We start from the raw sequence: 70,505 nt of genomic DNA on the forward strand, positions 1-70,505 counted from the left end.
ACATTAGCCATGACTGCCTATACATGTGTACTCTGGTATTTGGAGGTATTTAAGCAAAATCACTCTGAACTCTGTTTAGGTTTTTTTTTTTCAAGTATATTTCATGCATAAAAATCCTATTTAAAGTAACTTTTCATATGGGAAATCTTCTCAGATGACAAGTAAATGGCATGTCTAGGATCGAGTATATAACTCAGTACTAGAGTGTTGCCTAGCAAATGTGAGGGTCTGGTTCCATTTCTACCAATACCAAAAAAACCATTCATGTCCATTCTAACAACCCATTTAGGGGATCTACTTTTGATAATTTATATCTAGTACATCCTACACCTAAAGCAGGTCTTGTCACTTGTACATGTCTCCATTATAAACTTATTAAGCCTAAATGGAACAAAACCACAATAGGCAAAGAAACATATTATTGTAGTAAACCAGAGTTTGGAGTAGTGATGGGAGGTTATGGTGCTTACCACAAACAGCCCTGTTTATGATCGTAGAGGAAAACCATACAGGTGTTTACTTAGGTCCAAAAAGTGTTCACTTATGTTGAGTTTTAAACCATCATGACAGTATATTTTTCGAGAATATTTCTTGTAACCCTATAAATTCTTTTTTTCCTTTTCATTTATCTTATTTCTTCTTCCTTTCCTCCTTCTCCTCCTTCTTTTCCTTTTTCTTGAGACAGTGTCTCACTATGTAGCCCAAAATGGCTTTGAATTCCTGATCCTCCTGCCTCCACCTTCTGAGTGCTGGGATTTCAGATGTGCATGAGACTTCCTACAAATATATTTGAGTACCTCAGCTACATTGGACATTGTGTTAGATGCTATCAAATATAATAGATGAATAAGAACAAAGTCCTTTTCTTAGTATCTGGTAGTGTTTCTCTTTATTGCAATCAAAGTCATTTCATAACATTCAAACAGAGAGACATGTGTCACACACAACTTGCTAGAACTTATTTAACTAAGTATTGCTAGAATATATAGTTCTAGTTCAATCAATTTAACAACATTTAACTTATTTAATTTGGGCATTTCTAATATTAGAAAAATGTATTTCTTATCATCATGTATTAAACCATTAATATTTTAAAATATATGTTCCCATCTCTTTTCATGATGAGATGTTACACATTTAAATTTTAAAAAGAAAGCAAGTAAGACTTTGTAGCTTAGGGTTTTGAATAGCAAATGCATCACAGATAATTTAGATAATTTACATATTTTCTTCTGGTTAACATTATACATTTAAAAAAGTGATGGTCTTTTAGGCATTTTTTAAAATTAAAAATATGTTAAGGTCAGAAGACTACCAGTTGACAAGTTAGAAATGCTATAGTATTATGATATAGTTGTTAACAGCCCAATCCGCAAACTAAAATTTGACTGGGCTCAAATCCCAGCTTATCCACTCACCAATGTGTGACTTAGGTTAAGTTATATAACTCTTTGTACCTCAGTTCCTTTGTCTGCAAAATGGAGATTAAAAAAAATAATAATTCTACTTCATAAGATTGTTGTAAAGATTAAATCAGCAAATATATATGAAGAGTTTTGAAGAGCATATAGAAAAGATGAATATGTTACCGATTCCATTTTTCACTTGAATGTTGGGACTTGTAATCCAATTTTACCAGTTGTCTTATATCACCACATGATATTGCATACAAAGATATGTTCAACAAATAATTCTTTTCGTGTGGTGCCAAGGACTGAACTAAGCATCTTGAGCATTCTAGGAAAGCTGTGCCCTCAGCCCTCAACAGTATTTTTTAGTGCTTTTCTGTCAAGTATTATCTAGATCCTGGGGACAGAGCCATGAAAGATAAGATACAATTTTTATTTTGAAGTGATTTTAATTTAAATTAAGTGAAGTGACAATAAAAAATTATATACATCCAATCCAATACATATAGGCTTGTATATCTATATATCTATATGTACACCTATATATACATATAGGTGTGTATATATATATTTATATATCTATAAATGTTTTTTGGTTACCCTGGAGTTAAACTCAGAGCCTCACACTTGCTAGGTAGGCACTCTTACCACTTAAGCCACCCCAGCCCTATATATAATTTTAAGTATTAATAAATACCTTGAAGATAAAGGAAAGCAGGCCAAACAGATGGAGAGTAATTGGAGATACAGATGCTCCTCTACTTAGAATGTGGTTACATCCCTACAAACCCACTGTATTTTGAAATATCATGAGTTGAAAATCATCTAATATAACTAACCTACCAAACATCACAGCTTAGTAATGCAACATAGGACATAGTGTCGAGTATCTGTGGTTCATCCTTGTGATTTCGTGGCAGACTGGGAGCTTGTGAGTCAATGTCATTGCCCAGGAGGCCAAGAAAGTATCATACTACATATCATTATCTTAGGAAAAAATAGAAATTTATAATTCAAAGTGCAGTTTCTGTTTAGTGTATATTGTTTTTATACTAGCATAAAGTAGAAAAATTGTTAAATCAAACCACAGTAAATATTGAGACAGGCTGTTTTTAATGGAGCCCTCAGGGCTCTCTTAGTAGGTGATGTTTGAGCACAGACATGAATGACCTGAGAGAATGAAAATCAGAAGGAGAAGCACTCTAGGAGGTGGAAACAACAGAATAGAGGCCATGAGACTGAACTAAACAAAGGAATTTTAACTGCAAAGAGAAGAGCCACATTGTGGAGTAAGTGAGATTTACTATTTGAAGATGAGATAAGAGTAGTCAAATGATTTGGATTAATAATAGATATATTCATTGACTCAACAGAAATGATGGTACAAAATTGGGGGATGTATCCAGACATAAACAAGATAAACTTTTTTTGATTGCTCCCAGTTGAAAAGAAGAGCTAACTACCCACTTTCTATGACATATTGGGACCAGACATTTCCCCCAGGCATCAAGGATAAGTACATTGTGAAGTGAGATAATTTGCTGTCATGATAGCACCCAGCACACTGCTCCTAAGATGCATTATGAGACAACTAGGGAGAGGAGAGTTCAAGTCAGCAAGTTCCAGTAAAAAACAGTGTTCATAGGTCGTTTACTCTTTTTCCCAAAAGGAAAAGAGAATTTCTTTTTTCCTTCTAAATATAAAAGATGGGAATCCATTAGGACAATTATGTAGAAAGATTGTATGTGTATGTGTCTGCAAGAAGAGAGATTGGCAACTCATTCCTCATTGGCTTGTTGGTAATCTACAGGGCACACAAATCCATCTGGAGCTGCTCTAGCACAGTATTGCGGTGAACGGATTTTTAGGGAAGTTGGGCATTTGCTGCTTGTAGTTTGAGATCCACTTGTGAATCAAAGACAGCTGCTGACTTCTAGTCTTAAGATTTCTGAAGGAGAAGAGCTTGCAGGATTAGTTCCCACCATCAGAACAGAAAGAGACTGTAGTCTAGAGTTTCCTCCTGAGAGGCAACAAAATTTCCCTTTCATTGCATCTTGGTATTTTGTGGCTCTTGGAGGACTCCGATGATCTCAGAGGTCACCAGGCTGCATGTATATAAAACATCATAGAGGTAAGGAAAGGGAAAGGAAGTTAGGGATACATACCCAAAATGGATATAGTAGTTTTGTTTTTTACCCCAGTGAGTAAGGTGCCTAGGGTAAAGATGAACACCATTTATAGAAAACCCCTTACATGACCAGAAAGAGTTCTAAATACCAGTAGTGGACAGAAATGCATTGAAAAAGAGAAAGATCTAGGCCATGCACCCATACTGACACATAGCTGATTATATAAGATCTCTATCACCCTTCTTTTTGTTCTCTGAGCCCCTAAACTAGAAGACTTAAATAGGGAGAGAGAAGCGATGTCTCAGAGGCAGAACTCATTCTAACTTCTCTATGCAAGCAGTCATCATCACAGTTTATATTAAGAAAAAAGAAAGTGATCAGTTTTTCAATTGAAGTAATTGAAGTAAAAGTAATGGAAAATTATAGCTTGTACCAAGGTTAATTAAGGAACACAAGAATGAGATTTGAAAGGAATAAAGCATAAAAACTATTTTCTGTTTATGCTCTAGTTGAGATATTATCTACAAATTACCAAATAATAAAACAAACAACATCAAATCTACTAAGAAGTAAAAGGTCACAAATCTAAAAATCATAATTTCATACTGTTTTACTTAATTTGAGTGTAAAATTTCACTCAAATTAAGTAATAAATTAATCAAGTATAGATTCTTTTGTTTCTTTGGTTTAATAAAGTAAATTGATCTCTTAATTAGCAACATGTAAAACAAACTCTCCAGGCTCTTGCCAGGCGTATGAACTCTGGTTATCTCTGTTCTGGTCTTGGAAAACTCTTCTGAGAGAAGTGAAATTTTAAAAAGTTTACTGAAGGGACATAGTACCATTATCCTAGGTTCTTTGAATTCTACCTTTGGATCAAACTAGACTAGTGGAACTATACATACATAACTATATATACATAGCTCTGTTTCAAATCTGTCACAGACTTCAACTTCAGTTATCTTTTCAAATATCTTTGAATGTAATTATAAGAAATAATTATAGTTAATTTTCTTCTGTTTTTGGCAGAAATATTGCTGATAGTATTCAGCACTGCTCAGTGAAATACTCATATGAGAAATTTCTTCATCAACTTAGTGGCAGGAAAAATTTTCTCTTGCCACATTATTTTTTTTCTTTTCAATAATGAGAATTTATATCTTCCATTATTCTTGCTGCTAAGAAGTTCAAACTAAATTTGCAGCTCCATCAAAGCAAGTGTCTTAAACAGCAGCCAGAGCGTATTTGCTTCCCTCTTTTTTCTTGAATTTAATTATTACTTCATCAATTCATCATATACTTTGAAGGAGGGTCCATCTGTAAAGAGATAAAGTATAGATAAAAAAATTTATATCATGTCCCAAGAAGAGTGTTTAGAAGACTGAAGTTGAACCTTCAACATGAAATTGATAACTCTTAGAAGTGTTTTTCAAAGGCTAATTGAAAAACTGAGAATTAAGATGGGTCCAAAAGTGCTGTCTTCATTCATTCACTGATTTAGCAGCACGAACTGGTCTAGTTATCCCAATAAAGTGAAGAACAAAAAGATTTCATTAGCATTATTATTGTCAGTTAATTCTAATACTTGTATTTCTGGTTTTCACTCTATCATGTACTACAAAGCTTAGCAGATCCTCACATCAACACTCAGAAATATTATCCTCAGCATCATAAAGATAGTTGCAGAGCATATTATAGAGGAACAGAGAAAACAAGTCATCTTTTAGCTAACAATACAACAAGAAAAGGGTAGAGACAGCTCATTCTCCAGCAGCAGTTTTGCATGATCTGCTGAGATAGACAAAGGTTAATTAATTATCTTGATGCTCTTTGTTTTTGAAGGAAAAACATATGAAGATATGTGAGTAGCTTCAAAACTATATGTTGTAATAGAAGAGGATGGATCCACAAGATCCAACAACAGCTGTGTTTACCCAGACTAGTCATTCACTAGTTTAACAATATTGGCCAATCCATAATGTACATCCCAATAAACTGACTAATAAAAGTAATGCTTTGGTATTAGAGAGATATAACCTAGGTATAATTTGAAGGGATTCCATAAATTAATCATATTATTACAGGTATCCATGTATTATCAAGCATAAAAGAACTTGGTACAAGCTGGGAGGTGTTTAAACAATGATAAAAATCATCCCTGACTAGCCACACTGGCACTATACTTCTGTAGCTTAAGGCCATCAGATGCTCATTGTTATAAAATTGCTAAGTGTAGGAAGATTTACTTAATAATTTGTTGGCTGATAAAAATACCTGTGGTCAAGCTGCTATTTTTCTTGTTATGCAATATAATACATCTACTATGGATTTCCAAGAGACTCAAGCCCATAAGTACATTCTTGACTGCTTTTGCTATTGCACAGAATGGCACAGTCACAACTGATTCAGGCCCAGAAAGAAGGATAATTCTTTAAAAACACTTTCTTCACACACCATGGTTTAGGACAAAAGAATGGCAAAAAGATTTTTAAAAAATAGCAAAGAAAAAGTAAACATTTGAATGAAAACAAACTTTTGCTCTAAGATTCTTTGTTTTCTCTTAGAAGTCAATTAATTTTGAAATGCTTTATTTTGCTTTTGTATTCTACAACTCTAAGAAAAACTATATAAGAAATACCTAAATATATAAAGTACTCCATACAGTGGGTAACTTATGGGCTAATGTTTCATTTGGCCTTCTTTTCCTGTCATTTTTCAATTTTCTCCTAAAATGCAGACTATATCTGAAATTTGCTGTCATATACTGTTGTATCTTGAAATGGCCTGAATGAAGGCCATTAATATATGAAAGACAGATAGGATTATCTTTGGATATCTTTTCCTGGGTAAGGGGATGCTAGGGATTGAAGTCAGGGCCTCTGGCATGCTTGGCAGGCATTCTACCACTGAGTGACATCCCCATTTCCATCTTTCAATATCTTTAAACTTTACCCACATATCTTCTATATATACCTTATCTCTGGTTTTCTTATCCTCATAGTGTTAAAAAAGGCAAGAAAGTTCTCTCATTTTCTGCATCTATATTATTAGGTATACATACACCTATGTATACAAAATCTTAGGCGCATACGAAGACTATATTTGAATTCAGAATCTGAATTTTGTGGAAGAAAAAAGTTCATGAGGCTTTGTTAAAATGAGTCTGGCAAGTCTTGGGCCAACGTTACATTGAAGAGGAATCTGTTTTCCTCTGAAAGTAAGAAGATAATCAACATTTTCATAGAATGTAAGCATAAAATAAAATACAGTATTAATGTCATATTGATATTTCATTGGCAGAAATTTTATTTTTAAAGACTACATACAAACAGCTCAATCTCTAGATGCAGAAGTTTTTATTATAACTTTTTTTGGGCAGTAATGGATATTGAACTCAGGGCCTTCAGGTGCTCTACTATTTTATCTACACCCCCAGCTCCTTTTGCTTTGGTTTGCTTTTAGACAAGTTCTCAAGCTTTTGCTCAGATCATTATCCTCTTAGCTTTGCCTCCCGACTGGCTGGCATTACAGGTGTGGCCTCCACAGCTCACCACTGAGTAACTTCAAGTTAGTAAATATGTAAGCGTTCATCAGTGTTTATTGATCTACTAACCTGAATAAAAAGAGTACATCTCTCTATCACCAAGTACAGTGTTCCCAATCACTGCTAAAGTGATCACAATTCTTGGCAGCCTAATGCCACACCTCATGAATCTTAACTTCTGAATCTGTTCAGGTTATCCAATAATTAAGTGGAATGAGACAGAATTTATTGGTTTCTTTAGGTGATTTTTAGGACTGATCACCCACACACCCTTTCCTTGTTTGTTTTCACACATATTTTTCAGAGCCCATATATGCCAGTGACAGAGTTTCTGTCTATTAAGAATTCATAGCCTATAGTAGAGTGAGAGTCAATCAAACAAAAAATTTTGTATAGTGGGTAAGTGTTATCACACCATGAGAGGACACAGGAAAAACACCTAATCTGATTTATAGGACTAGAGAACATAATTTCAAGATTATATTTTACATAAGCTCATAGATATTTGTATACAATGGGCAAACACACATGAATAAGACAGTGTGAGATAGCTGATATGCCTATCTCCAATATAATGAAAGAAACAGATTGTTTTAATTGGGGTATAACATTTGTAAATAACTTTTCTAGAAGTTTAATGCCACCTAATTTTAAGATGCTAATTCTTTTCTAACATCAAATGTATTTTCAACAGCTGACTTAGTACCAAAGGAAAACTCATTATATGCCTGAAAGAGTTGGAAATGTGTGAAAATATTGCTATTAGTCCTAATTTAGAAGTTCATTAAGTATGCAGGCTTTGACCAAGTCATTTAACTTAATTAAACCTCAGTTTACTGGAAACACAAGGAAGCTGAGCCAGATGACTTTGAAATTTCTTTCTAGATTGAAACAGCTGATTTTTCCAAAAGTTCTAGCTTATGTTAATATTTTTTAATTATCTTAAGACAGTAACTTTTAAGTTCCCACTCCTAGAAATTGCTTATAAATTATTTTTGTTCTTGCTCCCCATAAAATTTGTCTTTGTTCTACTAGTCACAGGAACTGTCTCTACCACACTTGCCAAGACTTGTCAGACTGGTTCTATGGGATCATCAGTGACTTCTTTCTTCACCTCAATGTAGCCTACAAAGTCACACTGATAGAGCTGGCTGCACACACCTGATTGCAGACTTCAGTCTCCACGGGACTAGTCCTTGCTGATCAGCAATGTATCGGTGAGTTCCCTTTGTCTTTCTATCTTAGTTTGCACCAAAGAATGTGTATTATTTTTAATATGGAAAAATATTTTTGGGATTTTTATATGACATTATGTCAAGAAGTCAATTTTAATTCTTTCTATATTAGTTGCTTCATGTCCTCTTGTGTCCCATCACACAGGGTTTTCTGTTTGTTCTCAGAAAAGCTCAACAAAATGTGAAGGTACATGGTGTTAAAGAGCTATCTTTTTGTCTTTTTCTAGAATAGTTTAATGTATTTTTAACTCAGGCTTTATTTATCTTTTTGAGAAAATACTCTTATTTCAGAAGGTATGCATGAAAAAAATGTAAATCTGAAATAATGTAAATCAAAATTATGTTTAATTCTCTAAGTAAATGTTTTAAAATAAAAAATTATAGATTTTTGAAAGAATAAGAGACAATGTAAGATGATTGACTGTACAACTAAATTATTGTAGTTGGACTAAAAAATCCACTGATGTGCCCTGACCACAATTTCTCTATTGTTTTCTTTCACTGTTTGGAACTAAGTGTAACAAAATGTTTGTGTACTAACTTGGAGTCGAAATAATTTTATTTTAAGATTAAAATTAATTTTCTCTGAAATATTGGCATATCATTTGATTGATGTGCACTTTGGGAAGAAAGTATAATTAATTTACATGTTGAGAAGAAAAATGTAAACTGTCTAATGGGATCGGTGATCTTCATTAATAGAGGAAAACAGTCAGGTTCTATCATTAGAGAAGTTCTACACACAGATTATGAGAAATTGAATGTTCTTTATACCTGTTACTAAACACTTAGAGCTACAGATATTGCAAATTCAGTTAGATTTCCAAAGTCTCCCTGCTTTTGCAAGCATTTCTTTGCAATCCACAGTGGTTTTCTTCTTTCCCTCATTTTCTTTAGGAACATTACTGTAGAAAAGACTTCTTCAAGAAAGCTTCAACCAAGCTCAGCATACTAAAGAGATTCTAGCCTCATGTATGTTAGGTCTGAGCAAATCTGGATTTGATTCTAAATATGTGGAGAAGCTATAATGAAAGGAGTATTGGAGTGAATTTTTTGAAGAGTAGTCTCTAGTTTGAAGCAAAAGATGTGCCTATTTTTAAAGTCCTGCTCCAAAGCAGTTGCAATTTACTTCTCAAAAACCAAACCAAAACAAAACAAAGACTAATTCACAAACAAAAACATCTTTTTGATCCAAAGATTATATGAAAGATGAAGATGTTTGAGTGGGCCTACATGAAATGAAATATTAAGGGATTGGGCTAGGGTACAAGGGAATCAGGTTTATTACATACATTTACCAGAGGAATTATATCAACAGGAATAGTCTGAAGGAAGATGTATAATTGAAATACACGTACATCATTTCTGTTTAAGGCTTTGGTGCATAACTATGAAGCACATAATAAATAGATGGGGATTATACTGAGTACTATGCTCCTTCTTCTTCAGACAAATTTCTGATAGCCTCCTCCCCCATTGCCCTTAAATGAGACTTGCTTTTTTATGAATTTAAGGGCACAAAAAATTTGGAGCAGGTAAACATTACTCTTCATTTGCTGCCATTTTCTCAAACACTTATTTTGTACTATTCTCTGACCATAAAGAGATGAATATATGAATCTTATAAATTCATATGTAGCAGAAAGTTCAAGAAAATTTTACAAAAAATAAATTGATAGGGAAAAGGGTTGGGAGAAGAATATATTTGTTAAATATATTTATTAAATTGGTGATGGGGGTGCATATCATGTTCACCAGTAACCAATGATGACAAGAATTAAAGATAAGCAGATCAAATTTATAGGGATTGACAGTCATGCAAATTTAGATAGATGAAGATGAAATGAGTAATTTTTTAATGAAATAAAATATGCAACTTTAATTTTTAGTTAATTAATAACTATTGCTCAAAGTGTGGCTCAGTTCCCCTCTCCATTCAGGTCTATGAGTATTTATAGGAAATAGAGATGTCCAGCTCCCATACCAGAAATTCTAATAAATCTGGTTCTGGCATATGAACCATAGTTTAAAATTTTACACAAGATAATTCATGTTTGCTTTAAGGCTTGAGAAGAACTTACATGGTATAGACATAAAAAGAAAGGAACTTGTAAGGCTGAAATAAATTAAAGAATAAATGAAATAGCTCAGTTTAAAAAGAAGTTGCCCTTTGTTTTATTTAAATTGGCATAGTTATATCTTAATGGATGGTGTTCTTTCCTAGTAACCTTTCCCTCCAAGAGAGAGGAGTACTCATTTATGCAACCTGGCATTGTTAAGGAAGTGAGGGTAACTTCAGACAGTATGGAAAATGACATTATTTGGGTAGTCACGAAGGGAGGATGATCTTATTTGTATGTTATACAAATCTGTTTTCTTTCAAGAAAAACCTCAAAATAAAACTAATAAAACAATACCTGAAGTTAGTCAACAGTGACATTAAAAGGAAGCTCCATTGGGGGAAAGGCTTAGTTAGCATTGCTCCATGATTGTGCTAAAAGTATTTAATGTGCACTCATTTCTTGCTCAACTAAGATCCACGTAACAACTGTTAGTGAATTGTTCTTTTACTTAGTCTTGTGTGACTTTATATTGTACATTTTGTAAAATGCTATTTCAGTGGATTTTGGTAATGCTTTCAGAAGTGTCTATTATTATTACTCCTTTTAAAAGACAAAGTGACTGTGGCTTGGCTTGTCCAGGCTTAGTAAATGTTAGATCTAGAATCTGACCCTGGTCTTTGTGGTTTTAGTCCAGGGTCTTTTCCCTATAACATATTGTCTAACTAAGTGTGGGGACTTAAAAGTAGGGTTTCTGAAAAGTTTAACAAAGAAATGGAAAATATACACAGACATGCATGGAAAAAATACAATTTATGGGCAAAGAAACAGATAATATGATGCCTAATATGAAATCGTGTACATGTATGCTGAGGGGAAAGACTGGGAGTTCTAATTCCTTTCTTTCTTTTTTTTTTTTTGGTGGTACTGAGGTTTGAACTCAGGGCCTTGAGCTTGCTAGGCAGATGCTCTAACACGTAAGCCATGTTCCCAGTCCTTTATTACTTTAGTTATTTTTTAGGTAGGTCTCTGCATTTTTTCCCAGGCTGGCCTCAGGTTGTGATCCTATTACCTAAGGCCTCCTGTGTAGCTGGGACTACAGGTGTGTACCACTACTCCCACCTTTTTTTTGTTGAAGTGAGGTATCACTAATTTTTTGCCTAGGCTGACTTTGAACTGTGATCCTTCCAATCTCTGCCTTCCAAAGAGCTGGGTTTACAGATGTATGCCACCACACCTGGCTTAATTTCATCTTCATTTATGGGTTTTAAAACATTGTAAAGAATGTGCTGACAACAAATGTTGATGAGAATGTGGGGAAAATGGAACCCTCATACACTGTTGGTGGGAATGTAAGCTACTACAACCATTATGGAAAATAATATGGAGGCTTCTTTAAAAAATTAAACATAAATCTGCCATATGATCCAGTGATACCATTCCTAGGGATATGCCCAAAGGAATGTGAGTCAGTTTACTAGAAAGGCACCTGCACACCCATATTTATTGCAGCACTATTCACAATAGCCAAGTTATGGAAACAGCCAAGATGGCCCCCTACCAACAAACAGATTAAGAAAATGTGGTATTTATATACAATGGAATTTTTTCAGCCACAAAGAAGAATGAGATTTTGTCATTCATAGGTAATAGATGGAACTGCAGAATATCATCTTAAGCAAAATTAGTCAGGCTCAGAAGCCAAAAATTGCATGTTCTCCCTCATATGCGGATTATAGGCCTAATTACAGACCTATTTGAGGCCCAGATAATGTATACAAATGTAAAAATGATAAAAAAGAATGTACTGAATGCTTTACTTAATTTTCTTGAAACTGCCTTTGTATTTAAATTAGATAATTGTGTGACCTGACTCTTGTGTACTGTCTCAAAGGTGATCAGAGGTTGACAGTGCAGCTCCTTGATTATAATATCACTATCTTATGAAAAATGATTACAACATTTGCTATAAAAATTGAGTTCTTTAAGTGAGGCATTTCTTAAAACTAATTCTTTGATTAAGAGTAACTGAAACAATCTAATTGTCCTTTTGTTATTCTGTTACTGTAAATGTCATTGCATTAATATAAAGATGGAGAAAATGAAACATTCAAGAAAAATAGTACATCATATGCCTTAAAATTAGCACTGTTTTCTATAAGCATGCACAATTGCTTTACATGCTTGAGAATTGGGTGTGTTGAGCCATGGATAGCAAGTCCTCTGAAATGGTACGTGGAAAAATGGGTTCCCCAACATGTTCTGCAGCACTCTCAGATGTAGGGCTTAGAGGACCACATTGAGAACTTATCAAGTTGGCATGGCAGTATGCTCTTATAGTGCCAGCACTTAAGAGTCTGAGGCTATAGGACTGCTTGACTCAACAAGTTGCACACCAACCTGGGCAACATAGTGAGAACCCCATTTCAAAAATGAAAACAAAAACCAAAACTAAACTAAAACGAAGCTATTCAAGGATACTCTCTGGGCTAGCTTCTACTGAAGATAATGGATGAAAACCATAAAGAAGACACTAACAGATTCAAGCATAATTTCAGAGATTTGTGTTCAATTGATTAGAGAGTGGGAAGGATCTAAGTGGCAGAGGAGGAAAAGCAGGCTGCAGAGACACCAAGTATGTCATGCCAGAACCTGCAATCCCAACCTTCTTCCAAGTACGTGCATGGTTTGTGTGAGTGGGTGATTTCTCAGATTGCTTAGAATAGTAATTCTAAGATGATAGAACTTGTCTTACAGAAATCCACAATATCACAGAGGCATCACTGAATTCTATCTTTCAATCATTCACCTGAAGATATCAGATGATATCTCTTTTCTGAAGCTGCAAAAGCAAGTACAGAAAGATTTAGCACTTTGTTTAAAGTTGAACTGTGATACAGAGCAAGATGAAATAATGATTGCTTTCATTAATTTCAAACATACCATGTGCCAACTACTATCATAAAATAGTATGTGTATTTAATCTTTATAATATAACCTATGGTTATATTATTTTGTCCATTTCATGCATGAGGAAACTGAGGCTCAAGCAGGTATCATTTTTGCCCGAGGGTAAAACTAACCCAGGTCTACCTGACTCCAAAGCCTACTTTTTTTTCTCTATTTTTTTATTTTATTGTTATGTTGAGTAAGAAGTATATTGTGGCATTTACAAGGTTCTTACAATATATCAAATACATCATACTCAAATTCACCCCTTCCACCATTCTCCTTTAGCTCCCTTGCATTCCTAGAAACATTTCAACAGGTATCTTTTTTCCATTTACATTCATGTGTACATATTTGCGCCATATTAACCCTCTTACATCCTTTCTCCACCTCTTCCTCCTTTCCACTGGTATCAACTTCCCCAGACAGAACTTGTTCTGCCCTCTTATTCTCCAAGTTTGCAAAAGAAAAAAAAAAAGTCTGCTTTCTTAATTTCACACTATTCTTATAATACCTTCTTTGTTTAAATAAGTGGTTCTTCTACTACTGTGGTTTTACTATCTTATTGTGTTAAAAGATACAGAATTTATATTTTCAATAAATAGTATTATTATTCAATAAATTTTCTTTGAAATTGACCTGTAAGACTGATAGACAGGAAGCATCACTGCTGACCTTCTACAAAGTAAGCAACTAGAACTTCAAGGTTAGATAATTTGCATGTGTCACAAGAATAGGTGAATCAGTTGACACTAGAGATATAATCTGCCCTCTCAGTGCTGAGTTCAATATAGTTAAGTAAAAGAGTGAAGTGAATGCAGGTAACTCCATGACCCCAGTGTTATTGTTATTATTATTAAAACCATCTGAACTTGCGTAAAAATATGGCCCTTTAAAAATAATTAAATATATACTATATATATAAAGTGTGTATGTATGTATATGTTAAATAACCAAATATATTTATCCTGTGTTATATGTTATTTTCAAATATGTATACATTGTAGAATGGCTAAATTGAGTAAACAAATATTAACGCATATGGTTTTCATGGTGAGAACACTTAGAATCTACTCTCAGCACTTTTCAAGACTACAATACATTGTTATTAACTGTAGTCAGAGTGTTGCATAATAGATCTCTGGAACTTACTCTTCCTAGCTAACTGAAATGTTGTATTTTAAAATTAGTTATTTAATACTGAAAGCTTGTCAGATCACTTGTAATAAAATACAAAGAGGGCACATATAGTAGGAATGAAAACATTCCCTGACAGATACACAATTTCAACAAGTATTTTGACATTTGCTGCTTATCAATCTGTGAGGCAGATAACTAGTATTACCATGACAATACAGGGCAGGAAAGCAAATATTAAGAAGTCTGAGCCTTACAAATTGCTGAGTTAGTGATCTATATAGCTAAGACCTGGACGCAGATCTTCTAACTTCAATTCTGTATTTTCTTGTCTTGCCTCCTACCTCTACCATGTCATAATCCCTGGAATTCTATGGGTTGGTTAAGCATTTTCTAATTGCCCTCCATTGCCTAGTTAATTCAGAGAAGGTTTCATCATATACAGGAATTTCTAGACTATTTTAGGTAATCTTGATTATGGTTTACAGTACTTGCCAGGAAAATAGCAATCTGGAGGATACTCCAGGACACCCCAAGGTTTTAGCGTGTGCTCTACTTGCCATATCCCAATTTTAAGAGCTATTGGGGTTTAGGAATTTTAAAAGTAGCTTAGGATGCAATATTAAAGAAGTATGTCTTTCTTGTAGACTTAATACTAGGATTATTTCAAATGACTGATGATACCTTAGTTTGACTGCAAGTCATATGAAGTTGTATCAGACATTGTGGTCCATATAAAAAATGATGCATTTGAAAAATTATGTGAAGGCCAATCATGTAATATATGTTGCACCTTAATTATAAACATGCTAACCATTTCTAGGTTATTTGAAGCATGAAACATTAGCTTTAGTGCAATTGAAAAAGCATCTATATCAATTTATATCATGACTCACTTTTTAAATTGGTGTATATTAAATTGTAAATAGTAAGGGGTTTCATCATGACATTTCATCTATTGATTTTTGATAAATGAAGAAAATAGATGCACACAACATCATACAAGTTGGAGGCCAAGGGAATTGTGTGATGTTGAATGTGCTCTCAGATTTCTCATCTGTTCCAAGACCAAGACCCAATTCACCTGTCTTCCAGTTTACTGTACCGTGCCAACTCTCATAGGGGTCTCTAGATAATGGTCTTGAGGAAGATTTGGGAGGAAGATAGCTATTATTACAAAAAGTTTCAGAACGTGTGAAGTTCTATGTTAGCAGTCAAAAGAGAGTCTCTAGCTTAGGTTTCTCAACTTCCTTCCTTTTTTTTTGGCAGTGCTGGTATTTGAATTCTGGGTCTTGTGCTTGATAGGTAAGCTCTCTACCACTTGTGCCATGCCTCCAGTTCAAACTATTTTTCTGTGGATATCCTTCCATAATTAATCAGCACATTCTCTGCCTATTATTTCTTATGTTTCTCCTACATTTCCAGAGTGTACAATTCCCTATTATTGGCTGCAATGACATTCTTTTTTCTGTTTGCTATAGGAAAATGGATTTTAAAGTTGCTCACTCAGATCATGCCAGTTCGTTATGTTGAACTGGAAAGCGTTCAAGGAAAGGAAAACAAATATATTAGTGGAATTAAAAGTTACAATAGCCCAATTTATAAGTCTATAAACTCATACCTAATTAGTTAATGATATCCTAATGTATTTTTACCCCATTAGTCTGTAATATAAATTTCTAGAGGTCAGGTAAAGTGTCAATCTAGATATCAGTTTGTAGTAAACTGTGCTGTACCATATCTGGTAGAAAAGTTAATAAAGACCTTGATGATAATACACTGAAGATCAGAGGCATTCCTTACTGTTGAGTTACCACCGGTATTTATATAATACACCTAACTAACAAAGTCTGATGATATCATATACAATCTTCCCAACCTTCTTTTATACTAGGTTGGAGGAAAGGCACTATTGCCTGAGTTTTATGGTTGTTAAATATTGGAATTTTTTTTCTACGTTAGCGGTTAATAAGTGGTAGGATATTCTGTCACAATAAATGCATATAACTTACTGTTTAAGCAATTCTGCATTTTTAAAAGTCCAGTTTTATGTCTAGCATTTCAATAATAATTATGGTACAATGTTCAGATATTTAAAAAATTGCTATAGTGCTTTGTTTTGTTTTTTCCTTTTATGTAGTATTGGGGTTTGAACTCAGAGCCTCACTCTTTCTGAGCAGGCACTCTACAGCTTGAGCCACTCTACCAGCATACCATAGTATTTTATATCAGCATGATTTGACAGTCTATTCTCCACCCCCCAAATTGATTTTACTGAAAAGTAATTGATATAATTTGCTGTGTTGGGAGACATAGCAAGAGTATTATAAATCTAAATTTTGTTTCTGTGTTAAGAAGAGTAGAGACTAGTGCCTGCCTAGCAAGCACAAGACCCTAAGTTCAAACCCCAGTACTGCCAAAAAAAAAAAAAAAACATAGTAGAGACTATAGTTCATTACACTGCACACTATTCTTTTTATGAGGGCCTAAGAATTTTATTCCTGCCTATCCTGCTCTTAAGAATTTTATTGCTGCTGAATAATTGCTGTTTTTATCTTAATGGGTGCCATGAAGAATGTACCAGAGCAGGATTTGCTTGTTTTTGGTTTTTAGTTTTGTTTTTGAGCTGGCTGCTAGAGAACTACCAATTCTGTGGCCTGACTTAAGGAAATATCTATGTGTGAATTATGGTATATATATATATATAGTTTTATTATTATTTTCATCTTAAGTTTTCACTTGCTTTGCTTCCTTCTTGCATCCCAAATTTAATTTAGTAGCCCCCACACAAATACTATACATATGCATATCTATATATCTGTATATAAGGATATATTTATATATCTTTACAGTCTGGTACAAGGTGGGATATAAATAAAAAACATTTATGATTAAAACAATGGCGTTTGAGATGTAACTTAGAGATAGAGCATTTGCTTAGCATGCATGAGCCCTTGGGTTCTATCCCCATCATTGCAAAAGCAATGAATTTCCCATTATTTTGTATTTCTAGTTTATTTTGTAAAAATAAATGAAATGGTTGTATGGTAATTATAATTCAATGGAAGGGTCTATATTTCACAGATGTGTTCTGTATATCAGTAGACTATTCAGAAATATGTAGGAGTAATTTGCTTGTATTTTTTTAAATGAAAACATATGATCTAAGCACATGTGTACATATAACTTTGTTTCTAATTTGGATATTTTTACAGTCCTATTCTAGAAATATAAGAAAGAGGGACTTGCTGTTATGAGTTTTTCACAAAGCAAAATGCAACTGAAGCATTTGTATAGGTAACATAAGCAGGCACAATCCTATGAGCCAAGCTAATGTCAAATACATAATAGGTACAGAATAAATATTTGGTGATTGATGTTTTATATCTTAAGCACTGACTTGGAAAATTTGCAGTATCATAAGTACTATGGTGTTAATGCATCATAACACCTTTCTTTTGCTTTTGTTTTGATATTGAAACATACGGACATTCAATGTCCCTAAATAATGTGTCTCCTGAAATTAATATCTCATTTGCATTTTTTACTTTCTGTGCTTTCATAACTATTTTATAGTAGATAGACTATGAGTAGGGAATTAATTATTTTAAGTACAAGTTAAGTAGAAATATTATTCATTAATCTTGATCATTACATGAAGTGTTTTATTGAAATTAGGCTTTATTTAAACAACAATTGTTCTTCACAATGTCTAATTTGTCTTTCTTTGTGTGTAATATTCCAAGTTCTTTTCTAGAATTAAGGCAGAGTTCAAGTACATTGAGAGAGATTGAAAAATGATTGGTTTAATTTGGTTTAGTCAACTTGTATTCAATTCCTTCTGTGGACATTTCTTCAGTAAGTAGCAGGAAAGCATACAGAGAAAGAAGACTCAAACTCTATCCCCAAGGTGAACAAACCATGCAGAGTAGAGGGTATTTAATGTGCCCTCTTAAGGGTACATAGGGCTTTTATGTTAATTTTTTTGGCAGTACTGGAACATGAACCCAAGATCTTGCACTTGCTGGCTGGTGCTATATTATTTGAACCATGGCCCCAGCTGCATAAGGCTTTCATGATGCAAACAAAGAATAGACTCTAAGTTACTTCACATAGGAGACAGTATGAACAAAGGCAAAGAGCTCAAGGGAAAGAGCTAGGCTAAGGCAAGCAACCTGGGTCTTAAGTAGTCTAAGCCATTGTATATAACACTTATAGAAAGGCAACTTACTGTAATGGAGAATGTTTCAGAGACTGGGGAACCAGAAGAGTAAGCCACCATTAATCTATAGGAAAAATTTTAATGAAAATTTCCAGAACAAATTCAGTGGCAGTCAGTTGGAGACAGACTACATTAGTTTTGACATGAGTACAAGACTGGAACATGAAAAGACCATGATAGCTTTCCAACACAATTAGCATTGACTTATAAGCCAGTGGCAATAAATTATAGCTTACACCAACCACATCTGGTCCATCACTTATTTTTGTATAGTGCTTCAAGCTAGGAATGATTATCATAGTTTTAAAGGTTGAAAATAAATAAGAAGAAAAATATTTTATGACATGTGAATGTTACAAGACATTTAAATTTCAGTCTCCAGAAATGAAATTTTACTAGAACACAACCATGCTCATTTGTCCATGGCTGCTTTTGTGTTAGAATGGCAGAGTTGAGTAGTTGAGGCAGGGAACCCTTAGTCTGAAAACCCTGAAAGAATTGTTATGTGGATCACCACAAAAAAGTGAATTGAACTCTGGCTTAAGGCAACAATTCCTTGGAATAACTAGTTTATAGAGATCATGAACATGTTTATTAAAACAGCTCACGTGGACTGGGTTGCTGAAACCTGGGAACTCAGAATAATCAGCACTGCTTACCATTAATAAGAATGAACAAAGAATTAGAGGCCCACTGTTGATGAAAACATCGTGGTGGTGTTGTACAGGGACTTTTTTTTTTTTTTTTGCCAAGCTTCCTTTGAAGTACTGTGAACCTGAGCATATCATTTCCCAGTGAGTGCCACAAAGCTTATTTGCCTTTTTGCTGTTGCTGCTTTATTTTTAAGCAGTACTCTAAAAATGGCACATTAAGAAGTGATAATGATAATGCAATGCTGGATATATTACTTATTTTCTGATAATTTAGGGCTAAAAATACAAACCTGCACATAAGCTCCCATATTCCCCTAATTTGTCACTAATTATACACATCATCTCCAAATTAAACAAAATATATAGTAAGAAAGCAATTTGATACACTGAAGATGTTAGAATTTAACAAGGCTGTGTTAAGATGAATTTAGGTTTAGATAAATTTCCACAGGTAGAAATAACGTTTGGACAAGTGTCTGTTTTTGTGCAGGAAGGTGTTAATTACACAAGTGTTTGTTGATATGTAAGATGGATTTATTCCTACATTTTATTGAAGTTTTTTGAGAATGTTTTCTAACCATGTCTAATTTAAAGCAATTTAGTATTGAGTCACTTGTTAAGGAAAAAAAAGCAATTAGAGAACATGGTAAATTGTACCTCAGTAAAGGTAAGGGGAAAAAAGAAACAGGGTTTATTGGTTTGAAAAGCAGTGTCATAAAATTGGGAAAGGAAGAGCTAGTGCTCTAAAGGTCAAACACTTTGCTAATGTGGTCATTATCATCATTATTAATTGATATAATTACAATAATAATAATTCCTGTTGTTTGTACAATAATTTTTTACCACTTGGGAGCTCAAAGTACTAAAATACTTCAACAGTTTTACCTTTGCTAGCATATTCAATAAAGGCGAATGTGGAGTAGTCATCCCTGTTTTTCATGTAAAGAAAGTAAGAGAGAACTGAACTACTTATGCAAGACTATACAATAAATAAATTAGTGGCAGTGTTTACAAAATGTTTTTGCATAGAGTCTCTTTTCTCTTTGTTCCATGATATTCCTCTGGTCTCATAAGCCAAGAGCACGGCATAGTAACTCAGACATGGTAGTAATGTGAACTTCATCAAAAGTCATGAATAATCTTCCTCAGTCTTTTTTATTCTGTTTATCATCTCTCTCTCTCTCTCTCTCTCTCTCTCTCTCTCTCTCTCTCTCTCCCCCTCTCTCTCTCCCCTTTAATCCAATTTAAGAGCCAGGATGTTTGTTTTAAAAAATCCACCATAAAAATGAAATAATCAAAGTGAAAATTTCTTTGTTATTTTAAATTCCACCTCTTACATTTTTTTTTGGTTTTATTGTTGTGTTGGGTGGGGGTAGCTTGTGGTATTTACAAAAGTTCTTACAATACTCCTTACTGTTAATAAGTGTCTCCTTCGATATATTTTGCTATGGTACATCTATATAGTTTTATTTTTTTTAACTGGGATGTATAATACATATTATTCTGCAGTATTTTTTTCATTAAATATATCATTGGTCTTTTTCATGTTAAAACATACAGGTTTAACTCTGACTCTTGTCATGTTAATAACTGCATTTTTTTTCTGTCTTGACTAAAATTCACTATAGAACAGACACAACTTTTCTTATAACTCCCAATTCTACATAGCAATCATGTACTTCTAATAATTTTATCATATTTACTAAAGCATAAATTATTATTTTTCACCTGGCATGCATTGACACCCATTGAGAAGTCCTTCCCTCCCCGTATTTCCCCCAAGTTTTGCTCACGTCTGCTATATGCATCTCCTTTCTTCTGCAGCAGATGAATAGCAAGCATTCAGAGATGAGGAGACAGGAATCAGTTTGAGGAGCTTCTTAGGCACAATTGTGCAAAGAAGAATAAACTCCTCATGGAGAAGTATTTTTATATTGCAGTAATTGCCATTTAGGAACAGGTGCTTGGAATCCTGCTCAAGGGAGAAGTTAGAATGGAAGAGGTTGGGGAGGAAAAAGGGGAGTTTCCTTGGCTACCACCCCATGGGAAAATCCCAGGAACAAGGGAGGAGATGAAGCAGTCCCTGGAGCTACCAGTACATCCCAGTGCCTTCAGCAGAAGCAGAGTCCTGTAGAGATGACAACACCATTAGCTTATGAGACCATGTTCCCTATTCAGTGTCCAGTACAGCTGGGATGGACTGATGGTATGGCAGGGACCAATATGATAATGTCACTTCCTGGTCCTACAATATCAAGTAATAAGTCCTTTTTGTTTCTATAAGCAAAAATTATGTATTGTGAAATGTTTTTAAGTTTTCAAGAAATCTACACACTCCTGAATTCATTTGGGGTCCCACGGTGCTTTAGGCGGAATGGGTATCCTTTGCCTTATTGATAGATGGAGAAACTTAGATCAGAATTAAAATGATTTGTCCAAGTCATAGTCCTCTTTAATCTGATTCCACAGCAGGTCTCCTCTATACGAATACTTCGTTTCCCTCCAGCCCTCATATATCACACAGGTAGCAATCAGGAAAAAAAAGTGAATGCCACTGATCTTACAGGCATGAGAAATAACCTCAAAGTATTTAAAATAGCAGCATCATAGTTGAACTCCTTAGTCAGTTCTGACTTATTTCATTTTCTCTAGGTTTTGAGTTTGTTTACCAACTATTATAATTCAAGAGAACAGCAACTTAACCAATCAGGCATAAACTAGGTTGATCTACATGATAAAACTACATGTTTTAGTAACATGCAGTTTTAGAGGTAAAGTAAATGGGAAAAAAAGTTGAGGTAATCTCATGCAGAAAAGATTTTCTGTAGCATCACTGAAACGTAGAGATAAATATGGGGATTGACAGAGTGAGTCACGTGGAAGAGTGCCTGCATAGCAAGCAAGAGGCTGAGTTCAAACTCCACTACTATCAAAAAAAAAAAAAGTAGAGGTAAATAAGGGTTCAAAGACTTAGATTTTGGACTGGAAGCATGGCTCCAGTGGTAGTGTGCCTACCTCGCAAGTGCAAAATCCTGAGTTCAAACCCCAGTACTGCCAAAAACAGACTCAGGTTCTTAAGGTTCTTAGAAGGAGCCTCTGGTAATTTCTTGTGTGTAATCTTACATGTAACCTCCAAGTTTGATTTGGAAATACATTAGAAAATTACAAGGTAAGAAAAATTAGAAACTCATGGTTCAAGTTATCACAAGTTTTATAGCCTGTTTTAAATTCTACAGCCTGTTTTGAATTCTAGGAATAGGCTTAAATCATGTACTCGAACAGTGCCTAACCCTATAGCTGTACACAGCTGACTCAACAAATAATAGCTAACACTTCACATAGCACTTCCCACAGGCCAGGGACTATTATAGGGACTTTCCATGTAGTGCCTTCATTTAATCCTTACAAAAGTCCTAGAGATAGGCTCTGCTAGTCTCTGCTTCATTGTATGAACAAGAAAACCAAATTGCAGAGAAGTCAAATTGCTTGACTAAAGCTAGGCATCAAGAACCAGGATTGTCCTCAGTAGTTGGGGATCAGGATATGTTCTAAACCCAAATAATACACTATCATCTGAATGTCTTTTATTCCTCAGAAATATCTGTTTTGCCTAAGAAGTGGATGTGGTGTGCACTGTGACATAACCCGTTTACTTTCTTCCTCAGGCAAGCTGTGGTGAGGGCCAGGAAGAGAATTTGTTTGGAGCCATGGGTTATTGGCCTTATCACCTTTATATCCCTGATTGTCCTTGCAGTATGCATTGGACTCACTGTTCATTATGTGAGATATAGTAAGTATGAGCTGCCCTGGCATCATGAGATTTACTCCAAATATCTCCTCCTATACCTTCCTGCTTTGATTTGCCTCAAGCATGTTTATTCATTTCTGTGATTCATTTGCATAGCTGGGGCAAAGAAGTCTTGAGCTGTTTTGTTTTCATTTAATCCCCACAAGGCAAGGAGGATTCATTCTTCCATTTTTGATGTAGCAATGCTTCCTGCTGGGAATAGCATGCTAGTTTTCATATTAATTAGTTAGTGATAATGGAGTCTTAAGTAGAGGAAGACCACACTTTAGAAAGACCAATGTCTTTTTAAATATGTTCTTTTTTTCCTGTCTCTTTATTCATGTATATTAATTGTACAAAAAGGGTTCATGGTGAATCCAATGTCTTGAGTTGTTTGAGGTCACAGGGCAGTTACCTTGATTTAAAATAATTCCTACTCTAGAAATACTGACATTGCAATAAATTAGTTACATAATTAAAAATCATACAGCAGTGGGCTCTATTATGTACTAACAAGTTGGAAAAATGCTCATAGGGATATATTGTTGAAAAGTGCCCATTTCTGTTATTTAAAAAAAATCTCATGTTAGGATATATTTCAAGAGATTAAGGAGGACAGGTTATATTGAGAAGGTTAATTATAAAGAGGTTCAACTGTGAGGTTATCAGATATCTCACTGGTCAGATGAACTTCTAGTTGCTATGTTATTAGAAAGGTCTCCAGGTACTTCAGAACTTTTCTTCCAGGGTGTAACAACTCTTCTGAAGTTTCCTTATGCTCTGTCTTAGTTTTTAATTAGTTGTCTCAACTATGACCTGTTCGTTTAATATCTCCCTCAGTGACTAGATTATGCTTTGATGTTCAAAGCCCTGAAACCATAGAAGCTAATCACTTGATTCTAATTTAATTGGGAATTTGATAAAGGTGCGTTCTTGTAAAGAGTAAGAGTGAAGTATAATAGGGTTATCTTCCTCCATTTTCAATCAAATCCAATCCCAATTTCCAAAGTGCTGTGGATCACTTGTGGGTAGTTTAAAGAAATATTGAAAACAGGATTTTTTTGTGTATGTGGAAGAATTCATCTTTAAATTTGGGGATATCTTGATTTCGAGGGCAGAGATTTCTCTGGAACATGCTTTTAATATAAAAGAATTGCTGAAATAATTTTATAATTCTACAAACCTGGCATAAATATATTCAGTCTCATTGTATTGTAAGAATCATGGCTTCTGTCCCCATGGATGCCTAAGACTGTGGTTCATTCACATTTATGTTTCCAAAACTTTGCAGAACTCTAGCTCATATTAGGTACCTTTTAAGTTATTTGTCAGATACTGAATAACAAAATTAATGATTCATATCTGTAATATTTACTTAGGATTGTCTAGCTTCACATGAAATTCCTAGTAATGCTAGGGGCCTAATCAACTTGGTGGAAGAAAATTCCTTGCTGCTTCTTTGCCTCTTCTCAACCTTTATAAGGTTATAAGTCTTATTCATGTATGTACAATGAAAACCTGGCAGTTTTTTTTCTAATAACATGTTCCTGTGTTCTATTGTTTGGATATCAGTTAAGAAATACAGAACATACAACTTCCACTGCCCACACAGTACACCTGAATAAACAATGATTATTGCAATGTGCATTACTGTCTTATATTTGTTACTTGCCTTCTGTTTGGGAATGTAAAATAAAAATATAATAGATATAGTGATGAGCATTTAGGAGATGGTAAGCCAAAATAATCAAGCCAAACCAAATAGCTGTTGTGGAAATAGATACAGATGAATCTGATCATATTTTGAAAAACACCACTTTTACAAAGCCCAGGACATTTTAGAATTCTGTGTGTAGTTTGGGAACTCCATTTATGCCCCTATGTGATCTGGATGTCAGAAGGTAAATCTGTTAATGAGCAACATAATTGTAAGTTAAAGAAACACAAACCAATTAGAAATTTATCAGCAAACTCATGTTCATTTATACTTTTCTTACTTTTTCTGATAGTGTGCCCAGTAACATCTTTCAGCATACAATTCTAGAAACCAGGAATATGTTTTAACACTTTAGTTACCTGCATAAGTCTACAGAACAATGTAAAATATTGAGTATAGGAAAGTTGTTCATGCGATTGAACTATTTGAAGTTAACTATATGAAATTTTACCATGTTTCAGCTATGCAAATGACAACCTCAAATGACTCAATCTAATAATTCCAAAAAGCCAAGCCTAAAGATATAGAGGGGTGGTGTGTTCTTTTCTAGAAGCTTTCTATTTAAGTTGTGGTTAAAGACCAGCCAGATTAGCATCAGCTTGAAGCATGTTAGAATCATAAAACCTCCAGTCCAATGTTAGACTTAATGTATCAGCATCTGTATTTTAACAGGATCCCCAACTACTTCATTTGTGTATTGTAGTTTGAGAAGCAGCATTTTAGAACAATGACTGTAGCTACATGAAAAATTACAGTTAACAATGGGACAGATGTTAAAAATGCAAATACAATAGTTTACAAAGATAGTTATTTATGATATTTCAATAAATTAAAAACCTTACTTAAAATTGTGCACATTGTCAGAGAGCTTCCTGCATTTCATGGCACCCTGGCCACTTAGACAAAGTCTTTATTATCCCTCACTTAAGTCACGAGTGCCCAGGGGACCTGGGCTTCCTGTGTCTCTAGCCTGCCATCCCTCTACATATACCACCAGCTAGCTACTCTGCAGGTCTTGTCAAAGTCTGACCAACAGCTTCTATTGCGGATGATCAGTGTGTTCTTTTAAATTTACCAATGGTTATTTCATAAATTTTATATTAAAAATTCCATAGTTTCAATAAATGGGTTTGGCTTTTTTCTACTCCAGGAAGCTCTGTATAAAAGAAATCTGTGCTTCAGGAGATAGACCATGGCTTGAAAATTAATTCTGTCTTTACTGCCTATGTCACATTAGGATTGGGCTAGTTCTTTATATTTCTGAGATTGGACCCCCCAAGTGTGAATAATATGGACTTCCTATGGGTTCATGTAAATTAAATGAGATATATAAATAAGACTGATATACTGATGTTCAATGTTTTCTTTTCCTATGAATTTTATGTGAAGAAGAAAAGAATGGGAAGAGGGAAGAAAGAGATTAAGATTGGATGAGGCATTTTCCTATAGTAGCCAATTTTCCTATAAAAATCATTTTCAACTGCTTTGGTCACTATCATGTTTCTAATGCTTGGTATAGTGTCTCTCACAGAAAAGTAGTTAGTACTAACATTCCTTGAATGAATAAATGAGTATCTAAAGGCTCTGTGCTTGCTTCATGTGTCAGAGGGAGGAGGAAAAACTATACTGCATTAACTTTTCGATAGGCCAAAAATGTGGGCTGCTTATATAGGATGAAAAGAGTAGAAACTATGGCTAAGGGACAAACAAGATATGCCCAACAGCTGGTGGGAGAAAGTAAATACAGTGCATGGGATCCAAGTGAAGCTACACAGTGTCCCTGGAAAGTTATGCCAGGTGACAGCTCCAGCTCACTAAACTTGGATTTACCAAATTAGTAGCATTTTAATTCCACCACTCATCTCCATCTTCAGCTAAAATAAATTTCCTCACACTAGAGTCTGCATGGCCAAAATCGATGTGTAGTTTATTCAACTGAGGAAGGGAGTCTACTTTTTGAATATAAAAAATTCAATCTGGAGAAGCTCCTGAACCTATCTCTATTCATACACCCAGATAGCATGACTTGATACCTTTTATGGCTAATTTGGGAATGGATAACACAGGAGTAATCAGTCCATGGCTGCAGCACAGTATTTTTTCTGACACTCTAAGAATGCCAAGCACTTTTTTACAGCTTTTACACTGTAAAATCATATGTGATGATTAATGTTGTCTTTTATTCTGAGCTGACTCTGAAGCATGATGAGGCTGATGACTTGGGGCAGGAGCATTTGTTCCTGCCTTTCTAGCAACTATCAAATGGGATAATAATGGTATTTTACAAACATCTGATAAAGGTTATGATAAATTTTTGCCTCTTTTCTTGTAGATCAAAGGAAAACCTACAATTACTATAGCACATTGCCATTCACAAGTGACAGACTATATGCTGAGTTTGGAAGAGAGGCTTCTAAAAATTTCACAGAAATGAGCCATAAAATTGAATCAATGGTAAGTAATTTCTTCTCCATGTTTAGGGCATTTAATGTCACTTTTACCATATATTTTAGATCCTAGCTTCAAAATATCCACTTGATTGATCCTAAGGGGTAGAAAACCAAACTGACAATGTATGGCTTAGAAGAATATGCTTTTCAAGGCTAAGCCAAGTGACATTTTATGTCCCTCTTATTCACCTTTGCTTAGATGGTACAATTTTTTTTTCAGTACTGGGATTTGAACTCAGGTCTCATGCTTGCTAGGCAAGTGCTCTACCACTTGAGCCACTCTACCAGCCTCAGCATCATGCATCATTTTTGATCTGCAGAGTCCATAGAATCTAAGAATGTGAGGGTGACCCAATATGTTTGTTGAACTCTAGGCTTTCTAAAGAAGAGACCCTGAGCAAAAAATTTCCAAGATTGGAACTGCACAGACACATATGTAAATAGTATTTTACCTTTAAACACTCTCTAACCTTGGACCAGTTTTTGGTTCATAAGGCTACAGGAAATCTGTGGATATTCATCTTTACCTTTAAGGCAACAGCATCTATCCTGAATGATGAATGCAATATTTTTTAAGAAACAGGTTGATTCAAATTGGAGTTAATATACATAGGACTCTATTTACCTTTAAAATTATTCATATGTTGAGATTACTTGATGAAAGTAAAAGCTTAAGTAAAAATTTCCAAGAAAATATTTAGAGAAGTTATTTGTACTGTGCTGATTTGTCTCATAATTGTAGGAACTGCTCCAGGGTACAAAGACTCAGAAGTCAATGAAATGTAAGAAAGAATAAAAGGCTCATTTTTTCTGTTAATCCATCATCAGTTTGTAGTAACTGTGTCTAATGAATATCCACACACTGAAAACAAGAAATAATTAAAATGTTCCTACTTCTAAAAATTAAGTTCACTAGGATTTGTATTTATATTAGTAAGAAATGTCTCCACAATATAATTCTCCTATCTTATTAGAATGAGCTTCCTAGATGTGGTTGTTAAGTACCCCAATTCATGGACCTTTCTAAAAGCACTTCAGTGCTGAGCTTGGTGCACATTATAGGGTGCCAGGTATCAACTTTTTCTTTAGTTTGGGAAGCACATAATACTGCTATGCACTCATTTCTATGACCCGATTATCCCTAGTAGAAATATTTTTTCCTTTATCTATCTACGGTAAGAGTCCTTATCTCAGGCTATAAACATTTACTCTGACTTGTAGAGAAAAAGCATGCTCATTTTCTTGGATGTCTGTCTGAGTAGTAATGTACCTTTGGGCCTCACTTATGGTGCCCAGTTCCTGTCATTCGTAAGGCACAGTTCAGTTCAAATTACTGGGTAGAATGCCAAGAAAGACTCCTCAAGTCCAATACATTGTGAAATGTGGGTCAATGCTTTTTGTTTTGTCTTGTATTTTAGTTTCCTTAGAGTTTTGAATTAACTTTCAGAATTTCAGAAAATTGTTCTTATTAACACATTTTAAATATTTTAAACAGGTGAAAAATGCATTTGATAACTTTCCACTAAAAGGAAAACTTGTCAAGTCTCACATTATCAAGTTCAGGTATGTAGATCTAAAATGCTGTATTTTGAATTTAATTTAAAGTTGACACTCTTAATCCATTCACAAATATTTATCTGTCCCTGTTCTATGAAAGCCATGGGTTGCAAAGTACCTTCATCATTCTCTAAATGTGAAAGTGAGCATTTGCAAGGTGCTTACTAGGAACAGAAATGTATTGGTGCCCATGCTATAAAACTGTTTTTTGGGAAGCTCTAACCAGCACCAATAGGTAGCTAACATATACCCCTTAAGAGCAAGTAGTGCCCTATATGAAACAGCTGAGTAAATGAGATTTGTCTTTAGCTCTTGGTTCTCCTCATCAATTTTTAAAATTTTCTTCTATTGTACCTCTTTATGCTCCAAATATTTAGCAAAACAGGGTTGCTGAAGCAGTTAAAGGGTTTATGATAGATGACAATAATCTCTTTAGAGTCCTTAAGTTTACAAAAGCAACATAAAAGTTCATTAAATTCAAATAACACCATATTATATTAAATAGAACATAAAAGCCTCCTTTCCACTAATTTCACTTGCAGAAATAACATCAAAAACAGTTTATTGTGAATATCATTGTAATGACTATATATATATATATCTGTTTTATTCTTTAACTGGTTGTATAGTATTTCACTACAAGTATGTGTCAGTGTTGATTTAGCCAATACCCTAGAGATGGACACTGTGTTGTGTGTTTCTAAAACATTTTTTTGTTTTAGAAAAAAAGGTTACAATGAACATATTTATATGCATATCCTTGAACACATAAAGAGTAAGTTTGAAGATTTAAGTCCTAACAGTGACAAATGCTGTGGAAGAGAGGATATCTGATATTATATCAGATATATAATGAGTAAATTGAACTGATCTCCCCAAATAAGATTTTCATTTATACTCCAACTAACGATTCAGGGAAGTAAGGTTTGACACACTGAATAGCAAGGAGTAAGGCTCCTTGGGAACTGTGAAAAGGAGGGGGTAAATAAAGTAGTTGGCAGGATGAGTTCAAAGTATTAACTGAAATAAATAGTATTAATGCTAATTAATGCTCTCTCTTGAATATACAAACATGTGAGGACATGCAGTTTGGTGATGTTTTCTAGTGGCTTCAGGATTAAGAGTGGTTTAGGAGAGCCTGAAAATTGCTTAGGAGCAGTTGATGCATTTTTCACAAGAATTAACCCTGAAAACCAAAAGCACAGGCGATTTCATATTTATCACACATTTTATTTGGTAGTTTTGAATGGTTGACAAGGTAAGCATTTTTAAAAATATTAATAACCATGTACTTGACTGGACCCTTTGGTGGTAAGGGATACCATGAGCACACTACCTTATTATCAGGGTGACTAAATTGGGGATTTTGTACACAGCAAACAATTAAAAGACAAAAGGCAGTGTTGAAGAAGGCGGTGCTGAATTTGTCTGCATGTGTTTCAAATGAATAATTAAAAAAGCAGACTATGATAGTATCATAAATCAGTCTTCCTTCCTTCCTTCCTCCCTCCTTTCCTCCCTTCTTCCCTCCTTTGTTTTCTTCCTTCCTTCTTTCTGCCCTTCCATGCTTCCTATTCTCCTTTTCTTTTATTTTTTTGGTGCACAGTGAAGAGGACCATGGGGTGTTGGCTCACATGCTGCTGATTTTTAAATTCCGCTCTACTGAGGATCCGGAAAATGTCAATAAAATTATTGAGCATGTCCTACATGAAAAGCTGCAAAATGCTGCAGGACCCCCTAAGGTTGATCCAGAATCAGTTGAAATTAAAAGTAAGTTGATTTCTCTCATTTTGTTTATTTCTCTTACACAGAACAATCGATGTTAAATTTGGGCACTAATTAAAAAATTAATTTTGGTAGTACTGGGGTTTGAACTCAGGGTCTTGCACTTACCACTTGAGCAACACTCCCAGCCCCTTTTTACTTTAGTTAGTTTTTGAGTAGAGTCTTGCATCATCCTAACTATGCTTCTCACATAGCTGGGCACACCACCACATTCAGTTTTTTGGTGGAGGTGTGGTCTTGCTAAGTTTTTGTCTGGGCTAGCCAGCGGTCTTCATGATTTCCAACTCCCAAGTAGCTGGGATTACAGATGTGTGCACTACACTCAACCTAAATTTTTTTTGAAAACTTTCAATTCTGGGGTCTTGCCATCAACAGGTTATTATTTTGGAACTAAATTGGTCCTAATGAAGTATTTTAATTTTTAAAAGTACCCTAAATGATGACTTTAATGCAAACTTGTCATTAACTCTAGGGCAGAATATTCTATATTGTGTCCGATAGTTTGGCTACAGAATCCAGTTATAAGTGGAGAAATTGGCTTTGTATATTCTTCTTTTTACTGCTGCTTCTCTTTCAATATTCTGAGAGTTCAATGAATGGAAAGGTTCATGCTATCTGCATATTTATTTTCAACTGTTATTAATTTTCCTTATTATAGATGTTTTCTTAGATCATTTACCAATAAAAGTGATAATTTAATTGTACTTATTATTTGATCTTTTACAACTACAATTGAAAAGTCTGAGCTAGGGTTTTTGTTTATTTGTTTGTTTTTTTCCAGGACCACAAAGGACAAGATAAGTATGTAGGTTCTCACTATTAGAAAGTAAGACTCATGAGATCCTGAGTGGAAATAAAGGTCTAGTTAAGGACTGAGTTATATGTTATAGATAAATTCTGCAGGCCAAAGTAAAAAAGTAGTCAATTCAAAAAGTAAAAATAAACATAAGAAATTAATATTAATAATTTGTGTGTATAACTCAACATATCCTAAGTATTATATCAACAAGCAGTCAATGTAAAAAGTATTCATGAGATATTTTACATTTTTTGTACTAAGGTTTAAAATCTAACACACATTTTATGTAGCTAGCACATTTTAATTTAGACTAGCTACACTTTAAGAACTCATTGGCTGCATGTAGTGAGGAGATTTAGTAACGGATATGACAGCATTAGAAACTGGAGAAGAGGGGGCAAGTAGAAAGAATGAATGCAAAGTGCCATTGTAAGCACTAATAGATCTAAGTACATGCCCAAACTGAAGGTCAGTCACTCTGCTTGCTTAGGAAGGAGACTTCAGCTACAGCAGAACCAGGTACATAATTTGTGCATTCCAGTGAAAAATGAAAATGTCAGACAGTTTTTCAAAAACCAAGAAAAAAGTGCTGTTGAAAGTACTGTTCAAAACAGGACTTTTATTTCTTCATGAGCTCTCCCTCAACTTTTCATACTGTTTTTATTTGCTAATCAATGTCATCCTAAGTGAAAAAAGCTAAAATTTTAAACTACTAATAAGAGTTTTACTGTGCAACTTTTTATATCTTGCAATGCAATTTTAAGTGCAAATGTAAGCACACTTGACTTGTGTGTGGAAATATGAATTATGCAACTGTGTTTTATATTACATTCATACAAGAACAGTAAGTCCAGCATGTCTGTGGATTTCATATCTATGGATTCAAACAAGTGCAGTATAGTAGAAACTAAAAGCATTTGGAAAAATTGTGTTTGTATTAAACATGTATAGACTCTGTTTGTATCATTACTCCTTACCAATATAATAATTATTTACATAGCATTTACATTATATTAGATGTTGTAAGTAACCTAGAGATGATTTAAAGTATGGGGGATGTGTGTACATTACATGCCAATCCTAAACTATCTTTGAACATCAGTAGACCTTGATATCCACAGAGATGTCCTGGAACTAATCCCCTACAGATGTCAAAGAAAAAGCGTATTTCATTTTGGTGCCAGATAATGAAAACAGTACACAAGGCTAAGTTGACTATTTTTATTTATCTTCTTAATTTTGGCACATTTTACCAAAGCTTTAAACCTGCAGCTTAGTAATGAGCAAGGAAGGACTGAAAGGAAAAGGAGCCCTGGATTTTTTTTATCTTTCCCTTTCTATGTAATTATATTCAGCAGAAGCCATTGGATAATACACAAAAGTAACAACAGAAAGAAAGAATATGATAGGTTCTCTTGTTCATTTGTGTTTATTAGAATGCCATTGCTGTTTTTCTGGGTTCTAAGCAAGTTCAGGTTCAAACAGAAAACATGACCTCCTGAGGTTGTCAGTGCCCACCTCACTACTTAGTGCTAGGCAAAAAGCACACTTACACTTGCTTTGCTGAGCCTCTCGCACATTGTGGGTTCGTGAGAATTCTGATTTCACTGGGCATCATGAATGCCATATGCAAATGAGATGGCAAGAAACTATGGTCACACAACTTACATGTGCCCCCTCTGTTCATATTATCCTATTGGACTTCACTTTCAACACAAATTGCAAGATAAAATTATCAAGAACTTCAGGCCAGCAACAATAGAGCACTAAACCAAGAACAAAGCCATTCTTAGTGTGGGACCCCATGAGATTGCACAAGTCACACATCATGAAGTCTGCCTTGCCCGTAGTATCAATATAGAGAGCCAGAACTTTCAATAGGAAGAGTTTGAGATAGATAAAAACATGTATTTAAAACAGAGACTGTAAAGTAGCTCAACAGTAACTGAAAGGGCTGGTAAGCATGGTTCAAATGCTAGAGCACCTGACTAGCAAATGTGAGGCCCTGAGTTCAAATCCCAGTACTGGCAAGAGAAAAATAGTTACTAAGGTTAAATGGACAATTCTTCCTTATGTTTGCCATACATGGCTAGATGGAAAATGTCAGAAACAGAAATTTCTAGAATAAAAATCCCAGTAAATCAATAGCATTTGAACATTAAAAGAAAAATTAGCAGATTAATGTTTTGTGTTTAGAACATCCTTCCATGCGTATTCAAAGGGAAGTTTGATCACTGGAATTCTATTGAGTCAGGAAACGTGAGAACTTAGAATACTATGTATCCTTGGTTGGAATAGTGTTTGTATGGAGTTAGGGCCTGACTGCTGAGAAGTCAGCAAGCTGAAGTCATTGGCTTCAGTTAAATGGGAAGTTGAGGGTTGACTATCTTTCTAAAAGCTCAGCAGAAACTCTTAGGAATAGCATTGTTTTTTAAAAAAAAGTGATGACTAATTCATGGAAATGCCACTCAGATGTGTTATACAAGTGAGAAGCTATGCTTATGAACTTAATAAGATAATTTGAAATATATGCTAATAAAAATATTAAATTTAAGGAATCAGTACAATATTCAGAATGGTATTGCCTCCAAAGGGGCCATCTGCATATTGTTTCCTGGCATGAAATACATATTCTTGGGCTTCATATCAAAACTATTCAATTAGAATTACTGGGCAGTGAAACAGCCTTTGACAGTATAAATATGCTTCTTATGTGACTCTGATCAATTTACATGACTTTAATAGACTGTTTAGGGCACATTGTTCATGTCTCCTCTCATATCCACAGCAATGAAAATACTATGACAATTAACAATATTGTTTTCTTTATAACTTAGAGATACTATTTTTAAATTTTTTATTTTATTGTTTTTACACTTATTTACATGTGTATACATTATTTGCTGCCCTCTCCTTCCCAACTGCCACTGGGCAGAACCTGTTCTACTCTTCTGTTCTCTGCTTTTGTTGAAGAAAACACATACACAATAAAAAGAAAAACACAGCGGTTTTGCCAGATTGAGCTGAAGATAGCTATACAGGGAATTTCCTTGTGTTGTTTTACCCAACCTCTTCATTTCTTCCTAGTCCCCTTCCCACAGTGGTCTCTGCCAGTTTAAGATTATTATATTTGCTCCTCTACAGTGAGCATATCAACCACATTCAAGTTTTAAGTTTCCTTCCCTTTCCCTATTCCTCCCATGTACATTCTCCCCTTATTGTGTGATCCATGTCCAATAATATTACTGCATTTATTTTAGGTCTATAATCTGCATATGAGGGAGAACATGTGATTTTTGGCCTTCTGAGCCTGGCTAACTTCGCTTAAGGTGATGTTCTCCAGTTCCATCCATTTACTTGCAAATGATAAAATTTCATTCTTCTTTGTGGCTGAATATAATTCCATTGTGTATAAATAACACATTTTCTTAACCCATTCATCAGTAGTGGGGCATCTTGGCTGTTTCCATAGTGAATAGTGCTGCAATAAACATGGAGGTGTAGGTTCCTTTGTAGTAACCTGAGTTAAATTATCCCTAGGTGTGGTATTGGTGGATCATATGGCAGATTCATGTTTAGTTTTTTAAGCATCCATATTGTTTTCCATAGTGGTTATACTAGCTTACATTCTCACCAGCAGTGTATGAGGGTTCTTTTTCCCCTTATCCTTGCCAACATTTCTTGTTGGTGGTGTTTTTTATTCTAACAAGGTTGAGGTGGAATATTAGTGTGGTTTTGATTTGCATTTCCTTTATGACCAGGGATGGTGAGCATTTTACATGTGTTTTTTAGCCATTTGTACTTCTTCCTTCCTTTGTAAAAGTTCTGTTTAGTTCAATTACCTACTTCTTTATTGGTTCACTGACTTTTGGAGGGTTTAGTTTTTTGAGCTCCCTATATATTCTGGCTATCAGTACCTTGTTTGATGTATAGCTAGCAAAGATAGTCTCCCATTCTTTGGGTGGTCTCTTCAATTTAGAGACCATTTTCTTTTGTTGTGCAGAAGCTTTTTAATTTCATGTAGTTCTATTAGTCAATCCTTTCTCTTAGTTGCTGAGCCTCTTGATTCTACTGAGGAAGTCTTTGCCTATACCTATTGCTTTCAGTGTAATCCCTGCTCTTTTCCTGTACTAAATTCAAGATTTTGGGTCTGATATTAAGGTTCTTAATCCACTTTGAGTTGATGCTAGTACAGGGTGATAGACATGGATCTAGTTTCAGTTTTCTGCAGGCAGATAACCACTTTTCCCAGCAACATTTGTGGAAGAGACTGTTTTTTCTCCATCATGTTTTTGGCAGCTTTGTCAAAAATTATGTGGGCATAGCTGCATGGATTCATACCTGGGTCCTCTATTCTGTTCCAGTGGTCTTTGTATCTGTTTTTGTGCCAGTACTATGCTGTTTTTATTGCTATGGCTGTGTAGTATAGTTTGAAGTAGGGTATTGTGATACCTCCAGCATTGCTCTTTTTGCTCAGTATTGCTTTGGTTATTCAGTCTTTTGTATTTCCAATGAACTTTAGGGTAGGTTTTTCAATCTCTGTGATGAATGTTATTGGGATTTTGATGGGTATTGTGTTGAGCATGTAGATTGCTTTTGGTAGTATAGCCATTTTTAATATGTTGCGTCTACCAATCCATGAGCATGGGAGATCTTTCTACCTTCTTTAGTCTTTTTTGATCTCTTTTGCTTCCTTTGTTAAGGTTATTCCTAGGTAATTGATTTTTTTTGAGACTGTTGTAAATGGAATTGCTTTCCTATATTCTTTCTTTATCTGTTCATTGTTCATGTATAGAAAGGTCACTGATTTTTGTAAGTTGATTTTATATCCTGCTAATTTGCTGAAGCTGTTTATGGTATCTAGGAGTTTTTGCATGGAAATTTTCGGGTCTTTAAGGTATAAGATCATGTCATCTGCAAATAGGGATAGTTTGACTACTTCATTACCTATTTGTATTCCTTTTATTTCTTCTTCTTGCCTTGTTGGTCTGGCTAGGAATTCTAAGACTATGTTTAATAGAAACGGGGAAATGGGTTCAGCTTTTCCCCATTAAGTATGATGTTGGCTATAGTTTTGTCATATATAGCCTATATAATGTTGAGTTAGAGTCCTCTGTTCCTAATTTTCTTAGAGCTTTTACTATAAGATCATGTTGAATCTTATTGAGGGCTTTTTCTGTATCTATTGAGATAACAAGTGGTTTTGTCTTTGCTTCTATTAATGTGCTGTATTACATTTACTTGAGTATGTTGAACCATCCTTGGAATGAAGCTGACTTGATCATGGTGAATGATCTTTCTGATATTTTGTTCGATTCAGTTTTCCATTATTTTGTTGAGGATTTTTGCATCAATGTTCATTAAGGAGATTGGCCTGTAGTTTTCCTTTTTGGATGGGTCTTTGTCTGGTTATGGGATGAATGTAATACTGGCTTCATAGAATGAGTTGGGCAGTGTTCCTTTCCTTTGTATTTCATGGAAAAGTTTAAGGAAGGTTGGTATTAGTTTTCTTTAAAGGTCTGGTAGAATTCAGCAGAAAATCCATCAGGTCCTGAACTTCTTTTTCTGGGAGACTGTTTATTGCTGCTTCAGTTTCTTTATGTGTTATAAATCTATTCAAGTAATGACCTGAATTAATATCTTCTTGGTTCAGTTTTGGATGGTCATATGTATCTAGAAATCTGTCCATTTCTTTAAGATTTTCCAATTTTATGAAAATAAGTTCTCTTGGATTTCCTTGGTGTTTGTTGTTATCTTCCTTTTTCTTTTCTGATTTTACTAATTTGGGTCTTTTCCCTCCTCATGATAGTCAGATTTGCCAGGGGTCTATAAATCTTGTTTATTTTTTCAAAGAACCAGCTTTTTGTTTTGTTGATTCTTTATAATTTTTTTCATCTCTATTTCAATAATTTTGGCCCTTATTTTTATTATTTCTCTCCTGCTTGTTTTTGGTTTTGCTTGTTCTTGTTTTTCCAGGAGTTTGAGATGTAGCATTAAGTCATTTATTTGAGATCTTTCTGTCCTTTTAATGTATGCACTCATGGCTATAAACTTTCTTCTTAGGACTGCCTTTGCTGTGTCCCCTGGGAACTTTTTCATTTCCTTTTTTATTTCTTTTATGACCCACTGATTGTTGAGCAGTGTGTTGTTCAGCCTTCAATTGTTAATGCATCTTTTTCTGCTGCTTTTTTTTTTGAGTTCTAGTTTTACTGCATTGTGATCAGATAGATTGCAGTGGATTATTTCAATTTTCTTGAATTTCTTGAGACTTGTTTTGTGCCCTAAGATTTGGTCTATTTTGGAGATAGTTCCATGGGCTGTGTAGAAGAATGTATATTGTGCTGTTTTCAGATGAAGTACTTTGTAGATATCAGTTAGGTCCATTTGATCTATGGTGTCATTTAGGTCTAAGATTTCTTCATTGATTTTGTTTTTGTCTGAATGACCTATCAATTGGTGATAGAGGGATATTAAAGTCTCTCACAACCACTGTGTTGGAGTCTATATATGTGCTTTAGAATCCTTTAGTGTATGTTCAGTGATGTTGGGTGAACTGTCATTGGGTGATATAGATTGATAATTGTTATTTCCTTTTGATGAATTGCCCCTTTTATTAGTATGAAGTTACCTTCTTTATCTTGTTTGACCAGTTGTAAGTTTAAAGTCTACTTTGTCTGTTATAAGTATTGTTACTCCTGCCTGTTTTTAGGGGCCATTAGTTTGATCTTATTCCAGCCTTTCACCCTAAGCAAGTGTTTATTCCTGTCAATAAGATGGGTTTCTTATAAACAACAGATTTTCAGCTCTTCCTTTTTAATCCAGTTTGACAAATGGTGTCTTTTGATGGGAAGTTGAGTCCATTGACATTCAGTGTTTTTTTTTTTTTCTTCTTTTATTCACATGTGCATACATTGTTTGGGTCATTTCTCCCCTTGCCCCCCTCCCCCACCCTCTTCCCCCTTCCCCGCTCAGTTCCAGGCAGGTCCCGTTCTGCTAGTTTTGTTGAAGAAAAGAGACAAGCCTAATAAGGAAGACAAAGCATTTTTACTAGTTGAGTTGAGGCTAGCTATACAGAAATATTCCTAGCATTGCTTTCATGTACACCTGTTATGACCCATGTTGATTCATCTCTAAATGATCTTTACCCTGGTTACTGATTCATTTCTCATGATAACCTCTGTTGCTTTAAGGTTTCTATATCAGCTCCTCTGGAATGGGGACATCAAATGCTTTCATGTTTTAGGTTTTCTGCCTATTTCTATTTCACCCAAATGTGCTCTCCCCTTATCATGTGATCCAAGACTAACCACATTGCTGCATTTGGCCTAGATCTAAAGTCCACATATGAGAGAGAACATACGATTTTTGGTCTTCTGAGTTTGGTTGACCTCACTCAGAATGATGTTCTCTAGTTCCATCCATTTACCTGCAAATGATAAGATTTCATTCTTCTTCATGGCTGAGTAAAATTCCATTGTGTACAAGTATCACATTTTCTTGATCCATTCATCAATAGTGGGGCATCTTGGTTGTTTCCATAACTTGGCTATTGTGAATAGTGCTGCAATAAACATGGGTGTGCAGGTGCCTCTGTAGTAATCTGTGTTGTGAAAATTCTCCAAGGAATTCTGTACACAGATAATGAAAGCAGACATTCATTGTTAATATTGATATGTATGTGGTGGATTCTGCCATTTACTTGTTTTTGTTATTTAAGGATTTGAGTGTGTGCAGCCAAATCAGTGCTACTCTCTGTTTCCTGTCTTTTCTTCTCTGGAGGTTTAATACTTCCTGTCGTCTCATGGTTTTGTTTGCTTTCATCTTCTGTGCACAGAATTCTTTGTAGAATCTTCTGTAGTGGTGGCTTGGTAGTCATATACTGTTGTACTTTCTGTTTATCATGGGAAACTTTTATTGTTCCATTAATTTTGAATGATAGTTTTGCTGGGTAGAGTATTCTAGGACTGAAATTATTCTCGTTTAGTTCCTGGAATACCTCACTCCATGCCCTTCTTCCTTTTAAGGTTTTTGTTGAGAAATCTGTTATTTTGATGGGTTTACCCTCATATGTTATTAGTTATTTCTTTGTTTCAGCCTTCAATATCCTTTCTCTGTGTTCTGTACTATTTATTTTAATGATATATACTATTGAGAGGTTCTATTTTGGTCAAGTCTGTTTGGTGTCCTGGAGGTTCCTGTACCTGATTGGGCAAATCTTTTCGAGGTTTGGGAAATTTTCTGTTAATATTTTATTGAATATATTATATATCCTTTTGGCTTGTATTTCCTGTCCTTCTTCAATGTCCATGATTCTCAGGTTTGATGTTTTGGTGGGGTTGCTAAGTTCTTGCATATCCCTTTCACAACTCTTGAGTTGTTTGACTAAGAGTTCTTCTGTTCTCTTTAATTTCTATTTTATCTTCAAGCTCTGAGATTCTGTCTTCCACTGTTCTAATCTGCTGGAGTGGCCTTCCACTGTGTTTTTTGTATGACTAAAGGGAGTTTTTATTTCCAGGATTTCTGTTTGATTCTTTTTTTCTGAGGTTTTCCATATATTTGTTCAACTCCTCTTCTATATTTTGTGTTGTCTTCTTTATTTCACATATTGCTTTTATTTATAGTGTCCTTTGTTTCACTTTGGTGTTTGTTGAAGTCATGAGTTCATGTAGTTGTTTCTGTGTCTTCTCAAATTCTTTATCTGTGGTGTCTTGAAATTTCTTGAGTGCATCTTGTACTGTCTGGTTAACCATGTCTTCTACCTTTTCCACGAGTTTCTCAGAGACCAATTCCATGATTTCCTCTTTGAGGGACTTTTTTGTGGGTGTCACTGGGCTAATTAGTGACATTTATCATTATTTTGTTGGCATCAGGAACTGGCTATCCATTTTCATTTTCCACTGAATCCTTTATTGAATTTTTTTTTTGAGGAGTATAGTTTCCTTCCCTTCTTCTCTCCATTGCTTCAACTGGTGCTGGGCAACTGTGTTTTTAATTGGCTAATTGATGGTTTTAATTGCTTATTTTCTTTCCCTTGATTTAGTTTTTGTGTTGTGAGTGACTTAGTTTTTGGCTAGGTTGATGTGCTATTTCTGTCCTGGTCTGGAGGTGTAAATTAGCAATATCAAATTCACAGTTTCAATGCCAGACCAATTGTTTACCTATTATATAGAAAACTCCTTGGTGATAGTATCTACAAACAGTGGGAGTTGTGGGGTGGGGTAATGGTTGTTTGGCTAGAAATAGAAACTTGGGTAAATGGTAAAGGTGGCACTAAAAGGAGGGGCAGAAAAGCGAGATGGGGGAAGACATATGGAGGCTGATGGGTTTTGTGGTCCTTGTGTGTGTTTGAACATATTTCTGCTGTTATAGTGGAGGTGCTTGTATCAGGGATTGCAGGGGGCTTGGAGTGTGTATGGTTGGTACAGTAGGCTAGTCAATGGGTGGTGATGTGTAAGAGAGAGGGGTAATGTGGTGATAGGTTTGGGAAGGATAGAAGAGGGAGGTGAAGACAGGGAGAGAGAGTGGATGAGAAGGGGCAGAAATTGTAGACAATTCTACAATTGCAATGCATTGTTGCACAAGAAAAGAAGGGAAAGTGAAGGGAGTAAGAGATAGTGATGGTAAAGTTAGTAATACAGGGAAAAAAAGAAAAAGCAGGTATAGAAACATCAGAAAGTTCAGACTGCTCAGTAAAGGTTCTAGATTTATTCCTTTGGCATCCAATCCTGGTACTGTCACTTGGTATTCTAGGCTTTGTGGGGAAGGGAGCTGCCCCTCTTGTTGGACATCTTGAGGTGGAGATGCTTGGAGGGTGTTTTCTTTTTTTCCCACTTTCCTTGGTCTTATGGGCTGTCTGTTACAACTAGGAGCCCTGAAGTGCTCTCACCAGGTGACCAGTTTGTAAGCAGTATTTGTTTCCTTCTGTATACAGGACATGTTGCAACTGAGACCTGAAGAACTCATTGCCAGTTCATGCAAAGGAGCTAGATCTGTTGTTGTTTTTGCTAGGTGGCAGCTGTGTTTCCCTACAGCTGGAATTCTGACTGGCCAGTTCTTCCCCCACCAAAGTGGGGCAGTTCAGTTTTGAGTACAGCCCTCAGTCATTCAAGACTAGCTCAGCGATCCACCACAGCCCCTCTTTGGGAGGAATTCTTATTTCCTACCCTAAATGCCATCTTGGATCATCTAGAGATGCTATTTTGTCAGTCTTTTGGTATTTGATGCACTCAGAAGCATGGAGCAATTCTGATGTGCTCACCCTCTCATACTTACCTTTTTTGTGTATTTCAGAAATCAACACGACAGAAACAGACATGTATCTCAACAATTGTAAGTTTAGTATATTTATTAAGATTGAATTACTTGAATGTGAAAAGGGTAACACTTTTTTTGTGTTGATATTAGAGGAACAGAATAAAGTTTGAATGGCTTGTGTACAGCTCATGATGTTTTATCTCTGAGGCACATTGCACATTAAAGATGGAAAAATTAGAAGAACTCCAATGTGAATGTACAGGTGCCTCTGGCCATGTGTATCAAAAGTGAGTTGGGTGACTGTTAAAAAGAGTCTAAAAGTGCTACAATGGTCTATTTGGAGATAGCTATAATGTGTTTCCACAAAAGTTTTCTGAAGGTTATATAAAAGTAAACTGTATTTTCATAATTTAAAGTTAGAGTCAGTAACTTATTATCAGTTTACTCTAAATAAAAATCTCTTTGATGTTATTAATTCAATAATGTGGAAGTTACAGATATTATGGGGTTGAGGTATATTTTCATACATGAAAATACCTTATCCATATTTAAAAAGTGCTTCATAGACCAAGTCCTTCTCTTTGCTGTGTACAATATTCCACTATGATTCAAAGAATACATTAATAGTTACAAAATGAGTACATTCTACATTTGTCTTTGAAAATGGAAGAAAATGTGTTACTCACCAGTTTAAAATGTTGATTAATTTATTAACTAACATGGAACCAAAATACAATCCCATTGTTTAAATGACATGTATTCTTAGAACCAATATTTATTAGGAACCTATCTTGTGCTAGTATTGTGTTAGGCAATAGGGATGCACAATGAGTAAGATATATAGTCTCTGCCTAAAGCAGCTCACACTCTAACAGAATTAGATGCATGAGACAAATGCATAAACATATAATCCTAAAATAATTCTCAACCAGTGGCCATCTTATTGCACAAGCTACTATACCCTATTGTAGCATTTTTGTTATATCACCCAGTACATATTACTGACATCTAATATGTACAGGTCAGGGATCCTACCAAACATTCTATAATGTACAGGATATCTGTCTATGACACAGAACTATATGGTTCAAAATGTCAATGTGCTAAGATTGAAAAACCCTATTATAAATGATGCTGAGGAATAAAAACATACACACACAGAATTTGTGTTATTATTATTATTATTACTATCAAGGAAGCATTCAAGAAAGTCATAACTAATACAGTTTAGAAGAATGGAAATTGATAGACAAATTCTTCTAGGAGAGATGATGACTGATACAAATCTTACAAGATGAACAGAGTTAGCTAAGTAAAATGTTGTGTTTTACTGAAAGGTAGGAAACATGAGACAATGTTTTGTACCTTACAGCACAAAGTTCAGGAAATTTGGGATGTAGTAACACAATTTGATCTTAAAACTACTTCTAATTAGTATGCCATCTCTCTTTGGCAGGCTGTGGGACACGAAGGATTAAATCTACAAAAGAGAGTCTCAGGATTATTGGTGGGACACAGGTGGAAGAGGGAGAATGGCCATGGCAAGCTAGCTTGCAATGGGATGGGATCCATCGCTGTGGAGCAACTTTAATCAATAGCACATGGCTTGTGAGTGCTGCTCACTGCTTTCGAACGTAAGTTCTGAACCTTGAGGATTGGGGTAAACAAAGTACATTGGGTTTTACACTATATGTTCATGAAATAGTGCATGAATTTTGGGAAAGATGAGTTTATCATAAACTAAAGATAACATGTTCGTCACAAAAAGGAATGGGAATCTCATAAATCTTAGTAAGACCTTTTGTGGTCTGGATATAAAAATAGTGTCAGTGTACATTATCGTAGTTAAATTATCCTTTGACAAACACAAGACAGTTTATCAAAGAAAGCAAAACTGTAAAGTCATCTTTGGACTTTGATCTTGATGTCAAAGAGAAGAGTGAGTATCCACTGTGTTAGAAATGGAAACTGGGAAGATTATAGGTTTGACCCTAATGGGGAAGTTCCATATAGTAAGAAAGATTTTGAATATGAAGAAATTTCAATATTGCAAGTTGCCTGTATACAACTATATAGATTAACTAGTTATATTGTAAGAAGTGGTGGATTTTTTTAACCTGGTGTCAAATGGCTACAATATATAGGGTAGTAGTGCCTTATCAAATTATAGTGTGGTCTCTACAGTTTCAGAGAAATATGTGGTAGAGGATATGAGGCATATAGAATGTATTTCATTTTGTCCTTCTGTATAGGAACATCTTTCCATAAGTTCCATATAGTCACTGATGTCCCAAAATGTCAAAAATTCCTAAGATCTGGTGTGGGCCACTTGACATATGAAGTGGCGTATATAACCTAGGAAATGTTCCATGGTGGTTTTTCCACCTAAATTGGGCCCTGAACCTATTCTCAGATTATAAAGAGTTTATTTCTAGAAATAAAAACTGTTGCTTGAAAAAAGCTTGGCCAGGTACAGTAGCTCACTCCTACAATCCTAGGTTCACAAGTGGCAGTGATTGGCAGGATTGTGGCTCCAGTGCAACCTAAACAAAAAGTTAGCATGACCCTATTTCAACAACAACAACAACAAAAATCATGGTATGGTGGTACAAGTCTGTCATCCCAGCTACATGGGAGGCATAAGTAAGAGGATCACAGTCTAGGCCAGCCTGGGGAAAAATGTGAGACCTTACCTAAATACAGCAAAAAAGAGACATGGCTCAAGTGGTAGATTGCCCACCTAGCAAGTGTGAGGCCCTGGTTCAAACCCCAGCACTGCCAAAAAAAAGAAAGAAAGAAAAGAAAAGAAAAAAGAAAAACTTATATTGACACCTACAGACATAAATTATTTCACAGACATTATTAGTTCAGTAGCATGGTAAATTAGAATTTATTCTTTATTTTTTTTCTCCCCAGGTATAAGGACCCCACCAGATGGACTGCTTCCTTTGGAGTAGCAATACAACCTCCAAAAGTAAAAAAAGACATCCGGAGGATAATTGTGCATGAAAAATACAATTATCCATCACACGACTATGACATTTCAGTTGTAGAGCTTACTAGCCCTGTTCCCTACACAAATGAAGTACATAGAGTTTGTCTCCCTGATACAACCCATGAGTTCCACCCAGGGGATGAGATGTTTGTGACAGGATTTGGAGCACTGCAAAATGATGGTGGGCATCTAAAGACAAACTCAATGCCTAGTAAACTAGTTTGATGTTATAAGGTATTTAAAGAATAGAACATTATTATGGAAAAATAAGTTGGTTATTTGTTCATATGGACCTGGGTTAAGTCAGTCTCTATGTAATTTAGAAGATGCATATATTCTTTCCAGTACTATTAGCTATGATACTAAGTGAATCATTCAGGTATCAGTACTATTACATTAATGATACTTGTAAGGTATCTGAAAGAGCAAATATGATCCCCTAACCACCAAACTTTTTACCAGGGAATTAGCCATATAGATTAGGGATCATTCATATACCCAATTATGAAGATCCGGTAACAGTAATCATACTCTCTTCAAACAAAATTTTCTACTAGTCTTAAACAATGGGCTGGAACTTACTTAGACAACTTGAGGTTCTTTCCTAATCATGTCTTTTTTTTTAAAAATACTAGTTAGGAAAGAATTTTCTTCCCAAATATTACTGTGTCTAAAACATGTATAAGATTCAATATTACCATTTTATTTAATAATTCTGAAAGATTGTATTCAGGTTTATAAAGTACATGTATGTCTACAAATACAAAGACTTTCTTCCCTTTAGGTTATGGTCAGAATCACCTTTGGCAAGTACAGGTTGATTTCATAGAAACTGAAACCTGTAATAAATCTCAAGTTTACAATGGTGCCATAACTCCTAGAATGTTATGTGCTGGCTCCTTAAAAGGAAAAAGAGATGCATGCCAGGTAAGTGGTTTATGCCTACTAGTATGCTGTGCCATGTTTTATTCAACTTTTTTAAGAATAATGCTAGATTTATGGAAAGCTGCAAATATATCACAGGGGAATGAGATGTACCCTTTTACTCACTTTTCTCTAATAGTTATATCTCAACTGTAGTACAATAAAAACCTAGGAAATTGACAGTGGAACAAAGTGTATGTTCAGGTCTATGTCATTTTGCCACACGTGTAGATTTATGTAACTGTCACTCAAGTTAACATGGAGCCTATTACATCCCCCACAAATAGAGATATAAATACAAATGTAGAAACATATACTTTGCCATGTTCTACTGGAATCAACATTGCACTAGTTTGAGTGGAATGTGGAACAGAAAACTTACCTTCTTATAAGTCTCTTTCCCCTTCACTTTTATAACATTAGCTATTAACAAATATAAACGTTAAATTTTATTATGTTGAGATGCACATCAAGCAATGTTTTGCTTCAACAGCTGAACATAACAGAAAATTCAAATGGAAAAGGGAAAGGTTTGTTATTTCCTTTTTCCTGGTTTTCTAATATTCCTTTTAAAATAATTTATTTTCTGTTCTAGAAAGTTCGTTTAGCCATTCTTTTAGTGCAGGTCAGCTGCTGACAAATCCTTTTAGATTTTCTTTGTCTGCAAAAGTTTTTATTTTTCCCTTCATTTCTGAAGTATAATTTTGCCAGATACAGAATTTGGGATGGACAGTTCCTCTCTTTCAGTGCTGTGTGATTTCTGAGTGGAATCTGCTTTTACTGGAATTTTTTCCTTATAGATGAAGATATCATTTTCTGTTGCCATTTTCCCTTCTTTGGTTCATCTTTCTTTCCCTCACTCTCTAAACCTGGTTTTTCCCTCAGATTCAGGACTCAGATGAAATTTTTCTGTAGTTTCTCTATTCTCACTTGAAGTGACCGTCTTTTCTTTGAACTCAGTTGTCATTTTAATGATTTCCAAATACTCATCTTCATAATTGAATTCTTTCCCAAATTTAGTCTCACATTTCCACCTATTCCAAAACTATTTCCATGTATATATTTTAAGTTGTTAGTGTAAAGTAAAATGTTTGTACATTTGCCATTTCAAAATCAACAGGCATTAGGAAACACTAATTAGTTTTCAAATTTTTAAGTTTACCATTTGTATTATTGTTGCTACCATTCTTAGTGTCTTTTACATCTCTTTCACATGTAATCAATTAAGTCCTGGAGTATTTTCCCATCTTATATCTTGCATTTTTTCATTTCATCTTCATTCCTTCTATTAATACTGCAATCTATTCCTCAAGTACTTCCTTTTTTTTTTGTTCTTTTGATGGCATAGCTGGCATTGAACACAGGACCTCATACACTCATGCATGCTGGGCAAGTACTGTATCACTGAGCTACACCCCAGCCATAGTACTTTGTATCTTATTTTTATTTAACATAGTAAAGACAGATTTACTAGAAAAGTAGAATTACACCTTGAGGGGTGAGAGAGGCAGTTAAGGTAAAGACCTGCTGCTTAAGCAGAGACAGTGCAGCTCCAAGGGTGAGGCAGAGATAGACTGCCTGAAGCTGTCAGGGCTTGGTGTTTTATCCAACAGAGTGGGGTTACTAAGTGGCATGAAACTGAAAGTCATCACCTTGTGGCCCTCCCCAAATGTTCTGACCACAAACCACAGCCTCTGCTGCCTGCATGTGGGAAGGCATACCCTTGAACACTTGATTCTCCTTGCCCCTCCCACTTGATCCTCTTTCCCCTTTCCCATTTAACCTTGACAAGGTATGTGGGTGGACTCCATAAAGAGGATAAAAAGCCATTATGTTAATCATTTGTCTAGGTACCACATATAGAAGTATAACCCTGAAGAGGAGGGAGCATCTTGGCAGGACCCAAGAAACTCAAGAACTATGAAGTCTATGTAGTACCTCTTTGGGGAAGGAGACTTGGTACAGACACTCTTAAGGTTTTCTCAAAATAGAACTCCAAAGACCTCTGCCTTTGCAATAGCTGTGTTGTGATCATCTCCACCCCCCCGCCTTTTTTTCTTTACTGAAGATTATAATGCTACTATTATTCTGGCTCCCTGTCTGAAAAAAACATGTATAAACCACTAAAACTTCCATCTTATACTAACATAACTTCTCCATTCACCAGTCACATGTGAACTAACTAGTGATAGCAGAGAGACTTTATCTCTTTCTCTACTTGATACAGTCTGGACATCACCTTACTTTTCATTTTTCAATACTCTTAGATACACAGCTATCTCTTTTTGTAAAAAACTACTTTATTTGTTCTAAGAGTCATTTGCTCCTATTTCTTAAGTCAATGTAAGCTTTTTGTTGACTTTAGAATCTTCTATTTGTTCATCTTAATATACTCTTCCTTCATATAGTCTTGGGTTTCAATTATCAAAATTATTTATTTTCAAATAACTTCATATAATACATATGCATGACAGCATATGTCTCTGCTCCCTATCAGTAATAGAGGCTTCACTCTTTCCAGGTGAGTTATGTCACCTCATAAGAGGCAATGTGTACAGGGAGCTATTTTGCAGATGTGTCAGATAAGTTAAGACTATTGTTCTTATTTGTATAAGCAAGTTGTAGGCTGCTTGAAGCCAAAGCCTACACATCTGTACTCTTTTTATATTTCCTGCCACATATAAGTGTATCAATATATACTATTAGTTAATTGATTTTAAAACTTTAGACACATTATGTCATATTGAGCTATTATTGATGTTAGTTTTTTTTTAAAGGATAGAAAAAAATTTATAAGAAAATCAGTGTAATGTAGGGAACAAAGCATAAGTTAGATTGATCTCGATTTCAAATCAGGTTCTGCCACTCATTATCTTCTCATCTCAGTCAAATACTTAATTTCTCTGTGTTTCAGTTTTATTACTGTTAGACTGGAGAAAACAGACCCTAACTCTTCTATTAAAAGTATTTCATGAGGACCAGGTGTGGTGGTGCATGCCTAGAATCCCAGCTTACTAATGAGGACGTAGGTAGGAGAAGGGCAGCCTGGAGGCTGTCCTGGGTGAAAATCATGAAACCCTACTTGAAAAAATAAAAAGCAAAAAGAGCTGGGAGCATGGCTCAAATGGTAGAGCACAAATATGAGGCCCTGAGTTTAAAACCCCAGTACCACCAAGAAACAAAAAACAAATCAAAGAACCAAAAAACCTACTTAAATTAATGAGGCAACATGTTATTAATTAAGAACCTCATAAAGTGCAAAACATATGTGAGTGGTCAATACCCAGAGGCCTAGGGTCTTGACGGATGATCAGCCAGTACCTTGTGTAACGTACTGGTATTTGTGATATTTCCTAAGTTCTGCTTTGTGGTAGACTAAACATTTTACATTCACTGTCTTACTTAATTTTCCTAATTGTCATCAGAGGTCTGTATTACTAAAAGAATTTACAAATAAATAAATTAAAGGCAGAATTGAGATCAAAACTTGTGTGTGTGACTGTAATGTCTGTGTTCCTTACAGCAATAGAGGTACAGGTGAGTTATGTCACACTCATAAGGCAATATGTACAGGGAGCTATTTTGTCAGATGCATCAGATAAGTTAAGAGTACTGTTCTCCAAAGAGATGAATTCTTCAATCTCAGCGTACTGAACCTGGAAGCTAACCCAGTTCTCTATGTCTTAGAGATCCTCTGGAGGTTTAGGTAGGAGAATCATGGTCTGAGGCTGACATAGATGTAGGGAATCACTTCTGTGTTCAAACACACTGAAGGCTTTTGAAAATCATTACTTTCAAAATAACAAGTTCTTCTGTAGGGACCTGCATTATGATTTGTTAATCTCTTCATTTTCCTTTTAGGGTGACTCTGGAGGACCACTGGTTGGTTCAGATGCTAGAGATATCTGGTACCTTGCTGGAATAGTGAGCTGGGGAGATGAATGTGGTCAACCCAATAAGCCTGGTGTTTATACTAGAGTGACTGCCCTCCGGGACTGGATCACTTCCCAAACTGGTGTCTAAGAGAAAAACCAAGTGGAATGAAGTGCATAAGAACATTTCACAGGCCAGAATTCTTAGAGACACAGAATTGTAGAAGTCTTACAAACCACAGGGATCTGATCTGCCTAACTACACTGTTTGATATGTATATTTCCTTCCTAGCCTGCTATACACGTGAACATCCTGTTTCTGCCAGATGGACTCTGCCTAACCTGCATTCATTGTTTTCTAGAAGCTTCTGTCATCAAAAATTTATCTCGTTGACATAAAGTTTCTCATGTGTATATACAACTGGAAGCAATCCGTTTATTCATTTTCTCAGCTTATATCATCTCAGTAAATTTCAAGGTATGAGAGAGGGAGTGAAAGGAAATATAAAAAGAGAAAAGGTATATTTTTTATGTACAGAGAAGTATTCAGCATTCTCTTTTTCTCTGTGGAATTTGGAAAATGATTATATTCATTACAAAAAGTCAAACAAACAGAAACAACAGACTACTCAACACTTTACGATGGAGAAGAATGGAAATGAAGTTATGGAAACATAGAAACCGGTATAGCTTTATTTCCAGTCAAACAACTACCAAGGTAAAAGTGAGGACAATTCTGTTTCCTTGTGGCTACAATACTCACACAAACAATGTAATGTACTTGTTCTGAACAACCTAAAGCAAACAATATTTATTTACCATTGTACAACTAGGATGCCAATATAGAATAATAATGAAATATGTAAATCACTTATTTGCTTGACATTACAGTATGAAAATCCACAAAAAATGAGAAGATGGAGAAAATGTTGCTAGTCAATTTATTGAAAATTCTCTTAAAATTTGAAGCTAGAGTGAAAATTTATTTATTTAAGGATAATGAACATAAATTAATGTGGTAAAAATAATTGTGTAGTTGAAGGGAGGCAATAAAAAAGGAATCAGTCCAAAGTATGGACTGAAGAAGGATGATCAAGTTTTCCTAAACCATAGACCTTGAAGGGAAAAAAGTATAGGCATTAGTGTGAAGCTGTAGTCCTGCACCAGATGCTGGTGCTCAGTCCTCCACTTGGATGTGCTCCCCCAGGTGTTGTTTCTACTTTGTGCATGGGTGGTGTGTCTGGGCTGAGATGGGAAGGTGCCATAAGGAAGACACTGTGGAGACTGCCTCCATGCTCTAACTAGTATAACAATGAATTACTACCAGCCTGGACACAAGATTGAGGAGGAAAAGCCTAATATTGGCCACCATTGTAATTTTAGTTTTGATAAATGGTTACTCAGCCATTAGAAACACAACATTCAAATAACCCAAACCATAATAAAGTTAGGACTGGTGCCATGACACATGATATGTTAATGGTGAAATTTCATTAAGCCTTTTAGTTACCCTTTCCTCATTGTTATGCATCATATAGCAACCAATACAGTAACTGAAAAATTTGACTTTTATTTACTCAAGTAACATTGACACATGAACTTATAAAATCTAGGTGATTATATAAAACAAGATATGAAAAATGATGTGAATTGACAGTCTTAAATATTTTCATTAAACCATTTCTGTTCTATTTCATAAACTCTTCTGGGAAAAGTTAAAAGAATGGTGAATTTTAGACAACTATATTAGAACATTTCACAGTGAATTATTTTCAGTGTTTTGGTAAAAATATATGGTATGTATGAAATATCATGCCAAAACCTCATTTTAAAAATCACTATACACTTTAAAAAATGAAGGCCAGGAAGGTAAAACCGGCCCTGATGGTGAGGGGTGGGGTACTAATGGGAAGGGAGAGGGCAAATGGAGAGGGTGAAAGGGGGCAAATATGGTCAGTGTATTTTGTATATGTATATGAAAATAGAAGAATGAACCCTGAAATTGTTCTAAGAAAGGAGGAAGAGGAAGAAGGAGAATGATGGAGGTGTGACTCTAAGTTAGATACACTGTGAGGACATACGTAAACTTCACAATGAACACCTCCCCACAACGAATACGTGCTAATAGATTCCCAATGTATATTCTGCATTTGGGCCTCTAGGTGGCACCCTAATGCTGTGGGAAGGTACTGAAAGAAGGCTCTCTGGATTTAAGAAGGGTATCTGTATCTTCATGTTGTTATGAAAACAGTAGTCAAAATTTTGTATTAGGGTCTTATTAGCCCAAAAGAATGCAGTTCATCTTTTCAAATGCATTTATAAATGAATTCATGTTAACTGGTGTTATTGTTTAGTGTTTTCCAGATTTCTGGTGGTTAGATTCCAAAGTAAAATAACATTTACGATACATGATTTGAGAAACTCCCTGTGCAAGCAAAGTTAAAGGGATTTAAATTAAAGAGAAATTTTAACAGTGTAATTTTTACAGTAGCATTATGTTCCTCAGAAATGTATTTTTGTTATTCTAGAAAAGATTTGAGAAGTAGAAGTTTATGTCACAGGGAAAATACGAGCAATAGTTCAAACTTTATGCGCATAGAGAAATAAGTAATGGAATATCACATTATCAAAATAATGCAATCTATTTTGAAAAATAATGTATGAAGAGTTCCAGCATTCTTCGGCCTGTCTGTGTCAACCTTTTCATTGGAGAAGTTTAAGAACTCATGATTGTAATATTTACTGATTGTACAAGAGGACAGGAAATTTTTTTTATTTCCATATTGTCTCCCACAGAATCTTCTAAGTTTTCTCTGTATGGTAGTCTTTCAGTTAATGCTGTTGAGTGACTTTTATTTTTTCATTTTTCAGAAAGCATAGATTTATTATCACAATCCTATGCCATTAATGACATTTTGGTCAATAATACACCATATATAGGATAGTGGTCCTATAAGATGATAATGGAGCAAAAAACTTCCTATTGCTTTGTGACATTACAGCCATCATGATGTCATAGTGCAATACAGTGAAGCTGGTGTAAAGAAAAACCTACTGTACAGCCAGTCATCTAGAAGTACAATATGTGCAGTTACATAACATGCATGTTACTTGATCATATAAGAAATGACTACATTAAGGGTTTATGTATTTACTCTACTGTACTTTTATTGTTATCTTAGTGTACTCCTTTACTTATAAAAAAAGTTTATTGTGAAACATGCCGTGTTATGTCAGAAGCAGCCTCATACAACTTGTGTTGTGTGATTGACCCATACTGTCTATATTTGTGTAAGTATGTGTTGTGGTGCTCCGCAGATGAAATGGCCTAATGATGCTTTTCTCAGAATGCATTCCATCAAAAAATGATGCATGGCTGTATTTACACACTGATGTTTTTCTCTCTCTCTGTCTCTCTTTTTTTTTTTTTTGTGGCACAAGAGTTTGAACTCTGGGTTTGGTGCTTACAACACAGGCCCTTTATTGCTTGAGCCCTACATACTGATTTTTAAATGCCTTCCATACCTCCTCAAGTAGGTAACCACCTCCTCTGAAATTGAAATATTGAAAAATACTTTTTAATTTTAAGGTAATTATAGATTAGTTTTGCACATAGTGCACAGAAAAATCCTGTGCACTCTTTACTCATTGTCTTTCAATGGCAAAAGCAACATTTTGTGTAGCTATAGCACTATAGCACGCTATATCACAATCAGGAAGTTGACATTGAGACAATATATCAACCTTATATTCAGATTTCATCAACTTTAAAAAGAATAATTATATGTGTGCAGGAGAATGTATGTGGTTCTATGTCATTTTATCACCTATGTAGGTTCGTGTGTGACCACCTCAACAGTCAAGATGTTTGATCACAAGGTTCTCCCATGCTACCCACAGCCACTGGACTCCCTCCCTACCCAGTCCCCAGGCCTAATCCCTGACAAAGACTTCTTTGTTTTCCATCTGCATAGTTTTGTCATTTCAATAATTGTACATAAATGGAATCTATATAATATGTAATGTTTCCAAGTTGACCTTTTTTTACTTAGAGTGTTTCCTTTGAGAGCCATGTAAGTTACTGTGTGTCAAAGGTTCATTCTTTTTATATTGCTGAGTGGTATTCTGTGATATGGATGCACCACAGTTTGGTTAACCATTTACACATTGAAGGGCATTTAAGTGGTTTTCATTTTAGATAATTAAAAATTAACTTTCTATGAATGTTTATACACATATAAGTTTAGGTGCAAACATAAACTTCATGTCTCTGAGATTAATGGCCTACAGTGCAACTGCTGGCTCATGTGGTAAGCATGTTTAGTTTTTAAAGAAATTGTCATGGTATTACCATTTTTTAAATCTCTCCATACTTATACTCTCTACATATGTATTTTAAACATGTGCAAATACATATGGTTTCAATGACTAGATTGTGAACTTCCTGAGGGCAGGTAGCATAATTGATTTATTTTTATATCTTTCAGATTTCACCGGAAAGTTTTTTTTTAAATCATTTTTTACATTTACGTACATGCATACATAGTTTGGGCCAAGTTCCCCTTTCCTCTTGGACCTCCCCCCGCCAACTTCTGGGAAGAGCCTGTTCTGCCCTCTTGTTCTCCTATTTTGTTGAAGAGAAAACATAAGAGATAATATGAAAGGCATAGCATTTTTGCTAGTTTGAGATAAAGAGCTATACAGAGAGATTCTTAGTGTTGCTTCCATACACTTGTGTATTGTAATCCATATTGTCCATATTGGTTCATCTCTGCCAGACCTCTTCACTACTTCCTAGTCCCCTTCCCATAGAGATCTTACCGGTTTAAGATTACTATGTTCACTCCTCTACAGAGAGCACATCAATCACATTCAAGTTTTAAGTTTCCTTTCCTTTCCCTATTTCTCCTGTGCGTATTCTCCCCTAGTGTGGGACCCATGTCCAATAATATTACTGCATTTGTTTTAGGTCTATAATCCACATATGAGGGAGAACATGCGATTTTAGGCCTTCTGAGCCTGGTTAATTTTGCTTAAGATGATGTTCTCCAGTTCCATCCATTTACTTGCGAATGACAACATATCATTCTTCTTTGTGGCTGAATAAAATTCCACTGTGTATAAGTACCACATTTTCTTAATCCATTTGTTTGTAGTGGGGCATCATGGCTGTTTCCGTAGCTTGGCATTGTGAATAATGCTGCAGTGATCACGGGTGTGCAGGTGCCTTTGTAACAATCTGAGTCACATTCCTTCAGGTATATCTCTAAGAGTGGGATTGCTGGATCATACGGCAGATCTATGTTTAGTTTTTTAAGAAGCCTCCATATTGTTCACAGGAAAGTATTATTGATGGCAAACACTTATAAGATTTGTTAAGTAAAGAGTGATGATAGTAATAATAGTAAACATAGCAATCACACAAAATACAAAAGAAGGAATGACTTTGGGTAGTAGAGAAATAACAGTACTGGCTTTATGGATGTATTATGGCCCAATTTCTGCAATTCTACTCTTTATCACAGTGTGTCCACCCATTTTATTGGACTAATATTAAATCTTCTCCACTTTATCATGTGGTACACAATCAGTACAGACCAAAAACATGGTTTGTATTGTAAATCTGTCTTTGTATATGAATTTGCTTCCTGATACATAATATATCCAATGATTTTTCTGGCACATCTGTATTAGCTTCTACATTATATTTGGGGAATAGATTTAAGCATAGGGTTATACTCAATAAATATTTTTTTGATCTTAATTTAATCATGAGTCTGCAATTTGTCCTACATTTTTTTTTTTAACTGCACTGCATGCTTTCAAGGCAGGTGCTTTTACTGCTTGAGCCACTCTGCCAGCCCGTACCATAACTTTTATTACACAGTTTTCAAAGTAGAATGAAAGATAGAGGCCTGAAAAATGCAATTAAAAGATTTCTTGTAGTTAACGTGGATCAGTTAACCACTACTTCTTTGGCATTGATGCATCCAACTTAAATTGCATACTCAATCACTATAATCCTCTTAACTTTCTGAGTCTCTCTTGCTTTGTCACTCTGTGAAACAAACTTCTACTACAACCATGTTAAAATCCTACTCTCCACCTTCTCCTTTCCTGTACCATGTGGTCAAACATATTTGGAGAGTACATAGCCATACTGACCAGCCTAACTTTAAGTCCATGATCACAAACCTCCAGAAAACTCCTACTGCTTTTCTACCATTTGGTTATTTTTTTCTACTCCATCACTGTTCCACATTCTTACATGAGTATTTTGTACCTTTTCCTCTCTCCAGCTTCTCTAACACTACCTTCTATATCCCCAACCTCCAATGATGGCTTTATTTCCTACCTCTTTCATTGAAGTTGTGCCTGGTGTAGTGGCTGGCACACACTTGTAATCACAGCACTCAGGAGGCAGCGGCAAGAGGATTGTGAGTTTGGGGCCAACATGAACTGAGTAGTGAGTTCTAGGCCTACTTTTGCTACTGAACAATGAGCTCCTGCCTCAACAGAAGAACAAAAACAAAAAGGAAGGAAGGAAGGAAAGGTGGGAGGGGGAGAAGGAGGAAGAATCAAAGTGGCCTGAAGCAACCTTACCCAGACTCCTTCCTCTACCTCTGCTTGCTGGCAGCTGCATACTGCCTTCCTCCCTGTTACCAAGGTAGTCTGATCCCAAGTCAGACTTCCACTCCATACCACAGCCTGTTTTCTCTCATTTACTTAAAGAATTCATTCCAACAATTCTTCCCTCCCTCTCCTCTAAGGCTATGGTCAATTTTTCTTATCACTATCTTTCTCGATCTTAAACACCAAAGGAATTATCTTGACTCCATGTCCTCTATCAGCTGCTACCCCAAGACTTTGCAACAAGTCTTCTTGAAAATGTGTTTGCCCTTATTATCTCCCATACCTTTCCCACCATTCATCCTTAACAAATGAAACTGCCTATGACATCTAACTCTATTGTCAACTGTAGTGAGTCACAGGGTTCCCAGATTAACATTATTTATAGGTGTGTCTGTGAGGGTGCTTCCTGATAAGATTAGTATCAGGAAATTAGATTTCTGTCCCCAGTGGCAGTGGGCATCCTCTAATCATTTGAAGGCCTGAACGTAACAAAAGGCAGACAGAGGAGAAATTATCTCTTTTTCCCTGCCAATCTCATTAAGCTGGGACATCTCATCTAATTTTCTCCTTCTCTCATCTAATTTTTTCCTGGTTCTCAGGACCTCAAATTTGCACTGAATTAAACTATCCTCATAATAAAACTCATATATGTACACAGACACACACACACACACACACACACACATCAGTTCCTGACTTATGACTTCACTTTGAATTTTGATCTTTTTCCATACTATCAATATGATATTCTCTCATGATGCTGGGCTGTGAGTTACACTTTCCAGTCAGCCATGTGATTAGAAGGGCAAACAACTGATATCCTACAGTGAAGTATGTTGCTAGGCAATCATGCTTTGTAGGTTGGGTATATTAAATACATTTTTTCCTTGCAACATTTTCAATTTAGGATGAGTTTATTATCCCTTCTATCCAGTTTACCATCCAGTTTGTCCCTCTCTGTCTCCTATTTACCTGTCTATATCCATCCATCAATCATCTTGATGCTGTTTCATGATGGGGCCTTAACAAATACACTGTTATTTTCAAAAACACTAATAGTCTCCATGTTGCTGACTATAGCAGTTAATTCTCATCATATATGTCCCATCAACAGCATTTGGCATACTTGATCTCCTGCTTCCTTTTAATAAACCTTCTTTGTTATCTAGGGCACCACATACTCCTAATTTTCTGCTACTCACTTATTCCCATGGGATAGTCTCATTTTCTTGTTATCCTTGTTCCTGACCTCTTAATGTTGGGCTATTCCAGAGATCAAACCCTGGTACTCTTTCTTGGTGATCTCATCCATTTTCATCATTTTAAATATCATCTACATGGTGACACTTCCAGATGTGAAGAACTTCCAGATGGAGTTCTTCAGCCAAGAGCTCCATCACAAATTTCAAACTGGTATGTTCAATTTCCTACTGGTTATTTCCATTCAGTTGTCAAATGACCACTTTAAACTGAATGTTTTTCCTCCAAACATGTTACCAACTGTCTTGTAGGTCTTCCTCATTTCAGTCAATGGCATTATTTTAGTTGTTCAGGCCTCAAACCTTAACATCTTGACACTTATGTTCTCTCACATCAGAAACTTTTTTTGTGGGATTGAGGTTTCAACTCAGGACCTCACACTTGCAAAGAAGGTGCTCTACCACTTGAGCCATGCCTCCAGTCCATTTTGCTCTGGTTATTTTGGAGCTGGGGTCCCATTAACTCTTTTGCTGGACTGGCTTTGAACCTTAAACCACAAATCTCAGGCTCCCAAGTAGATGGGATTTCAGGCATGAGTAACTAGCATTCAGCTGTATCTGAAACTTTTTAATGGATTAATGACCTATATAATAATCTTTACAATTTTGCCTAAACTCAATCTCATTTATTGGTTGTTTGTAAATTTATGTCCCTCCCTCCTTTGAAAAAAATGCAATTAGCAACTTCTCCTATTCTCTGATTCTTCATAATTCTGGAAACATTAGCTTCATGAGTTCAGTAATGATACACAACTGTGACCTTTGAACAGAGTTCATTCTGAGAATCATGAACACATTTATAACAGTGGTGTAATTTCTTAAGGTCTTTTAATTTCTCCTGAGCTACTGTTAGTTACAACTCATCCTTCTGTTTAGTGGATAGTCAAGTACCTCCATTAGCCTTGGATTTACTGTCTCTAGGTATCATTTGGAATAAGCAATCTGTATAGAAAGTTTGTGAGAATATTTGGTCTTCAGGTTTTCCAACCTCCAAAGCTTACATCTTCATCTACATTCTTTACAATCAACTTCAGTGTCATAATTGTCTGTTCCACAGATTCACAAAGAGATCTAAAAGACCTCTTAAATGGAACATGTCTAGAAATGAGGCCTTGTTTCCCAATTTCTACTCCCTGCTTTTTCCTAAGTGTTGACCATCTGAGTTAATGGCATCACTATTCACCCAGTTGCTCAGGCCCCAAACCTCTCATCACATTTAGTCCATTGGTAAATCCTGCCAGGTTTACTTTAAAAATAGATTTCAACCATTTATTACTATCTTCCTAGTTTAAATAGCAATTTTTTCTTACTCTGATAATTGTAGCATCTTCTTAATTCCCTGCCTCCTGCTCCTATTCTTCCCTACCATCCAGTTTCTTTCTTCTCAGAGAGGCCACTGGAGGCCTTTTGAAATGTGAGTTTGACCACATCAGAAACTTACAACGGCCTTCCACCAAATATAAAATAAAATTGAAAGTTCTTATTGCATTTTGTAAAGTCTAATAAAACTTCTCCTCTCTGTTCATTTATTCAATAACATCTTCTTGCTCTGCTCTTTCCCTGCCTGTATGCATTCTCACTACATTTGGCAACTTTGCTGTCCCTCAAGCATGGCATGAATTCTTCTACCTCCACATTTTTGCTTTGAATGATTTTTCTGCCTGAATTCTATTTCCCTAGCTAGTTCTGTGATCTTTTCTTCCTCTCATTTCCTTCAAGGCTCTGCTCAATTGGCAACCTCTTAGGCCAATTTTGACCATCTTATCTTGCATAGTAGGCCCTATTATTCATTTTCCTTTTACCCTATTTTATTTTTCTTTTTGACAACTGTCTCTGACTGACACCCCTCACAAACACTTGATTTATGGCCTCATCCCAGTCTCTGTCCCCACTGTCACATGTTGGTATCATCTAAGTTTTTGTACCTATTTCAAATTTCCCGCGTCTTATGAGGATGGCAGTCATTGGGTTAGAGCCCATCTTAATCCAGTAAAACCTCACCTGAATTAAAAGCATCTATAAAGATTCTACCTCCAAATAAGATCAGTTTCAGAGGTTCTGTTTGAACATGAGTGTTTTACAGACCATTTAACTCAATGAGTATCTAGACAGAGACTATGATCTTTTTATAACCATGGTAGTAACACTAAACTAATCTAGAAGAAATATTCCATCACCTCAGCTGCATGCTGTTTGGTAGGAGTGAGTCACTGATCTAGTCCACATTCAGGGCAGGGGATTACACAAGAGTGTAAAATCCAGGAGAGACTGGAATTATAGTGTGTCTACCATGATCATGGATTTATAAGTCAATGAAACATTTGACTCAATTTTATCTTTTTAAAAAAGCACATTCATTTGATAAATTCAATGGTAAATTTTAGTGTGAAATGCAAAGTAAGTGAAATAAAAAGTGAATGCAGTTCTTAACCCTGTAGTGGCGGAAACAGATGCAAAAGTAGAGAGGCAGGTAATGGTGCTTTTGGCACTCTGAAGAGGACTATTGAGTTGAGATTCATTGCGTAGGGTACAGCTTTTAGGAGAAAATCATTATTCTTCATTTCCTTAGGTCTTAGACCATTTAATGCTGCTATAACAGAATACCTGAGACCAAGTAATTTATAATTATCAGAAATTTATTGGTTTATAGTTCTGGAGATTGGGAAGTACAGATTAAGTGATCAACATTTCAGGAAGACCTTCTTTATTATACTACCTCATGGTAGAAGCAGAAACAAGAGAGGGAACGAGAAATAGACAGGAAAAAAAGAGAAAAACAATTATAAAAGGGGTCCAAACTCCCCTTTTTGAAATGAGCTCACTCCTGCAATATGACATTAATGTGTTCATGAGGGTAGAGTCCTCATGGCTGAAGTAAAAGCCCCACCATATAATATTGTTACAATGGCAACTTAACTTTCAACATGAGTTTGAGAGAGGAAAGATATTCTCACCAAAGCACCTTAGTCTCACTCATTCTCCACAATGGTCATTTCAAACCATTTACTGCTTCCTTAAACATAACTCTTGTCACCTTCTAATTAAGTCTTAGCAAAAGAACTTTCTACATAGTTTACTGGGAAAAAATTAGAAAAGCACCTACAAATTCAAGGTCATGAAAACTTACCCATTTTTTCTATTAAAAATTTTATAGTTTTCATTCTTATGTTTATATTTTTGGTCCATTTTGAATTAAGTTTTGTATGTTATTTGAGGCAGAGGGTATCTTTTTAAACTTTTACATATGAAAAGTCAATTTCCCAGTAGCATGAAAAAAGACTATCTTTCCCTATTGAATTATTAATGAATCCTTGTCAAAATCATCTGTCCATAAAAGTATGTGTATTTCTGGATTCTGAAATCTTGTTCCATTGATCTATATGTCTATGTGTGTATCTATACCACACTCCCTTCATTGCTTTAGATTTGTAGTTGACTTTGAAACAAGGAAGTGTAAGTCCTCTTATTTTGTTCTTTTCAACATCATTTTGGTGATTTCTAGGTCCCTGATTTTTCCATATTCATTTTAGGCTCAGTTTGTCATATTATGCAAAGAAACTGGGCTGGATTTTGATAAGGATTATATCCAATTATATTAATTCGAGTATCACCATTGCAATAAAATAAAGTTTTTCAACCCATAAACAGGAGATGCCTTTTTATTTAGATCTTTTAAAACTTGCTTCCAAAATATTTAGTAGTTTTTACAATGTAAGTTTCACACTTGTTTTGTTAAAATTTTTCCTGACTGTATCATTCTTCTTTATTGTGTTTTAAGTAGCATTAGCTTCTGAATTTATTATTGCACTACTCTTTCACTTATATAGACATACATTTTATGCTTTTGCTGTTTCTTTTGTTTTGCTTTTGACAATATTGGGGTTTGAACTCAAGTCTTCACTCTTGCTAGGCAGGCACTCCACCCCTTGACCAATGCCTGTAGTTCTTTTTATCTGATTATTTTGGAGATAGGGTTTCACTTTTTGCCCCGGACACCCTGGACCATAATTCTCCTATTTTATGCTTTCTTCCATTACTGGAATGACCAGCATACATTATCACACTCAGATTTTTCACTGAATTGGAGACTAGCAATTTTTTTTTTTTTTTTGGTCTTTCTAATCTGAGCTTCCCACATAGCTTGGGATGACAAGTGCCTACCACCACACCCAGCTAATTGTTGAAATGGGATTGTTTCATTGGGACAGAAATCAACCTGTCAAGGTCTGTTCATGCTCCCTCAGAGGCTCTTGGGGAGAATCTATTCCCTGCTTCTTCTAGCTTCTTGGGGTTGCCCTAGGATAGCCTCCAATCTCTGTCTCTGTCACCACCATGGCCTTCATCTTTCCTATGCATTTAATTTCCTTCTTCTTTGCCTCATAAGGACACTCATGATTAGATTTAGATTCTGCCAGAACAATAAAGGATAATCTCCTCATGCTCAAATCTTTAATGTAATCATATTTGGAAAGGCCCTTTTTCTTTATAAGGTAATATTAACACTTTGTAGGGATTAAGTACCTAATATCTATAGGTGGCCTTTTTTAGGCTATTATACCCTCTTTATGAATCCACAATTCACCCTACTTTGTGGAATTAAAATACCATGAAATTTGACTTTAGAGAGCAAAGAGGAACAAGGATGGTTAATTGCCAATGAGGATACCCATTGCAGCTGTAGGAACAGTGGTAAAGAGGGTGGCACAGAGAATAGTCACAGATGAGAGGGTGGCAAAGTAGTTTTTATGCTAGAGGGAATCCACTTACCAGAAGATAGAAAGGAAGTCTGGAAAAGAGATTCAGGGTGTGTGGAAGTTGCAGAAAGCATTGTGACTTCCACAAAACATCATAGCAGGATTTAAGGAGTTGGAAATGAGAATAATTAATATTAAAGAATGGGGAGCTGAGACTGTAGCCCAGTGGTAGAGCACTTGCCTAGTGTGCATGAGGCTCTGGGTTCAATTTTCAGCACTATAAAAACATTTTAAAGACTGGAACAAGCTAGCCAAACAGGATGAGGCACATCTATAATCCCAGCACTTGGAAGGCTGAGGAAGGAGGACAGTGAGTTGAAGACCAGCCTAAGCTGTACAGAGAAAACTTGTCTCAGAAAAAATAAAAGTGGAGCAGTATGAGCTATTCTAAGGGAAGTGTGAACTGGGATAAAAGCCAGGGTGGATTAATCCTGATGGCCTCTAAGGCAAATATCCAAATAAGCTTAGTCAAATCCTTACCCAACTATATAGGAAAGAATAATTTCTTTTGAAAGTGTTAATGCTTATATATACCTTGTGAACTTTGTATCAATTTAAGTTTTTAAATTAATGATATTGCATATTCAAAGTATTTTATATTTAGAAGTAAACATAAAGATGATACTATAGTAATTTTACTTAGTGTGCTGTTAAGAATTGACTTTTTTTCATAAAAATATGCAGTTAGGACTCTAGATGGTGCTACTAATCTGGAAATAAAAGCTTAAGCCATGAAAGAAAACCTAACTCTCCAGATGATGTAATTCTGAGGACACAATCACTTAAGTAACAAGTCTACTAACAAGGCTGCCCAGGCTACTTGAGAGTTTCTTGGCTACAGACTCATGCATTCTATGCACTGGGAGTAGGGTAGTTCCCAGTTTAAGCTAACTAAATGACATCTTGGTCAGAAAGTTGTGTCTCATGAGTCATAAGTGTGAAATAATTTTCTAGAGCTGAATCATGATTGTCTTAGGTCTTATTTTTATGTCACTGTGACAAAGTACCTGAGACTGGGTGATTTATAACTAATGGAGGTTTATTTTGGCTCACAGTTTAGAGGCTGAGAAGCCCAAGAACATGGTGCTGGCTCAGCTTCTAGAGGGCCCTTTGTTGCTTCAATTTGTGTCATAAAGCTAAAAGGCAAGCAATAGCATGAGGAACAGAAACAAGAGAAAGCTGAGGAAACTGAACTCAACAACACACTCTTGCAGTGCAGTACTGTGAGAAAGAACTTATGCAGAGAGGCAGTAACTCATTCATTAAGGCTCAACTGCAGTAGCCCAAACATCTCCCATAGGCTCACTTCCCCACACTGCTACATTGAGGAATTAAGCCTCAACATGAATTTTGGTGGGGACAAATCATATTCAAACCACTGCAAGGACAGACTGAATTGATAAAACTGAGCTTCCTATTTTACTATTTTCAGAACTAGGTCCTGTTTGAATTCACTTATTGAGGAACAGTATAATTAAAATGGCCTCTGTTGATTCTTATGTCAGTAAAACTACTCTGTTTGCTACCATAATGGTAATACATGCCTTTATGTTTGTCAAAACCCATAGAGCAAACATCACCAAACTGAATCCTAATGTATGGAACCTGCATGAGGATGCACCAATTTAGGATTATCAGTTTTAACAAATATGACACTCTGGTAGTAGATTAGTTGGGGGCAGGGTATGTATATGTGAGGGCAGTGGGGAGATGTATTAGGAATTTTTTTCTGTATCTTCTGTTTAATTTCACTGTCAACTTTAAACTGCTCTAAGAAATAAAGTACTGAAAACTAATAAATAAAAATAAACTCTTACCTTGCCAACAAAGCTAACACAAAATATTGTCTCAAATGAAAAGGAAAATAGTACTAATAAGATCCAAATATTATGTGGACATTAATAGGGCCTTTCTTCCTGTTCCATGTTATAAGAATCAATCCACCTCTTAGTTCTTATTGAAAACTGGAATGCATAGGAACTTAGCATAAAACATAAAACCTACACTTCAGAAGATTGAAATCTACTTGAGGAAATAAGCATGGTACAAACAGAACAATAAATAATTATGTGTTTGTGATATATGCAATTTTATCTCAGAAAGTAATAATCTTAATGTGGGTCAGAATTTCTGCAGAAGATTCAGTAGAAAATTTTAAGGTAGGCTTGAAGGATTTTTGAGGATTGTAGAAAGAACTAGGTCTAAGTACACATTCCATGATAAAGCTTTTTGGAAAAATGCAAACTTAGGAAAAAGAAGTGCTGACAGGATGGAGAACACCAGTTGCTACACAGCATTTGATTAATTTTTCCCCAAGCTGACATTGATACTTCATGGTGGAATTGAAACTGAGCTATGCAATTCTTGGGAGTGTTCTTGGAAAAAATATGCATTCTATAACTCACTCATTTAAGGACTGATGATTCAAAAAGACATAAATATAACACGACATAGTGTTTTCCTTTATAACTGACAAAAATTTTGTGGTTATTTGGCCAAGGGGAAAAAAATGGCATGAAATGAAATTTTAGGCTTCGTTCAAGATGAAAGTCCCTCTGTCGCAGCAATATTCTTCACCCATGGAAAGTTGGAGAACCACATTGGTTCAAGTTGTTATTTCTTTTTTCCCCCTTTTTAAAAATCACTTTTAGGGACTCCAAGATGGCGGCTAGAGGGAGGAAGCAGAAAGCGTGCTTCCTAAAGTAAAATCTTGGAGAGATGCTAGAGATACACCTTACAGGAAAAACCACTGAGAAGAGGCAAAACTTTGACTCCTCCACACCTCCAGCCTGTGCAGAGCATCTCCACTTCATGTTAAACAGAGAAACCAGGAGGGCTCCCGTACCACATCCAAATGGCAGCACCCAGATGGCTTGGAAAGACATGGACCACAAGGTGAGCTAAGCGGCACATGGTAAATCCCACAGACAACCCTGGGCCAGATCAGCATAGCCCCCTGGACAGACTGACCCCCACCCAGAGAAAAAAGAAAAAAAAGCTGAGTAATAAACAATAAAGACAAAAAAGACATGTAGCAAAGAGAGCGGGGTGCCCTGAGCACCAAAGGGGGGGGAGGGGAAATCCCTCACATCAAGCCAGCTGGAGAAGGCAGGAGTGGTGGCACCTGCCTAGCAACCAGGAGCGGGAAAGCTTGTAAAAGTGGCAGTGGGAGGAAAACTCCACAGGAGAGGGGGGAAGACCCACTCCCACATGAGCTGTAAATAAACATGCAGGCCTGAGAAAGCTGATACAGTGTCACCTCCCCCAGTGTGCTTGGAAAGGGGAAAGCTTGTAGCAGTGGCAGTCACGCCCAGGAGAACTCTGAGTAAACAAAGTCTGAGGGGCTATGTGAGTGTTAAGCTCACCCCAGAGATCTGCATAAATAAAGCCTTCAGCAACAGCAGGCTGACAGCAGTGGGCAGATGAGCCACAGTCTCAGATAGCCATTAACAGAACTGTCTCCAGACTCTTTTTTCTCTCTTCCTTTGATGAGACAACAACTGAACTACACCTGCATGCTGAAAAACCTACGGAAACTATAGCATTTGAACTCAGAACACTTTGTGGTGTTTTTTTGTTTTGTTTTAGTTTTTTCCCCTTTGATGAAACAATGACAGAACTACTTCTGAGACACCATCTCCAGGATTGGAGGCTGTAGGACTAACAACAAAATTATTAAGACTGAAACTTTATTGCATTTGAACTTGGAGATTTTTATTTATTTATTTATTTTAATTTTATTTTATTTTTTTCAGTCCTCTCTGTCTCTCCAATGCCTGTTTAGCTTACCTTTGCTTAGTACACTATCTCTTCCTGTTTATATCTTTGAAACTTTTTTGCTTATTTTGTTTTTTTCTACTTGTTTGTTTATTAGTTTTTCCCTTTTTCTTTAACTTCTTTGCTTGCCATCTCCTCTCACCCTTCCATTCTAAATATCACCATTGTTATTACTACAAGCTAGAAAATACTTCATTGCACACAGTACAGGGACAATAACAATACCAAGGGCAATGATGGAAAGACAGAAAAAACAGGGAAACCAGTTTCCCCACAGCAAAAAATTAGTACAGGAACCAGAGGGAAATGAAGAAAACAGACACTCAGATCCAGACTCCAACAAAATGAAGATAAACTATGCCAAAGAACCTAATGAAACCCACAAGAACAATCTAAAAGAAGAAATAATACAGGTAATCAATGAGAATTTTATAGAGCTGATACTGGATATGGTCAACCAAAATGCATAGGAGACACTCAAGAAATTCCAAGACAACAAAAATAGAGAATTTGAAAAAGCACAAGAAGAAATAAAAGAAACCATAGAAGCACTGTGTAAACACCAAAGTGAAACAAAGAACAGGATTAATAAAGAGATAAATGAACTCAGGACGAAAATACACAACATTAAAGAGGAAGAAACTCAGGATATGGAAAACCTCAGAAAAAAGAACGAAACAGAATTGCAAAACAAAACAGAAGGCCAATCCAGCAGAATAGAGCAAACAGAAGACAGAATCTCAGAACTCGAAGATGAAATGGTAATTAAAGGAAAAACCAAAGAACTATTAGTTAAACAACTCAAGACCTGTGAAAAGAAAATGCAAGAACTCACCGACTCCATCAAAAGACCAAACCTGAGAATCATGGGCATTGAAGAAGGAGAAGAGGTGCAAGCAAAGGGAATGCACAATATATTCAACAAAATAATAACAGAAAATTTCCCAAATCTAGAGAAATCTATTCCCATACATATGCAAGAGGCCTCCAGAACACCAAACAGACCAGGCCACAATAGAACTACCCCATGGCATATTATCATTAAAACAACAAGTACAGAAACTAGAGAAAGAATGAAAAAACAAATAACATACAAAGGTAAATCCATTAAAATCAAAGCAGACTTCTCAACAGAAACATTAAAAGCAAGAAGAGCTTGGGGTGAGGTCTTCCAAGCACTGAATCAAAATAACTTCAATCCCAGGATGCTCTACCCAGCAAAACTATCATTCAAAATAGATGGAGCAATAAAAGCCTTCCATGATAAGCAGAAAATAAAACAATATGTGACCACAAAGCCACCACTACAAAGATTCTTCAAGGGATTCTGCACACAGAAAGTGAAATCCAACATAACCATGAAAGGACAGGCAGCAAAAAACTACAGGAAAAGAAAAAGCACGAAAGTAGACAGTAACCTCAACTTAGGTACACAAAATCAAACCTTCAAACAACTAAGATAACTAAATGACAGGAATCACCACATACCTATCAGTACTAATACTTAATGTAAATGGACTTAATTCCCCCATCAAAAGGCACCATTTGACAAAATGGATTAAAAAGGAATATCCAACAATTTGTTGCTTACAGGAGACCCATCTCACCAACAGAAATAAGCATAGGCTTAGGATGGAAGGTTGGAAGAAGATTTAACAAGCCAGTGGCCCCAAAAAACATGCAGGAGTAGCAATACTTATCTCTGACAAAGTAGACTTCAAACCTACATTGATCAAATGAGATAAAGAAGGACATTCCATACTAATAAAAGGGGAAATAGACCAAAAGGAAATAACAATTACCAACCTGTATGTACCCAATGTCAATGCACCCAATTTCATCAAACATACTCTGAAGGACCTAAAAGCATATACTAACTCCAACACAGTGGTTGTGGGACACTTTAACACCCCATTATCATCAATAGGTCATCCAAACACAAAATCAATAAAGAAATCCTAGATCTAAAATATACAATAGATCAAATGGACCTACTTGATGTCTACAGAACATTTCATCCAACTTCTACACAATGTACATTCTTCTCAGCAGCCCATGGAACCTTATCCAAAATAGATCATATCCTAGGGCACAAAGCAAGCTCAGCAAATATAAGAAAATAGAAATTATACCATGCATTCTATCTGATCACAATGCAATAAAACTAGAACTCAACAACAAAAGTAAAGACAAAAACATGCAAACAGCTGGAAACTGAACAACTTATTGCTTAATGAACAATGGGTCATTGATGAAATAAAAGAGGAAATTGAAAAGTTCCTGGAAGTCAATGGAAATGAAAACACAACCTACTGGAACCTATGGGACACAACAAAGGCAGTCCTGAGAGGAAAGTTTATAGCCATGAATGCATATATTAAAAAGACTGAAAGATCCCAAATCAATGACCTAATGATACATCTCAAACTCCTAGAAAAACAAGAACAAGCAAATCCCAAAACAAATAGAAGGAGAGAAACAATAAAAATAATAGCTGAAATCAATGAAATAGAAACCATAAAAACTATACAAAGAATTAATGAAATAAAAAGTTGGTTCTTTACTCAGTTAAAAGAACAATGCTGGAGGTATCATGATACCCGACTTCAAACTATATTACAAAGCAACAGCAATAAAAACAGCATGGTACTGGCACAAAAACAGACAGGAAGACCAGTGGAACAGAATAGAGGGCCCAGATATGAAGCCACACAACTATAACCAACTTGTCTTTGACAAAGATGCTAAAAATATACAATGGAGAAAAGACAGCCTTTTCAACAAAAACTGCTGGGAAAACTGGTTAGCAGTCTGCAAAAAACTGAAACTAGATCCATGTATATCACCCTATACCAATATTAACTCAAAATGGATCAAGGATCTTAACATCAGACCACAAACTCTAAAGTTGGTACAGGAAAGAGTAGGAAATAGTCTGGAATTAATAAGTATAGGCAAGAACTTTCTCAATGGAACCCCAACAGCACAGCAACTAAGAGACAGCATAGAAAAATGGGACCTCATAAAACTAAAAAGCTTCTGCTCAGCAAAATAAATGGTCTCTAAACTGAAGATACCACCCACAGAGTGGGAGAAAATATTTTCCAGCTACACATCAGACAAAGGACTGATAACCGGAATATATAGGGAACTTAAAAAACTAAATTCTCCCAAAACTAATGAACCAATAAAGAAATGGGCAAGTGAACTAAACAGAACTTTCGCAAAAGAAGAAATTCAAATGGCCAAAAAACACATGAAAAAATGCTCACCATCTCTAGCAATAAAGGAAATGCAAATTAAAACCACACTAAGATTCCACCGTGCCCCTGTTAGAATGGCCATCATTAGCAACACCACTAACAATAGGTGTTGGCGAGGAGGGGGGGAAAAGGAACCCTCTTACACTGCTGGTGGGAGTGTAAACTAGTACAATCAGTGTAGAAAAAAATTTGGAGGCTACTTAAAAAGCTAAACATTGATCTACCATTTAATCCAGCAATACCACTCTTGGGGATATACCCAAAAGACTGTAACACAGATTATTCCAAAGGCACATGCATACCCATGTTTATTACAGCACTATTCACAATAGCCAAGTTATGGAAACAGCCAAGATGCCCCACTACTGACGAATGGATTAAGAAAATGTGGTATCTATACACAATGGAATTTTATGCAGCCATGAAGAAGAACGAAATGTTATCATTTGCTGGTAAATGGATAGAATTGGAGAACATCATTCTGAGTGAGGTTAGCCTGTCCCAAAAGACCAAAAATTGTATGTTCTCCCTCATATGTAGACATTAGATCAAGCGCAAACACAACAATGAGATTGGACTTTGATCACATGATAAAGAGAGAATACACAAGGGAGGTATGAGGATAGGTAAGACACCTAAAAAACTAGATAGCATTTGTTGCCCTCAATGCAGAGAAACTAAAGCAGATACTTTAAAGCAACTGAGGCCAATAGGAGAAGGGGAACAGGAACTAGAGAAAAGGTCAGATCAAGAAGAATTAACCTAGAAGGTAACACCCACGCACAGGAAATCAATGTGAGTCAACTCCCTGTATAGCTATCCTTATCTCAACTAGCAAAAACCTTTGGTCCTTCCTATTACTGCTTATACTCTCTCTTCAACAAAATTAGAGATAAGGGCAAAATAGTTTCTGGCGGGTACTGAGGGGATGGAGGGAAAGGGAGGTGGCGGGGGGGGGGGGATAAGGAAGGGGTGGGGGCAGGGGGGAGAAATGACCCAAACATTGTATGCACATATGAATTAAAAAAATCACTTTTATTCTGTAGTACTCTATTCCCCCTCATTTTCAGGATTAGATATTACAAGGAATGATTACAGCCAACTGTTGCTAAAACATTTGTTCATAATATCAAGTTGCTATTTCTGATATTAGAGGAAATCAAAATGAAAAAGAGATACATATGATAAGTGATTTAAATTTACTATAAACTCCACATATTTAAGTTTTGTTTATGTGGTAGAAATGCAGCTTACTGGTAGAGACTTAGCTAGATATTCAAAGCCCTGAGTTGAATACTACCACATAAATAAATAAATAAATAAATAAATAAAAAGTCTCTA

General features: G+C 35.5%; 1 protein-coding gene across 2 annotated transcripts; it reads left to right on the plus strand.

Annotated features, from left to right (window-relative positions):
- The first annotated feature begins 7,460 nt into the window (after nucleotides 1–7,460).
- Nucleotides 7,461–49,899, plus strand: LOC109678424 (transmembrane serine protease 11E). 2 transcript variants are annotated; one of them, XM_020153976.2, is made up of 11 exons: nucleotides 7,464–7,481; nucleotides 8,118–8,299; nucleotides 23,004–23,128; nucleotides 27,175–27,296; nucleotides 28,788–28,855; nucleotides 30,456–30,619; nucleotides 41,724–41,762; nucleotides 43,144–43,321; nucleotides 44,604–44,863; nucleotides 45,467–45,609; nucleotides 49,468–49,899. In XM_020153976.2, the coding sequence occupies exons 2-11, from the start codon at nucleotides 8,292–8,294 to the stop codon at nucleotides 49,627–49,629; spliced, it is 1,269 nt and encodes a 422-aa protein (XP_020009565.2). In that variant the 5' UTR covers nucleotides 7,464–7,481; nucleotides 8,118–8,291; the 3' UTR covers nucleotides 49,630–49,899. The 2 variants fall into 2 exon arrangements, with proteins under 2 accessions (XP_073898183.1, XP_020009565.2); XM_074042082.1 differs by lacking the exon at nucleotides 23,004–23,128 and having other exon boundaries at nucleotides 7,461–7,481.
- Nucleotides 49,900–70,505: the final 20,606 nt, after the last annotated feature.

The sequence above is a fragment of the Castor canadensis genome, chromosome 9 (genome assembly GCF_047511655.1).
Source record: "Castor canadensis chromosome 9, mCasCan1.hap1v2, whole genome shotgun sequence".
In the NCBI taxonomy this organism is placed as follows: Eukaryota; Metazoa; Chordata; class Mammalia; order Rodentia; family Castoridae; genus Castor; species Castor canadensis.

Coding starts and splice junctions, on each gene's coding strand:
- LOC109678424 (XM_020153976.2), top strand. Junction 23,129..27,174: donor TGTTCATTATGTGAGATATA/GTAAGTATGAGC, acceptor CTTTTCTTGTAG/ATCAAAGGAAAACCTACAAT. Junction 45,610..49,467: donor GAAAAAGAGATGCATGCCAG/GTAAGTGGTTTA, acceptor TTTTCCTTTTAG/GGTGACTCTGGAGGACCACT.